General features: G+C 40.5%; 1 protein-coding gene and 1 pseudogene across 1 annotated transcript; one reads left to right on the plus strand and one right to left on the minus strand.

Moving 5' to 3' along the window:
* Gm7961 (predicted gene 7961) lies at nt 38,310–41,033 on the minus strand (annotated as a pseudogene).
* On the plus strand, nt 47,189–49,891 carry Gm46935 (predicted gene, 46935). Its single transcript, XM_017321261.1, has 3 exons — nt 47,189–47,475; nt 47,940–48,530; nt 49,324–49,891. Exons 1-3 carry the CDS (start codon nt 47,189–47,191, stop codon nt 49,889–49,891), a joined length of 1,446 nt encoding a protein of 481 aa, XP_017176750.1.
* Nucleotides 49,892–60,948: the final 11,057 nt, after the last annotated feature.

The following is a 60,948-nucleotide window of genomic DNA, read 5'->3' on the forward strand; positions in this document are numbered from 1 at the left end:
GAACGCTTAGATATACGTAAAAGAGAAAGAGAAAGCCAACAAGGATGGTTCGAAAGCTGGTTTAATAAGTCCCCTTGGCTCACCACTCTCCTCTCCACTATAGCAGGACCTTTAATTACACTTATGCTTTTGCTTACTTTTGGCCCATGCATCCTTAATAAGTTAGTAGCTTTTATTAGAGAAAGGATAAACGCAGTCCAAGTTATGGTACTAAGGCAACAATATCGGGTCCTTCAGGAGGTTGAAAACTCGCTCTAAGATTAGAGCTATCTCCTAGAAGAAGTGGGGAATGAAGAATAAAAATTTTTACTGAACTCTTCTTCACCTCAGAGCCCGACCCCTCCCATCTAAAGATTGTTCCCAGAACACTCCTGAACTCTTCACCCCAGAATGCATTCCTGAACTCCTCACCCTAGAGTTCGAACCCTCCCAACTAAAAACTGTTCCAAGAACATTTTTGAGATAAGGGCCTCCTGGAACAACCTCAAAATGAACCGGGTACATTGCCAAATGATAGGACATGACCCCTTAGTTACGTAGATTCCCTTGGCAGAACCCCTTGTCTCTTGGCAGAACCCCCTAGCGATGTAAAGTTGTACTTTCCCTGCCCAGCTCTCCCCCCCTTGAGTTTTACTATATAAGCCTGTGAAAAATTTTGGCTGGTCGTCGATTCTCCTCTACACGACTAGGTGCATGAGTTTCGACCCCAGAGCTCTGGTCTATGTTCCATGTGCTTTCTTGCTGTTGTTCTATTAAATCTTGCCTTCTACATTTTGAGTACGGTCTCAGTGTCTTCTTGGGTCCGTGGCTGTCCCGGGGCTTGAGTGCTTGAGTGAGGGTCTCCCTTCGGGGGTCTTTCAGTGGCATTGGGTAGACTGAAAAGCAAGAACCTCCTTACTCATAAGCCTCCTCAGTTCTAAGATTCCTAACATGTTCCCTCATCCCTCACATTTCTATTCCCTCAAATGTTTTTGTTTTTGTAAATCACTGACTCACACTGGAGACATGGAGAGCATGTACCTTTGAACACCTTTAACTCACAATAGCTGGAGTTACACTTGGGTAACTACTCAATGCCTTACCTTATGCTTTGCCTTACATCGCTTTCACATAGCTTTGATTTTTTTTTTTGATATGGTCTTCATTAAGGACCCAGGAAACCTGGAGAATTATAGGAATCCATTGACATCAACATGCTTAGTAGGCCAATATTGACTTTTTTGTGTTTATAGTTTTTTGCTTGTTGTTTGTTGCATTTTGTTCAGTTGGATGTTTTGTTGTTTTTTTTTTTTTTCCTTTTTCCTTTTTCCTTTTTTTTTGTTGATTATTTAATTACATTTGAACTGTTGTTCTCTTTCCCAGTCTTCCCTTTGCAAGCACCCCTACCATACTCTATCCACTTTGATTTGAAGACAATACTCCCTTACACCCACACCCAGTCCCTAATAAACCCTCTAGCATCCCCATTCCCAGGGCAACAAGCCTCCGCAGGTGCACACTTTGGGTGGTGGTTTCATCCATCAGAGCTCTGACGGGTCAAGTTAGTGGATAATGTTGTTCTTCCTATGGAATTTCAATGTCCTTCACCTCTTCTGTTCTTCCCTAAGTCTTCCATTGGGTTCCCCAGGCTCAGTCCAATGGTTGCCTATAAGTGTCTGCAATTGTCTTACATGCTGGCACAGCCAACATCATGTCTGTAAGCACATCTTGGCATCAGCTATAATGTCAGGGATTGGTGTCTGCTATTGGGATGGATCCCAGGGTAGGCAGTCTCTGCATGGTCTTTCCTTCAATATCTGATTCTTTGTTTTTTTTTTGTTTTTTTTTTTGTCCATGTTTTTCTTTAGAAGGGAACAATTCTACTTTAAAAATTTTGAGATGGGTTACTGTGTCCTTCCCTCACCTGGGGAACCTGCCTATTCACTCGGGCTGGTCTCTTAAGGTTCTATCTCCCTTGTGCTGCACATTTTGGATTGGGCCATCAACATTAAGTCCTGTGAGTCTTGTTAATTCAATATTTTTTTCATGCTTTCATTTTTTAAGCGTGTCACAAACAAAATTTTTGATCCAATAATTATATACCACTTTTGGTGATAGAGAGCCTGGCATGACGCTAGTGTGAGGGACTGTCTTTCCATAACCAGTTAAGGATGCAGAGGTAAATTGATGTCTCTATCATTGCTTGAGCAGTAACTCAGAAGCTTGGTGGTTAATGTGATGGTGAGGAAGTTTTATAAACTTTGTCTTAAACGTATATGCATTTCTGACTCCTTCCCCAGGATTCTTTTGATTGGAGACCTTTAGAAGATGAGTGTTCATACCCAACCCACACTCCAGAAGCTGGCAATTCAGATTTTGGTGAAAGAGGAGGCTCTAGGCAGTTCTGATCTGGAGGAGATAGCCCATGGACTCTTCCCAGCACTGTTCAAGTAGGCCTTTGATGGCAGACATATCAAGCTCATAAAGGCATTGGTGATAGCCTGGCCTTTCCGATGTCTCCCTGTGGGGGCATTGATGAAGACTCCTGACCTGGAAACATTGCAGGCTGTGCTAGATGGAGTAGAAATTCATTGAACAAGAGGGTTTCACACCAGGTAAGCAATTTCCAAGTCCTGTAGAAGGGAGCAGAAGGAGTACACATTAAACATTGTCAGGGAGATTAGCTTTGTCATAAATGGATTAGATGCTTCTGATGGCATCATCAGGCAGGGATACAGGGTTCTTGACAGCTACTGTTTACTTGTACTGAGCACAGTTGGATATGGATTAGATTTGAATATGGACTAGAGTAAATGTGGCCTCACATTGGAATGAGCCTATCCCTGACATCCGCACAAGAACTAATAATATATGTAAGGAGAAGTAAAGTGTACCTTACTGAAAGAAAAGTATTCATGTGTACAGAAGCACAGGAAAGCCTCAGTAGTAAGCCTGAGTCCAACTTGGATATCAGGTCCTGAAAAAAAAAATGTACACTTTAGCAGGGAAGAGAGACGAGTTTAGATATATGTAGTAAAAGCTAATTCAAGGTCTGCCATCATACTTATGTTTCACCTACAGGAGGAAAAAAACTTCAGTTTCTCGACCTGCAAAATGTGCACCATAATTTCTGGGACATATGCACTGATTCAGAGGACAGTGACTCTTCAACTGAGATCTTGGATGAAAAGCAAGCGGTGAAGGTCCATCCCAGATATGCACTGAGCCAGCATCTGAAGGTCACAGTTGACCTGTGCATTAGGTCCTGCCTTGATGAACCACAAGCATGGTTCTCGAAGTGGGCCCAGGAAAGAAAGGGCTCCCTATATTTCTGCTGTACAAAGATGAAGATCTTGGCTCTGCCTGTAAAAGATCTCAGACAGATCTTCCATGTTTTTGATCCAGAGCACATCATGGAGTTAGAACTAAATACTGAATGGACTCTGATAGAGTTGACACATTTTGACCCCTATTTCGGGCAGATGAGAAATCTTCACAAAGTATTCCTGGAACCCCTCCACAAAATCGACTTCCATTTACCCAATAGAACCAGAGTCACCGAAGTCAAGTGTATCAACAAGTTTGCTTCTCAGTTCTCCAAATTCAACTGTCTGCAGCATCTTTTCATGTTCTGCGTCCATTTTCTCAGATCCCAAATGAATCAGGTCCTAGGGTAAGCCATGATGGAGAGCTGGTTCAGCTATCAGAGCAAATCTGTCTGTCTTATATAAAAGATTAGTGGTACATGATGCCAGTCAGTCACTAGGAACAAACATTTAGAGATTCATAAGACTCTTAAAGTTGTCTCTTTTTCCCATGTTTGCTGAGATATACAAGGGAAATTTTACAAGTGAAATCAGTATCTGAAATGAGCACTCATGATCTAGAGAAGTGATTTTGCATAAAGAGTAGGTCAGAACTAGTAAGAATAGGAAGTCATTCTTTCTGGAATCAAGCCCACATAATCAAATGGAAAGGGAAGAGAAAGGGGAGTCTGTAGTGAGGAGTCAGGGTACTCATTAGCACAGCATGAACTTGAGTTATATGCTCAGAACTAGAAGAGTAGCCTTCTATATTCCCCAGTCACCATGGGTAAAATATTTTGAGCCCAAGAAGTGCTGAGTGCATGGGACAGGAGGATGTGCCTGGGCTGTAATGAGATCAAGTATGACTACAGAGAGAATGATAAAATACAGATTCAGTGAGACCACAGCAAATATTGAGATCCTGTCAGAATTTTATAGGGATGTTATTTCTTCTGTGTGCTTTCTGGGATTAGAGAGCAAACTGGTTTTCAGGTTTAGAGTAAGGCCATGAGATAAATTGTGAGGTTGACATAACTAAACAGTTTCCAAAAGGAAGCATCATAGATGATGTCCTTGACCATTTACTCAAACTGACACTAGGGCACTTGGTTCCTTCTACAACTTTGTATATCCCAGTCAAACCTCTACAAGACTATTTGCCAGAACTAACCATCTGTCTACTTTATCCCTAGGTGCCTGATGACACCCTTGAAGACCCTCTCCATTACTTACTCCCTGATTTCACAGAGAGATTTGGTTTCCTTTTCCTGCTGTCAGAGCCTCTTTCAGCTAAAACATCTGGAGTTGAGAGGGGTGGCCTTACTTGATTTAGATCTTAAGCCTCTGAGAGATCTCCTCATGAAAGTGGAAGGCACTCTTCAGACTCTGGACTTTCAGGGGTGTAGAATGAAGGACTCCCAGCTCAGTGTCTTCCTACCTGCATTCAAACACCTCTCTCAAATCTCCAATGTCAACTTCTACAACAATGACTTCTCCATGCCTATCCTGAAGGACCTTTTGCAGCACACAGCCAACTAGAGGAAGATTAATGTGGACAATACCCTGCCCCTCTGGAATGCTATGAGTTGGGTCATGTCTCTATAGAAAGATTTGCTCAACTTTGTCAGGATCTCATGGATACACTAAGGATAATTAGGCAGACCAAGAATAGCACCTGTGCTACAGATATCTGCCACACATGTGGGGAGCGCTGGGTCTTTGACCAGGTGTCCAAACTTTGTAGTTGCTGGCAATAAATTGGGAATATTTAGATTCAAATAAACAATAGGCTTGGGACACATCTCTCACCTGGGGAACTCAGAACTTGTGGCTTCTGACACTGTTCATATGGTTAGAAACTAAATGTTGTTCATTGACTGGGTCTTGGAAACTGAGCTTGACATGGGGAACAGTTGTATGGACTGTGGGAACAGGGGCCTAGTGGAGTCAGATACACAGATTTTCATTGTTACATGTCTTTTCCATGGACAGACTAACTAGTCTGGATACCTATAAACCTGGATGTTCTCAGTGTGGTATTTGACTGTTAACAACCTCACTACCTGGTTCAGGGTCAGGAAGGTTCAATTGGTGGAGAAATGGAAAGACACTGTTTTTCATTAGTGAAGCAAAGATCTTGGTGAAATTAACCTGTTACATTAAAATGAAAGTTTCTTGACACTTCTTTCCCTTGTCCTTTTCCTGGGCTACATGTACAACACTCCTGTGTGGCAGAACAGTTACGTGCAGAAAACATTTAAACTAATGTGAGCAACATAGACACACCTACTATGAAGGAAGATTAAAAGGATCACAGATAATTAACATGTAGTACATTCAGACCATAAGGCACTGTGGACCTATAAGGAATGCCTAAAGGGAAGAAGACAACATAGTGCAAAGTAAACAGGCTTTATAGTCTGGCTTTGTAATCTTGGCCTTTTTGACATGCTTTAAAGAGATGACTGCTGGAACCACTATATACATCTGTTATGCCACATGTCCCTAAAGCCTTATTCCAATGTACTCCAAAACTCTCTGAAGTACCCATATTTATTTAAAGATATCCAATGAGATGCAGGTCCCTCTTCTCCATAAACCATTTACTGTACAAAAAAAATGTATTTTAAGTCTTCAGTTGTAATCAAAAGAAGAGAGAAAAGTATCACCCTCGGCCTCATCATTATATCCCATTTCTGTAGAGTAACCTCTCAATAAAATAATTTCTTACTCTATATTTATTGAACAGGTAAAACATGAGTTCTTTCTTTAAATATCATTGTCTTCGTCCAAATTGAATAAAGCATGTAAATTTAAAGATTATGCAACAATCACCCTCTAGCAAGAAGTCCAGTTTACAATCTTGGGAAGGTGGATAAAGTTATCAGCTATGGTGGGATACATATAAACTTTTAGGCTGGCCTAAAGTACAGAGGTAGACAAAAAAATAAAGAACATGCCTCTCTCAGGTTCGTTCTTTCTGTCTTCCCCCACAACACGTCTCCCTGTCGAATGTCCAGTTACCTGATCTTTTTCCTTAGGACCGGTAAACTCACCTGAGATTTTCTGACAATTAAAATTCTTTCATATTCTTAAAACAAACAATGCATAGATGGAGAGAGATTCTTCACAGGTGAAGAGCACACGCTGCTTTTTCAGAGAACCAAAGTTTTGTTTCAGAGCTAATAATCAGGTGGTTGTCTAATGGAACTCAGGCTTCCTGTTCTAGGACCCTCCTTTCTATCCTCTATTGATCCCACCTTTCACAATCACTAATCCACAAAATACATGTGTAGCTATTCAAATAGCTGAAGACATCTTTAAAGATAAAATGGACAATCTACAGCAAACCAGTAGTCAACATCAAAGTTAATGGTGAGAAGCTGGAAGCAATCGCACTAAAATCAGGGACTAGACAAGGCTGTCCACTCTCTCCCTACCTATTCAACATTGTACTTGAAGTCCTAGCCAGAGCAATTAGACAACAAAAGGAGATCAAGGGGATACAAATTGGAAAGGAAGAAGTCAAAATATCACTCTTTGCATATGATATGATAGTATGTATAAGTGACCCTAAAACTTCCACCAGAGAACTCCTAAGCCTGATAAACAGCTTCAGTGAAGTAGCTGGATATAAAATTAACTCAAACAAGTCAATGGCCTTTCTCTACACAAAGGATAAACAGGCTGAGAAAGAAGTTAGGGAAACAACACCCTTCTCAATAGTCACAAATAATATAAAATACCTTGGCGTGACTCTAACTAAGGAAGTGAAAGATCTGTATGATAAGAACTTCAAGTCTCTGAAGAAAGAAATTAAAGAAGATCTCAGAAGATGGAAAGATCTCCCATGCTCATGGATTGGCAGGATCAATATAGTAAAAATGGCTATCTTGCCAAAAGCAATCTACAGATTCAATGAAATCCCCATCAAAATTCCAACTCAATTCTTCAACGAATTAGAAAGGGCAATCTGCAAATTCATCTGGAATAACAAAAAACCTAGGATAGCAAAAACTGTTCTCAAGGATAAAAGAACCTCTGGTGGAATCACCATGCCTGACCTAAATCTGTACTACAGAGCAATTGTGATAAAAACTGCATGGTACTGATATAGTGACAGACAAGCAGACCAATGGAATAGAATTGAAGACCCAGAAATAAACCCACACACCTATGGTCACTTGATATTAGACAAGGGAGCTAAAACCATCCAGTGGAAAAAAAGACAGCATTTTCAACAAATGGTGCTCGCACAACTGGTTGTTATCATGTAGAAGAATTAGAATCGATCCATTCCTATCTCCCTGTACTAAGGTCAAATCTAAGTGGATCAAGGAACTTCACATAAAACCAGAGACACTGAAACTTATAGAGGAGAAAGTAGGGAAAAGCCTCGAAGATTTGGGTACAGGGGAAAAATTCCTGAATAGAACAGCAATGGCTTGTGCTGTAAGATCGAGAATCGATAAATGGGACCTCATAAAATTGCAAAGCTTCTGCAAAGCAAAAGACACCGTCAATAAGACAAAAAGACCACCAACAGATTGGGAAAGGATCTTTACCTATCTCAAATTGGGTAGGGGACTAATATCCAATATATATAAAGAACTCAAGAAGGTGAGCTCCAGAAAATCGAATAACCCCATTAAAAAATGGGGCTCTGCGCTGAACAAAGAATTCTCACCTGAGGAATACCGAATGGCAGAGAAGCACCTGAAAAAATGTTCAACATCCTTAATCATCAGGGAAATGCAAATCAAAACAACCCTGAGATTCCACCTCACACCAGTCAGAATGGCTAAGATCAAAAATTCAGGTGACAGCAGATGCTGTTGAGGATGTGGAGAAAGAGGAACACTCCTCCATTGTTGGTGGGATTGCAAGCTTGTCCAACCACTCTGGAAATCAGTCTGGCGGTTCCTCAGAAAATTGGACATAGTACTACTGGAGGATCCTGCAATACCTCTCCTGGGCATATATCCAGAAGATGTCCCAACTGGTAAGAAGGACACATGCTCCACTATGTTCATAGCAGCCTTATTTATAATAGCCAGAAGCTGGAAAGAACCCAGATGCCCCTCAACAGAGGAATGGATACAGAAAATGTGGTACATTTACACAATGGAATACTACTCAGCTATTTAAAAAATGAATTTATGAAATTCCTAGGCAAATGGATGGTCCTGGAGGGTATCATCCCGAGTGAGATAACCCAATCACAAAGGAACTCGCACAATATGTACTCACTGATAAGTGGATATTAGCCAAGAAACTTTGGATACTCAAGATATAAGATACAATTTGTTAAACTCATGAAACTCAAGGAGAACGAAGACCAAAGTGTGGACACTTTGCCCCTTCCTAGAAATGGGAACAAAACACCCATGGAAGGAGTTACAGAGAAAAAATTTGGAGCTGTGATGAAAGGATGGACCATCTAGTGATTGCCATATCCAGGGATCCATCCCATAATCAGCTTCCAAACGCTGACACCATTGCATCCACTAGCAAGATTTTGCTGAAAGGATCCAGATATAGCTGTGTCTTGTGAGACTATGCCGGGGCCTAGCAAACACAGAAGTGGATGCTCACAGTCAGCTAGTGGATGGGTCACACGGCCCCGAATGGAAGAGCTAGAGAAAGTACCCAAGGAGCTAAGGGGAACTGCAACCCTATAGGTGGAACAACAATATGAACTGACCAGTGCCCCGGAGCTCTTGTCTTTAGCTGCATATGTATCAAAAGATGGCCTAGTCAGCCATCACTGGAAAGAGAGGCTCTTTGGACTTATAAACTTTATATGCCCCAGTACAGGGGAACGCCAGGGCCAAAAATGGGGAGTGGGAGGGTAGGGGATCAGGGGGGGGGGTGAGTATGGGGGACTTTTGGGATAGCATTGGAAATGTAAACGAGGAAAATACCTAATAAAAAAATAAATTAAAAAAATGGACTTAATTTCACAAAGGAATAAAAATGGCCCAATTAATTAAAATGGTGATGTTGATCAGTCTCAGTTGTGTTGCTCTAGGAAGAGAGTATGTGGAGGTTCAGGTATATCCTTTGAGTTCCATTGGTGAGCAATAGTGTAGGGTGTTCTGGGATCCAGTAGTTGACCTCTGACACCATGGGTGAGTGAGAGGAAATTAGGAGTTTGTCCCGGTACATTTATTTCTGTATGCATTTATGTATATTCTTGTTCTATTTGCATGTATCCTTGCATGACAGAAAAGGGTATCAGAACCTTGTATAGATGGTTGTCAGCTACAAGGTGGTTGTCTAGAATTGAACTCCCGTTATCTGAAGGAGAAGCCAGGACTCATACTTACTGACAGATGATTCTTGCATGTGTGACAATGGTAAATGCACTCATGGATACAGAATCACAAGGAATCAGGAATCTCTTTTGCACAAAAGCTTATGACTTTGACATTATCTTTAATTCATTTCAGTTTAAACAATTTGTATACGGGTGTGATGCTGGTTTGCTTGATTGTTTGCTTTTTTTAGATAGTTTCTAAGTAGATCTGCCAATGCAATACCAATATCCTGAGTCATTCCAAGAATGGTCTGGATGTGCATCATTTCATAGAAGATTTACCTAGCCATTCACAGGATCTGTGAACCCCATTAAACACAGTGTGATAATATGTAACAGTTATCTCAGTACCCTATAGGTTGAGAATTCAGAGCAGAAAATCAATATCATTCTATGTACTTATCTAATACCTAATATAAAAATTCTAGAAACTTCTTCTTGACATGGAGTTTGAGTCCCTGAGCACTTTCCTTTTGCTGTCTATTGACTTCATCTTATCCCTGATCAGCAACGGAATAAAAACTCTGCAAAATAGGTAAATAAAAATCAAAATAACAAAAACACCTAGACAATTTCTATACTATGAACTTTAAGGGTATGTTGATAACAGAAGGGAAAGAAACCATGTAGAAATGGAGGGAGATAAGGACTAAAATAAATATAACCATGCCTATTTATGTCTTAGGGAAATGTCTGACTGAAACAACATTCTTTGTAAAATTGACATGATCTAATTATCAGTTATAAGTGCATACTAACTATAGATACAAAGCTTCACACAAATATTCAGAACTTTATCTTATATTAAAATAATTGCAAATTTCATGTTTATTTAATGTAATTATAAGTACCTCATGAGAATATATGTTGTTAAGTAGTTTCAGGAAACCTTGTTTCCATTCAGTTTGTGCCAAGTTTAAATGCTAACACATCTAGCTCCCAGTTTTTCATTCCTTTTTGTTTTCATTAATTCATTTATGTATTCACTTTACTAGCTGATCACCTCTTGCCTTTCCTTTCCACTAAATCCTACCCTCTGACCTTTTCCCCTCATTTCCTCCTCCCATTCTCCCCAGAGAAAGAAAGGCACCCATTCCCCACCCCTAACAGGTGCCACACAACCCTGACACACCAGGTTGCATCAGGGTTGAATGGTTCCAAACGAAGAGAAAAAGGTCTAAAACAGACAACCCCCAATCTCATTATTGAGATACCCCATTAAGACCAAGCTTCACATCTGTTCCATGTGTGTAGAAGGCATAGGTCTAGGCCATGCATGCTCTTTGGTTGGTTCCGTCTCTCTGAACGCCCAATGATTCAGAATAGCTTAGCTCTGTAGGTCTCCTTCTGGTATACTTGACCCCATTGTAAGGCATTGATGGCCCATAGCTACTGGAGACTGCTAAATAAAGACTCAGAGCCAGTGATCAATTCAAAAGCAAGAGAAATTTATTGTTCCAGTTTGCTGGGGTTGTCCTGTACCTCAAGAAGAGGTGCCAATCCCACATGGCCCATTTGGCAAGTTTTTATACAACAACTAGGCACAATATCATTTGTGAAACAGTATGACTTTTAAACTGATTGGGCCTTAGGGAATGAGGTGGCAAGGACTTCTCTTGTCTGTAGGTGGCCAACAGATAGTGTGCCCTGAGGTTTTCCTGAGAAATGTAATCCACGAAGAGAGGGTTGCCTACATGCTTCATGACATCCTCTGTCTTCCAGGAAGGGCTGGGTCCTTAGGCTCTGTGGTTTGGTGGAATTTGGTAAAAGCCCTGGGCTCCCTCTATTTTTCCTCTGATTTTTCCACAAGACTCCCAGAATTCTGCCTAATGTTTGGCTGTGGATATCCATCTGTTGCCATCAGGTGCTGGATGAAGTAACTCACAAGACAGTATGCAAGGCTTCTGTCCTTAAGCATAACCAAGTATCATTGAGAGTGTCAGAGTTTGGCTCTCTTCCGTGGGGTAGGTCTCAAATTTGTTTAATCATTGGTTGTTTATTCCTTCAAACACTGCTTGATCTTTATCCCTGCATATCTTGTAGGCAGGGAAAATATTGGATGGAGAGATTTGTGGGTGGATTTGTGTCCCCCCCTCCCCCCATTGGAAATTCTGCCTGGCTAGAGGAGGTGGCTACTTCAATTCTTTATACCCATCTGCTGGGGTCTCAGCCAAGGTCATTCCCATATACTCCCAGCAGCCTGTTCCATCCCAGCTCTCTTGCTTGTCCCTATAATGATTCCACATGGATTGCTTTTCTATGTCTCAAAACTCTCAACCCCACAGACCCTCCCACCACATCTGATACCCCAAATTGTTCCTCACCATGTACACTCTCCCATACAATTCCCTCTGATCAATCACCTCTGATAGATATTTTATTTACCCTTCTTAGTGAGATTCAATCATCTTACCTTGGGCCCTATTGTTTCTTAGCTTCTTTAGGTGCTTGGATTGTGGCATGGACATCTTGTACGGTATGGGTAATAACTCATTATCAGTAACTACATACCATGCAAGTTCTTCGGGGTCTGAGTTACCTCACTCAGAATGATATTTCCCAGTTCCATCCATTTTCCTGAAAATTACATAATATTCCTTATTTTTAAGAGATGACCAGTATTCCATGGCATAAATGTACACTATATTCCTTATCAACTCTATGGCTGAGGGACAGGTGGGTTGTTTCCACTTTCTGCCTATTATGAATAAAGCTGCTATGAATGTAGTTGAGCAAGTGTCCATGTATTATGGGGAAGCATGTTTTGAGTATATGATCAGGAGTGGTATAACTGGGTTTTGAGGTAGAATTATTTGTGGAAAATACACAGATTGAATTACAAGTCTGGTGTAAAAGTTGGCACACTCATCAGAAATTGAAGACTGTCTCCCTTACTCCACAACCTCAAAGGATGTGCCCACAACCTTATAGGATGTGCCCTCAAAGTACTTTCAATCAGCATTTGACTAGGAAAGTACAATATGTCTTGAATTGCTTCTTGACCATTAGAAATTCCTCTGTTGACCTCTCTGCCCAATTTTTAAATGGGGTATTTGGTTTGTACATATCTGGTTCCTTGAGATATTTATTTTGTTTGGATATCAGCAATCTGACAAATGAAAAGTTGGTAAAGATATGTTTTTTCATTCTATAGGCTGCTGTTTTGACATACTAATGCTGTCCATTGTCATCCAAAGGATTTTCTGTTTAATGGGGTCCATTTTATTAATTATTGAACTGAGTGCCTGAGCCATGGGTGTTCAGGAAGTCATCACCTTTTCCAATCTGTTCAAGAGCCCTGACATTACTAATGATATTCTGCAGAAAGGAGCCTAGCACAACTGTCATTGGCGAGGAATCACATTGCCATAGATAGAAATACATACAGAGACCCAGCCAAACAGAGTTCAGGGAATTTTGTAGAAGGTGGGGAGGAAGGATTGGGGAGCCAGAGAGATCAAAAACAGCAGTACAAAAACCTACAGAATCAAGCTATCTAGCCACAGTTGAGATCACTGAGTTTCAACTACCAACCAGAGAAGTTTCATGAGACAGACCTAGGCCCCTTACACATATTTAACAGTTCTGAAACTTGGCCTTCATATGGCAATGAAATGACAGAACATGGGGCTGTTACTGACTGTTGACTAACTTTTGATCACTTTCCCTTACTTGCGCAGCCTTGTTGTATAGCCTTAATCAAAAAAGATGCACTTTGATAAGGTAACATATATCCATGGGAGGGCTCTCCTTAACTGAGGAGAATGGGAGGCAAGGTGTGGAAGAGGATAGGGAGAGATTGAGAGGAGAGGAAGTGACTGAGTGTATGCTATGAACTGTAAACTAATCACATGACACTTCTGCTAGGCTTCTGTACTTAAGCATAACCATGTATCATCAAGAGTGTCAGAGTTTGGCTCTCTTCCATGAGGTAGGTTTCAAGTTTGTCCACTCAGTGGTTGGATACTCCTTCAATCTCTGCTCCAGCCTTTAAATTGTATATCTTGTAGGCAGGGAAAATTGTGGAAGGAAACTTTTGTGGGAAGGTTGGTGTCCCCCTACCTCCATTAGAAATCCTGTTGGGCTACAGGAGGTGGCCACTTCAGCCCTTATCTCCAGTTAGTAGGTTCTCAGCCAAGATCACTCCCTTATCCTCCCAGCAGCCTGCCCCAACCCAGGTCTCTGGATTCTTCCTGAGATGCCCCCACATGGATGGCTTTTCCCTCTCCCAGTCCTTTGGAGACAGCTCTTCCCACCACACCTGATCCCCAAAACTGTTCCTGTCTCCATACCCTTTCCCATACAGTTCCCACTAATCAAACACTATTGATATACATTTTATTTCCCCTTCTGAGAGAGATTCAATCATCATCTTACCTTGGGACATACTGATTCTTAGCTTCTTTGGGTGTTTGGATTATAGTATAGTTATCCTGTACTCTATGGGCAATATTTACTTATCACTGAGTACACACTAAGCAAGTTCTTTTGTGTGTGGGTTACCTCACTTACAATCATATTTTCCAGTTTTATCCATTTTCCAGTTTTATCCATTGGCCTGAAAATTATAAAACAGTCCTTATTTTTAATGGTTGATTAGTATTTCATGGCATAAATGTACAAGACTTTCCTCATCCATTCTATGGGTGCTGTACAGGTGGGCTGCTTCCAGTTTCTAGTTATTATGAATAAATGTGCTATGAATGTACTTTAGCAAGTGTCCATGTGCTCTGGGGGAAGACATTTTCAATATATTCCCTGGAGTGCTATAACAAGTTCTTGAAGTAGAATTATTTCTGAGAAATACCCAGATTCATTTCCAAATTTGTTGTACAAGTTTGCACACTTCTCACAACAGTGGGATGGTATTCCTAGCTCCACATCCTCACTAGCATGTGCTGGTAGTTGAGTTTTGATCTTAGCCATGATGATGTGTATAGGATGGAGTCTCAGGGTCCTTTCAGTTTGCTTGTGACTAGGAATAGTAAATATTTCTTTAAGTGCTTCTTGACCATTAGAGATTCTTCTTTTGAAAATTCTCTGTTGACCTCTGCACTCCCTTTTTAAAAGGTGTATTTGGTTTGCTGATGTCTAATTTCTTGAGGTATTTGTAATGTTTGGATATCAGCCCTCTGTCAAATATACAGTCAGTAAAGTTAATTTTCTGTTCTTTAGGCTACCATTTTGTCATATAGATGATGTCATTTGCCTTACAGAGGATTTTCAGTTTCATGAATTCCATTTATTGTTGATCTTTTGCATGAGCTATGGGAGTTCTGTTCAGGAAGTAGTCACCTTTTACAATAACACCAAGAGCCCTGACACTATTAATGATATTCTTCAACCAGGAGCAAGTAGGAGTGGACGATATTAAAGTATTTACACTATTGCAGTTTTGTTCTTCTAATCTGATTGTGACTGAGCACCTTTCTTTTCTCTTGAAGTAAGAAAGTATTTCATACCCAAGAGCCACCATGAGCTATAGCCTAAAGAGGAATTTTCTCTTACTCTGAACTGGGGACCACTGAGCAAGAGTGAGGGAGAGGGACTGACATTTTTTGTCAATAGTTTCCTGAAGGACCAAGGTCTGCTGCCAGGAAAGGCAGAAGAATCCAAAGAACTGAACATGTCGAATAAAATCACCCTGAGGCCCAGTTGAGCTAAACAACTTTGATGATACATGAGGACATTGCAGCCCATTTCCCACTGCAAGAAGGATCAGTACAAGCTCAGCTTCTGTTAGCTTCATTTCTAATGGATTTCAATCTAGTTATATTTTCAAGTACAAATTAATCATGTGCAAGAGCTGGGGAGAGGGTGGTGGTGTACAGAAGCTTCTCAACCTAGCCCTTGGTGAGAACACACAACCACCCGAGGCACCATTTATACTCTGTGTCAGTGCTGCCCCCTACTGGAAACTGGGTTGATCTTGGTCACAGGATTGGTTCAGAGAATTAAAGAACCTACTACCTGCACTCCCAGCCAGTAAGGATCATTCTTCAAAATAACATGTATTTTCTAAGACAGAAAAAAAAATCACAATCCATTACTAACTGTATTGTGAGAACTTAGCAGAACTTAAAAACTAAATTCATTATCTTACTTAGTGTTTCTATTGCTGCAATAAAAAATCATGACCTTGCCGGGCAGTGGTGGTGCATGCCTTTCATCCCAGCACTTTGGAGTCAAAGGCTGGTGGATTTCTGATGTCAAGACCAGCCTGGTCTACAGAGTGAGTTCTGGGACAGCCAGGGCTACACAGAGAAAATATGTCTCTATAAGGACCAAAAAAAAAAAAAATCATGACCAAAATAAAATTGGGGAAATTTATTTGGCTTCCCATCAGAGAAGGGGAGCCCTCAGACAAACACGCATTAACTTATCAAGGTGCTTATTTTTCTATTGAGGCTAGACAAGTTATCCCACATGGAGGAAAGGGACCAATGAGAGCCAAAATTCTTTCTCTCATATACCCCTCCAGGTCCCTGGTTACTGTCCTGTTGTAATGCCCCTCGGTTTAGGACTGGGACCTGAGGGATGTAAGAGGAAAAAATCCTGTCTCTTCAAGTTCCTTTTAGTCAGATTGTTTTGTCACACAGCAGAAAACTGATTAAGACAGCATGTCCCTAATCCAGATGCCTTGTCTACATTGACAAAGCACCCATATGGTAAAATGTATCTTATAGAGAGGCCACCTGGTCCAGGGAATACAGAGTAAAGACAAAAATCCTATGATTTCCCATCATATCTACTGTACCTCTAACTGAGTCCTGCTTCAGGAAATGCTCACTAATTGAATGGAGAGAGAGCTGTGTTTACATGCCAGGCTCTTGTAGGACTGAAGATGCAATACCTGAGACTCTTGTGGAACTTCCTTCCTCAAGGATTCTTTGGAAATTGCTTCTCTCATTGTAACGCATCATGTATCTGTCACACTTCAAGAATATGTTGGGGTGACAACTAACATGACAGCATAAAACAGAATCTGGGGTCATAGCTGCAAGGGAAGCATGTGGGGTGAACCTGGAAGAACCTGGGTGAGAAGAGAAGTGAAGCAGGTACAACCCTGATGACAGTATGGTGCATTACACAGCTTTTTCTTTCTCTTTGTCTGTGGGAACTAAAAAGGGGCCAGGGAAGAGAGGATAGCCCACTCCTGGCCAGATTCCCTACTATGCTCTGGGCAGGCAAATGTGGGAGTTCTGCCAGACTCTTTCCAATCTGCCCCAGGTGAGCATCTAAGCCATTGACCCCACTCAAGGGTGGCTGGACAAGGGGCAGTCCCTGATCAGGGCTGGGGACAAAACCCTGTTGCCCCGGGGTTATGGGAGAGAGGGTTTAGGGAGAGAGTTTCCCACACAGGTGAGAGTAAGCTCAGTGGGCCTTGACTGGAGCATAGGAAGGCCTTCCATTGGGAGATTAGAAACAGCTCATTAGGAGAAAGCATATCCCATCGTTTAAGCTCAGTGGGCCATGATGAACAAGACAGTCTATGGTTTTAGAGCTTTACTTCAGAAAGGCAGGGAGAAAGGAGAGAAGGTGGAGAGAGAGAGAGAGAGAGAGAGAGAGAGAGAGAGAGAGAGAGAGAGAGAGAGAGAGAAAAGAGAGAGAGATGAAAGGCTAGAGAGTAAGAGGGAGAGAGTAAAGGAATGAGAGGAGAGAGGAGAGGAGAGGAGAGGAGAGGAGAGGAGAGGAGAGGAGAGGAGAGGAGAGGAGAGAGTAAGAGGAGTGTAGGGGAGTAAAAGAGGAAGGTGGGGCCAAGCAGCCCCTCTCATGGTCTTTACTGTTGCTAGGTAACTGGGGAGGAGTTTAGCCTGAAGTTCAAAAGCTTGGGACATTGCCTATGTGGCTACGAACCATGCTTCTCATGTGGGGGCTGAGGGGGAAGTAACTTAGGCGCCAGAGTTCCAGGAGCATGAGAAAACTCCTTCTGTCCCAGGTAGGTGAATTATCACCACTGGGTCCTGGGTTTTGTTTTTCCATATTTTTTATTGGGTATTTATTTCAATTACATTTCCAATGCTATCCCAAAAGTCACCCACCCGCTCCCCCACCCACTCCCCTACCCACCCACACCCACTTAATGGCCCTGGCGTTCCCCTGTACTGAGGCATATAAAGTTTGCATGACCAGTGGGCCTCTCTTTCCACTGATGGCCGACTAGGCCATCTTCTGATTCATATGCAGCTAGAGACACGAGCTCCAGCCTTTTTCATTCATTTATTCCCTTTGTAAAAAAAAAAATTGTGCTCACGATTAGGGTTATATTTAAGACTTAAACGATTATATTTATAAAGAAGTATGTGTATACAAAACATATATGGGCCCAATAACAATTAAGAAGAAAACTGGCCATGAAGCTAAAGACAGGTGTAGAAGAATATATAGGAGTTTGGGAGGAGAAGAAAAAGTTTGTGATTGAAAATATTTCAATATTGAAGAAAATTGTTTACCCCATACATCTATTACAAGTCCACAGATACAGATGTATATATTGACCTCTTATTTAGCAAAACAACTTCTGTGGCTTTTTCTTTTGATTCTAGATCCTGGTGTTTCTCCTGCTCGTCACACTTCCCAGAGCTGTGATGCAGTCCACAGCACAGACTCTCTTCTCACCTGCCTGTCTAGACTAGAGGCTTCTTCCATGTGACTATCCTGGCAGGGATGAAAGGGGAAGACAGTCTAGAGCAGTGGGTCTCAATCTTCTTAATGCTGTGACACTTCTTCAATGCACTTCCCATTGTTGTGTGGACCCCCACCTAAAAGTTATGTCATGGTTAGTTTTTAACTGCAATTTGCTATTGTTATGAATTGTGGTATAAATTTATGATATGCAAGATATTTAATATAGTACGTCAAATGAGTCCTGTTACATAGGTTGAGAACCACTGATTTAGTAGATGGGCTGAAGAAAATTGAGCAATAGATGAAACTCATTTTAAACTCATTAAAATGCCAGTATCTGATAATAAAAGTGCTTCACAAAAAGAGATTTGTATCTGCCCTGGAGTTTTGATCACATTCTCCCATATGGTCCTCAGGCAAGAATGTTCTCCCAGCAGATAAGGAACCAGTGCTTCCTTTTGGCATTTCTACCCAGATATCCAGGGATATTACTAGAACTCTTGTTCTGGGAACTTACACAGCAAATCTTCAGTAAACTCATATCTCCTGATCTCGTGAATTTCTTGGTTAATTGACTTATTAAGAAGAGTGACCACACTTGGATTTTTAGGTATCTCAAGCATCAGGCTCTGACCCTTACTTGCTGCAATAACAACTGCTGTCACCAGAACACTCACAAGAAGTAATTTAAAACAGAAACTGGTTTCTTTAACCAACTGTTCTAGGGATGCTCCAGCATGGTATTGTGGGAAAGGACTTGTGGAAAGAGAAGAGGCCTGGTCACTGTGTATCCAACGGGAAGCCAAGAGAATGTGGTGCTCAGGTTGATTTCTCTCTGTAATTCAGTCCTGGCCTCTTGTCGATTAGATGGTGCCACTCCCACTTAAGTTGGTTCACCTTCCTGCTCAGTCACAGGTTTTAGGAAACAGGTGGGTTTCCATAGAGATTCTAAATCCCATCAACCTGCTTAGCCATCACACCGAACCTAAACACCAAAAGTAGATGAGTGGATATTTTGACTGGCATTGGGAGGATGTGTAAGGTTTTGGCAAAAGAGATTGTCTATCAACTAGACAGGCTCTAATCACCTAAGAAGATGGTATCTTGGAATCCAGGAGAGTTAGTTTATGGATTGAGTTAAAGTTTGAAGGTCTGCTGGTTTGAATCTTTGTTACTAGAAAGTCCAACTTGCTCTCACCTGTGAAGATTCCACTTGCTGACTTGCTAGGGCTCTAAGAAATCAAATCCTTGGAAGTATTTGATGCTTTTGGCCACAGCCTTGTATCTTTCCTCCAACTTAAGTATAAACATCTTGTGTTCTACTTTGAGTGTTAAGAACCATTTAGGGGTCTGGGCTTGATGAGGCATACCTTCAATACCACCATCATAAGGCAGAGAGGCAAAAAGAGCTCTGAGCATTGTAGGCAAACCTGGTCTGCAGAGTTCAAGCACAGCCAAAGCTACACAGACAAACTGTCAAAATCCAAAAACAATCAAACAACAACAGAAGAAGCATTTACATAATGGTTAACATTGTCACATTGGTGTCCTTTAGACTCATCAAGGAAATATACCTGATGGTGTTGTGAAAAGAAGTTTTGGGCAGATGCTCCAGTCTGAATGTGGAGGTGCTATTTCATAGTCTGAGGTCAACACCCCATTTGCTGGTGTCATAACAGGATAAGAAAGAGAGTACAAATTAACTATGACCCTTGCCTACTCTTGGCTCATTACCTGTGCACACATCCTGATCATTCTCACTCTTGCAACTGTGTCTTCCTTGATGTGATGAACAGTATTCCCTTGAACTTTGAGACAAGGAAGTTCTTTTACCAGATATACTGCTTCTTTGTGGGTATTTCATCACAGCAAGTATCACTGGTCTTACTAGGGATCAGGCAGAGTAACTGGGTTTCTTGACAGTTATTAAAAGGAAGCAACATTCTCTTGGACATAGAATAGGATATGAGTTTGACCACTGACCATGAGAGAAACCTGTCACAGTACTATGTACCAAAGATTAGAACATTACATTGCATTATCCCTTTATCTTAGGAGTTAATCCAAGTTGACTTGTTAATCACTTGGCCAAGTAGACCATCCCACAGGAGAGCTGGTTCACCTGAGGATAATCCAAGGACATGGGAGGAGTGATCATCCCCTTAATAAGCTGCTGTTCTTACACTTTCCTCCTACCTGTTGCTCAGTCATCTTCACTGCCGAACCAGCCTGTTGCCTGGGTTCTAACTCAAAGTTGTAAGTGCAGTCTTTACCCTTCCTTTCTCTAATACCTGTGTAAATTCTAAACATGCCAGCTGAGATATTCTAGGCTTTTTGCCCTTGTCTTCTGTAGACCGTATCTGCATTTTCTATTATGTTTGCAGACCTCCACTGCTGCCCCTAACTCTAAAGACATGACTCTCTCATTATTTCCTTCCTCATCTGGTATTTTCTGGGATTTACAGCAGTCCTGTCTTCCTCTCAGACTCTAATAAGATGATAAAGGAGTTTCATTCTGAATTTCTTCATGAATTCTTTTTAATGTACTTCATCTCAGTGAGAAGGGCTATGAAGTAATTCCTGGGAAGATTCAGGGACTGCAGAGGCTGACTGACTGCATGCAGTGACATGAGGAGGATGGAATGCATCAGGCAGGAGAATGAACAGAGTTGACTTCGGGAAGCTTTAGGGTATTAAATAGCCATGCCTTGTCTCTCCCCACATGTCCCACCAAATATCCTGTCACTAACAAATAAAACAGTACCTAATATTCTAACATATTTTTTATATCTTATAGTGTATTAAATTAAAAACACTAGTCCCAACAACGAGAAGACTTTAGAATGTTCTCAGATGGCATCTGAGGATGATATGAGAGATTTTTCAGCTTTCAAAACTTATCCATTAACTTTTTCAGCAAAGTAAATATTTTTAAATTTTTACCAATGTATCTAAGAACTGCTTTAATTTAAGATTTTTTAAAAATTCTTGCAAAAAAAATCATGAAACTGCTTTTATGTTGAAATAATGAAATTTGGAGTATTCTAAATCATTTTTCAAAACATGGCTTATTCTATTTGACTCCAGAATAAAGTTTTTTTTTTTAGTATATTTTGAGATGAAACCTGGTTCATTTGTTGTTGTTGTTGTTGTTGTTGTTGTTGTTGTTGTTGTTTGTATCAATAAAAGGAACTCCACTTCTCCCCTTCATTTATGTATCAATCTTAATACTTTGTTCATGATACAAAGTACCTGAGCACTGCACTGTTGAACTTTCTATGATCATTTCAAGTAATAATCATTGAGCTATAAAAAAAACTACATCTTGGATGCAAACAGACTTTCTCTGGGATCAGAGTCATGAAACAGAAAACTCAAGAAATTAAAACAAAATAATTAGGTTGAAGACAAACACTCCACTGTGGAGTAAAGCCATATAATGTTTTCAACATTGTCTTTTAATTTTCTGTTAATATTTATGTTTAAAATTTTTAACTATGCATTTCTATCTGTGTATGAGTGGAGTCCCAGGGGAAGCCAGAAGAAGGTGATGGATCTCCCTGAATCTAGAGTTACAAGGGTTTGTGAACTTCCTTAAAGTGGTCCTGGGAACCCAATATGATACCCTGAAAGAGCAGACAGTGCTCTTTGTTGTGGAGTCATCTACTTATTCCCCATTTTTATTAATTGTTAATATTTTAAATTAAAATTTATTTATACTATTTCCTTTATCTCACTCCAACCCTTTCCATGTATGTACCTCTGATCCACAACAAATGCAGCGCTTCTATTTCGTTTTTTACAAATACACACACACACACACACACACACACACACACACACGCACAGAGAGAGAGAGAGAGAGAGAGAGAGAGAGAGAGAGAAGCACAAACACAATTACACATACACATGTGAACATACGAGTATGGGTATAGATGCCTATTATATAAATACAACCTGCTGAGTCTTATATATGTGTTTTGGTAAACTGAAACATGGTCTCCTATAATCCAGACTACCCCAGAAAGATATATGTATCTTAGATGTGTGTGAGCAGCAGAGACCTTCTGCCTCTACCTCCTAAGTGGTGGGACACAAAGTCCAATCACTGTGGTCTCTTAACAGAGTGTGGTGATGGAGAATGCTCAAAGCATGCTAGGCAAGTCTTCCAGAAACTCACTAAATCTCTAGTATCTACCTTTAAACTTTTCTTTCATTTACTTTTTGTTAATATTCAGGTAACATAGACTCATTAAAGAAAAATGAAGTTCTCATGGGTGAGAGAAATGTAAATAAAAATACTTAAAATATCTTGAAGTGTGGTTTTCCTCTGTTACTAGTAAAAGAAAACACTGTGGTGTTGGAATGTGTGTGTGATTGTGTGTAAGTCTGTGTATGTGTGTGTCTTGGAGAGCTTGGAGAGTTTTGTGAAAACTTGACACTTGCTAGAGTCATCTGAGAGGAGGGACTATGGATTGAGAAAAAGTCTCGAGAAGATTGAGCTATAGGTAAGCCTGTAGAGCATTTTCTTAATTATTGATTAATGGGGGAGGACCATCCTATTATGGGCAGTTCCACCCCTGGGCTGGTGTACCTGGTTCATCAGAACAAAAAAATAAATCACCAAGACATAAGCTGGTACGGGCATAGTGGTCTGTTGCTTTGATGGGCCTGATAATGTTTTAGGGAGTATTGTGGAAGGACTTTGGAAATTGGGGCTAGAGAATCCATTGAGTAAGGAGAGATCAGTGGTATGTTCTACAGGAGGTTGGAATTGTTTAGAGCAGTTCAGATGATGGAGGCATAGCTTGTGATGCTTCAGAGGGAAGTCAAGACTCTACTGAGCCATTTGAGTTAAGACTTCATGGTTCAGGTTTTAGTTAAAGAATCTGCTCTGATTAACAAGTCACCAGAACAAGTAAAGTGAAACCTTTGCTTTCCTGAAATATCAATACAGGTCAGCTGGGGCTGAAGAATCAGCAGAGATACATTAAGAGGCCAGCATTATTCAGATGAAGTCATCTGTAAAGTGTTCTCTCAGAATCCAAAGAAGCTGTATTCCAAGATTAGCAGCTGAACTTGGTAGTGAAAGAGTTACCCAGGTGGTGCTGGTTTTGAAGGTAATTAGGGGAAAACAGATGAGGCATGACACTGGAGAGCAGTTCTGGAGTCTTGGAGTCTAGGAAAGGCTATGAGTGAAAGTGCTACCCAGTTGAGATACCCTAGCATTTGTAGATGCAGTACCTAGGCATGAGCACCAAGAACAACAAGTATGGAGTGGAGCCAGCCTGAGCCTAGAAGACAAGATCTCTGCGATGTACAGGGCAGAGTGTAGAAGTGAATCAAGCCCTTTAAAAGAGCCCAGAAGAGAGGGAGTAGATCCTAGGTATTAGACATTGAGTACTTTACACTATTGCAGTTTAGGATTGCTCTAAACTGATTATGACTGTGCCCTGGTTCTCTCCTCTTGAAGTACAAATTTAATTATTTTCATTATTTAAATGCATTTTACACTCAAACAAAGTAATACTGAGCATTTTGAGAATCAAATACTACATAAAAATTGTTTAGCTTTTACATTCATATAATTTCATACCATAAAATATCATTAATGAATATTTAATACTATCCATAACTGAGAATTCTACATATAATGATGAATAATAAATTGTTTCAAAACATGAAAAATAAGCATAGTAAAATAGCATAAATTATTAATAATGAATCATAAAGAAATATATTCAAAAGCCCTTATGTAATATCACCTGACATAGTGAAAGAGTATTTAAAATGCATTGTACATTTGTGTACATTGTCTAACAATCAGTTTACATATAAAAGATTATCAGTGTTTCTAGGAGATAAGTTTTCTTATCAGTAAGTATATTTTAAAAATTTCTAAATAGGAAAAACTCTATGAGGTTAAATATTAAGAAAGTGTTAATTTCAAGTACACTGAGATAAATTCTCATAATATTTCCACAGTGTTTGTAAAACATGATTTTAATATTTTCAACTGTTAATATTCAACAAACATAATAATTATTTTAAGATATATTTCATTGTAATGTCTCCATTTTCAGTTCTGATTTTATTAATTTGGATATTGTCTCTGTGCCCTCTGTTTAGTCTGGCTAAGGGTTTATCTATCTTGTTGATTTTCTCAGCTCCTGGTTTGGTTGATTCTTTGTATAGGTCTTTCTGTTTCTATTTGGTTGATTTCAGCCCTGAGTTTGATTATTTGCTGCAGTCTACTCCTCTAAGGTGTATTTGCTTCTTTTTGTTCAAGATTTTTCAGGTGTGCTGTCAATCTACTAGTATAAGCTCTCTTCACTTTCTTTTTAGAGGCACTTAGAGCTATGAGTTTTACTCTTACCACTATTTTTATTGTGTCCCACAAGTTTTGGTACAGTGTGTTTGTGTCTTCATTTTCATTAAATTCTAAAAAGCCTTTTATATCATTCTTTATTTCTTCCTTGACCACATTATCATTGAGTAGAGTGTTGTTCATCTTCCATGTGTATATGTGCTTTCTCTGTTTTTGTTGGTATTTAAGACCAGCCTTAGCCCATGGTGATCTGATAGGGTCCATGGGATTATTTCATTCTTTAGTATCTTTTGAAGCCTGTTTTGGAACCAATTATATGGTCAGTTTTGTAGAAGGTATCATGACCATGACTGCTCAGGGTACATCTAATCCTATGATTCTGAAGTGTTAGAGCACCAGGGAGTGCATCTTCACCTGGGTGTTTTGGGAATGGCTGCAGAGTTCACACCCAACATCTGCTCAGGGCACCAGTCAAGACCAAAAGGAACCTGTGCCACTGGTAGGCAGAGTTCCTGGGTGCCTGGATCACACTCTTCCCAGTTACTTCTGGTGTCAGGGCAGATGTTATGTCCTCCTCACCTCTGATCCTATCAAGAATTCAATTTACGTTTAATTTTTACAGGAGCCCAGACTTAGAGTCTTTGCACTTTGAAAGGTGATTTTGAATTTTAAAAGAGACAGGATATTTTGTTTAAAAATGATCTTCTCTACTCTATATGATGCACCCCAAGCACGGTTTCCCCTTCCTCCACTCCTCCTAGCTCCCTCTCAAAACATAGCTCCTCATCCCTGGATCCAATCCTCCTTTGTTTTCTCTACAGAGAAAAACAGGTCTCCAAGAGATGACAGCCAGGGAGAACAAAACAAGGGAAGACAAAGGCCCCCATATTAAGGCGATACAAGTGAAGCCAATAGGAGGAAAGAGAGACAGAAGGATTTCCATTAATTTATGAATTTATTTATTTTACATCCAGAACTCAGCATCCCCCCCTCCTCCCAGTCACTCCCTCTAAACTCTCTTCCTTCCACTCTACTTCACTTCAACCCAGAGAAGCAGAGGCCTCTCATGCATTGCCTGGGTATATCAAGTTGCTGTGTGCTAGGTGCATCTTTTTTTTATTGAGGCTAGACAAGGCAGCCCAGTTAGGGGAAAGAGATCTGAAATCAGCTACAGTTAAACAACCCCTGGTCCCGCTATTAGGGTTCCCACGGAAAGAACAAGGTACACATCTGTTATATCTGTGTAGGAAGTCTAGGTCTATCTCATGTATACGCTCTGGTTTGGTAATTCCGTCTCTGTGAGCCCCTATGGGTATAGCTTTGTTGAATCTGTAGGTTTTCTTATATCCTTGGCTTATCTGATTCTTTAATCCTTCCTCCCGCTCTTCCACATATTCTCCAAACTCTGCCTAATGTTTTCCTGTGGATGTCTGCATCTGTTTCCATCAGTTGCTGGGTGAAGCCTGTCAGATAACATGCATACTAGGCTCCTGTCTATAATTATTTCACAATATAATATCAATGGTGGTGTCTTTCTCATGTCTTGGGTCTCACATTGGGCCATTCATTGTTAGGCATTCCCTAAATTTCTTCACCTTACTTATCCATGCATATTTATAGGCAGGAAAAAAATTTTGAGTCAAATATTTGAGACTGGGTTTTTGTCTCCATCAGAAGGCTTACCTAGCCAGGCATGATGGCACACGCCTTTAATCCCACCACTCGGGAGTTCAGAGGCAGGCAGATTTCTGAGTTCGAGGCCAGCCTGGTCTACAAAGAGAGATCCAGGACAGCCAGGGCTATACAGAGAAACCCTGTCTCGAAAAACAAAAACAAACAAACAAAAAAGAAGTCTTGCCTAGTTACAGGAGGTGATTGGTTCATGTTCCATATGTCCTATTGCAAGAAGTCATTGCTAGGGTCACTCTCATAGATCCTGGGAATTTCCATTATCCTGAGTTTCTAGCTTATCTCAGAGATTCTCCACAACCACAGATTCCACTCCTTTCTCCCTTCACACTCCCCACATATGATTCCTCTGATTACCATCCAGAATTTCTCTCACACATCGTACCCTCCATCCATCTACCCCTGATGTGTACTTTATTTCTGTCCATAGTAAGATTCAAGCATCCTCTGCCAGGCCTTCCTTGTCAGTTTCTTTGCTCTATGGATAGCATGGTTATCCTATTCTTTCTTACTAATATCCACTTATGAGTACACACCACGTTTATCTTTCTGGGTCTGGGTTTGGCCTACTAATTTCATGATGTCATTGTTTTTAACCAGTTAGTAGTATTCTGTTGTGTAAATGTTCACTTGAGGGACATTTTGGTCATTTTAAGATTATGGCTATTACAAATAAAACTATGAGCATAGTTAAAACACTGTTCTTATGGTATAGTGAAGCATCTTTTAAGTATATGACCAGGGATGGTATAAATAGTCCTGAGAGAACCATTTACAGTTATTTGAGAAAGCACTGAATTGATTTCCAGACTGAGTGTACAAGTTTGCACTCCTACTAGCAAAGGAAGAGAGTGTTCACCATGTTCTACATCCTAGTCACCATGAACTGTTTCCCTTTTAATGGGAGTAAAATGAAATCCCAGAGTCATTTTGATTTGGATTTCCCTGATGACTAAGGATGTTGAACATTTCTGTAAATGCTTCTCAGTCATTAAATATTCCTCTGTTGAGAATTCTATCACCTATGGGTCCCATTTTTAAAAATTGGGTCATTTGGTTTGTTGGTGTCTACTTTTTTTGGTGTCTACTTTTTTTTTTTTTTTTTTTTTATAAATTTTGGATATCAGCCCTCTTTTAGTTTTAAAGTTGGTGGAGATTTTTGCCCAATCTCTAGGCTGCTGTTTTGTCTTTTTGATATTGTCCTTTTCCATACAAGAGGTTTTCAGCTTCAAGTGGTCTCACTTATTTTTTATATTAGTGGCTGAAATGTTGGATCTTTTCAGGAAGTTGTCTCCTGTACTAATGGGTTCAAGGTTATTCCCCACTTTTCTATTAGAATTAATGTATCTAGGTTTACTTTGCTTTATTTGATTCACCTGGACTTGAGTGTTGTGTAAGGTGATAGATATGGATCTGTTTGCATTCTTATGCATGCAGACATCCAGTTAGAGCAGCAACATTTGTTGAACTTCTTTTCTTATTTTCATCGTATGGTTTTGCCTTATTTAAAAAAAAAAAAAAAAAAAAAAAAAAAAAACCAATGTCCATAATTCTGCTGGCTTATTTCTGGGTCCTTATTTTGATTCCATTGATCAACCTCTCTGTCTTGATAGCAAAATTCATGGTTTATGACCATTGTTCTCTAGTACCACTTGAAGTCAGAGATGATGATGACTCCAGAAATTTTCTTATACAGGATTGTTTTAGCTGTCTTACTTTTTGGTTTTCCATATGAAGGTTAGAATTTGTTCTTTCGAGGCCTGTAAATAATTGTGTGGAATTTTGATGGAATTGCATTAAATCCTTAGATTGCTTAAGATACATGGCAATTTTCACTAGATTGAGCCTATGAATCTATGACCGTGGAGATTTTCCCATGCTATGATATCTTCCTCAATTTCTTTCAGATTTCTTTCATCCAAAACGAAGTTCTTGTCATTCAGGCCTTATACTTTCTTGAGTAGAGTTACACCAAGATATTTTGTAATGATAAAGGGTGATGTTTCCTTAATTTCATTCTAAGCCAGTTTATAATTTGTATAAAAAGGGGTCATTTTTTTTACCATGACTTTTGTATCCAGCAATATTTCTGAAGTTGTATATCAGCTGTAGGAATTCTCTGGTAGAATTTTGGATATCTCTTATCTATACTATCATATGATCTGTGACTAGTGATACTTTGATTTCTTCCTTTCCAATTTGTATCCCCTTCAAATCCCTTAGTTTTTGTTCTAGCTATAATTCCAAGTACTGTGTTGAGTAGATAGAGAGAAAGGGGGAAGACTTGTCTTGTCCCTGGTTTTACTAAGATTGCTTTAAATTTCTCTTTTTAATTTGAAGTTGTCTATTGCCTTTTTCTATGTTTTTCTGTGATGTTTACATATCCACCTTGTATCCTGATAACTCCAAGACTTTTAACATAATAGGCTGTTAGGTTTTGGTCAAAGACATTCTCAGCATCTAGTGAGTTGTTCATGAGATACTTTTTCTTTAAGTTTGTTTTTATGGTGGAATACATTGATAGATTTTCATGTTGAACTATCCTTGCATACCTAGGATGATGACTACTTGATTATTGTGGATTATGTATTCAATGTGTTCTTGGATTCAGTTTCTGTTATTTTATTGGGTATGTTTGCATAAATATTCATTAGAAATGTTAGTATGAAATTCTACTTTTCTGTTTAGGCTTTGTATGGTTTAAGTATTCGGGAGACTCTGGCCTCAGAATCGGTTTGTCAATGTTCTTTGTTTCTATTTTACGGAATAATTTGAGGATTATTGGCATTAGCTCTTCTTTGAAAGTATGGTAAAGTTCTTCACTAAAACAGTCTGGCTCTGAGCCATTTTTTTGGATGCAGGCTTTTAATGATTACTAGTAGTTCTGTAGGGGTTATAGGACTAGACAGTTAGCTTGACATTGAGTTTTAAATTTTGTAAGTTGCAAATGTCTTGAAAATAATCCATTTCCTTTATATTTTCCAATTCTGTAGAGTACAGTTTTTTACTTAAAACCTAAAGATTTCCTTGGTGTCTGTTGTCCTGTCTCCCTTTTCTTTTTTATTACTAGGCATTTTCTTTATTTCCATTTCAAATGTTATCCCACTTCCTGATTTCCCCTCTGAAAAATACCCTCCCCCATCCTGTCCTACTTTCCCCTTGCTAAGTCTGTGGCTAAGTCTTCCTTTTCTTTTCTGATTTTATTAATTTGGACTCTAGCTCTGTGCCCTTTAGTTAATTTGGCTAAGAATTTATCCATTTTAGTGATTTTACTCAAAGAATCAGCTCTTGGTTTTGTTGATTCCTCATATGATTGTCTTTGGGTTTTGTTTGTTTGTTGTTTTGTTTTGTCTTCGATATTTTCTATATTTACATTTCAAATGTTTTTCCCTTTCCATGTTTCCCTTTTGCAACCCCACCTTTCCAATCCCCCTCCCTTTGCCCCTGTGAGGGTGATTCCACAACCACTCAGGACATGGGGGTTCTGGGTCAATATCTTACAGATGATGTGCCCTGATCTACTTTCCGTACATATTTCTTTATTTTTGAGACACCTGATATAGACTAACCTAGCCTGCAGGCAATTATGAAGCTGAGGCTAGCCTGCATACTTACCCTGATGCTACCACCCCTAAATCCTGAGAGTGGAGCTGTGGACCACCACAGCCAGCAGTAAAACAGTTCCTGTGGAACTGCATACTTTTGTTCTCTATTAAGGAAAAATCAGAGAGTAAAAAGCACCTTTGGTACTGCAAGCTACTGGTTGAAATGAGAGGTCTGATTCCAAAGGCCATTGAAAACCTTGCTGGAGACTGGGCCTGATATATTGTCCGCTTGCCTTCACATGGAAAGAAGAGGGAGGAGTATCAGGAGTACACAGCTGTCTTGCTGCAGAGGCAGCTCATACACGACAGCCTGTCTCAACAGCAAAAAAGAGCCCCAAAGAAGATAGTAGAGAGACTGATTTTCTTTCTTTTTTTTTTTTAATTAGGTATTTTCCTCGTTTACATTTTCAATGCTATCCCAAAGGTCCCCCATACCCACTCCCCCAATCCCCTACCCCACCCCCCCATTCCGCTTTTTGGCCCTGGCGTTCCCCTGTACTGGGGCATATAAAGTTTGCAAATCCAATGGGTCTCTCTTTGCAGTGATGGCCGACTAGGCCATCTTTTGATACATATGCAGCTAAAGACAAGAGCTCCGGGGTACTGGTTAGTTCATAATGTTGTTCCACCTATAGGGTCGCAGTTCCCTTTAGCTCCTTGGGTAATTTCTCTAGCTCCTCCATTGGGGGCCGAGTGACCCAACCAATAGCTGACTGTGACCATCCACTTCTGTGTTTGCTAGGCCCCGGCATAGTCTCACAAGAGAGAGCTATATCTGGGTCCTTTCAGCAAAATCTTGCTAGTGTGTGCAATGGTGTCAGCATTTGGAAGCTGATTATGGGATGGATCCCTGCATATGGCAATCACTAGATGGTCCATCCTTTCGTCACAGCTCCAAATTTTGTCTCTGTAACTCCTTCCATGGGTTTTTTGTTCCCATTTCCAAGAAAGGGTAAAGTGTCCACACTTTGGTCTTCGTTCTTCTTGAATTTTATGTGTTTGGCAAGTTGTATCTTATATCTTGGGTATCCTAGGTTTTGGGCTAATATCCACTTATCAGTGAGTACATATTGTGCGAGTTCCTTTGTGAATGGGTTACTTCACTCTGGATGATACCCTCCAGTTCCATCCATTTGCCTAGGAATTTCATGAATTCATTTTTTTAATAGCTGAGTAGTATTCCATTGTGTAAATGTACCACATTTTCTGTATCCATTCCTCTGTTGAGGAGCATCTTGGTTCTTTCCAGCTTCTGGCTATTATAAACAAGGCTGCTATGAACATAGTGGAGCATGTGGTCTTCTTACCAGTTGGGACATCTTCTGGATATATGACCAGGAGTAGTATTGCGGGATCCTCCAGTAGTACTATGTCCAATTTTCTGAGGAACCGCCAGACTGATTTCCAGAGTGGTTGTACAAGCTTGCAATCCCACCAACAATGGAGGAGTGTTCCACTTTCTCCACATCCTCGCCAGCATTTGCTGTCACCTGAGTTTTTGATCTTATCCATTCAGACTGGAGTGAAGTGGAATCTCAGTGTTGTTTTGATTTGCATTTCCCTGATGATTAAGGATGTTGAACATTTTTTCAGGTGCTGCTCTGCCATTCAGTATTCCTCAGGTGAGAATTCTTTTTTCAGCTCTGAGCCCCATTTTTTAATGGGGTTATTTGATTTTCTAGAGTCCACCTCCTTAAGTTCTTTATATATATTGGATATTAGTCCCCTATCTGATTTGGGATAGGTAAGGATCCTTTCCCAATCTGTTGGTGGCCTTTTTGTCTTATTGACGGTGTCTTTTGCTTTGCAGAAGCTTTGCAATTTTGAGGTCCCATTTATCGATTCTTGATTTTACAGCACAAGCCATTGCTGTTCTATTCAGGAATTTTTCTCCTGTACCCATATCTTTGAGGCTTTTCCCTACTTTCTCCTCTATAAGTTTCAGTGTCTCTGCTTTTATGTGGAGTTCCTTAATCCACTTAGATTTGACCTTAGTACAAGGAGATAGAAATGGATCAATTCGCATTCTTCTACATGATAATCACCAGTTGTGCCAGCACCATTTGTTGAAAATGCTGTCTTTTTTCCACTGGATGGTTTTAGCTCCCTTGTCAAAGATCAAGTGACCATAGGTGTGTGGATTCATCTCTGAGTCTTCAATTCTGTTCCATTCGTCTACTTGTCTGTCACTATACCAGTACCATGCAGTTTTTATCACAATTTCTCTGTAGTACAGTTTTAGGTCCGGCACGGTGATTCCACCAGAGGTTCTTTTATCCTTGAGAAGAGTTTTTGCTATCCTAGGTTTTTTGTTATTCCAGATGAATCTGTCGATTACCCTTTCTAATTCGTTGAAGAATTGAGTTGGAATTTTGATGGGGATTGCATTGAATCTGTAGATTGCTTTTGGCAAGATAGCCATTTTTACAATGTTTATCCTGCCAATCCATGAGCATGGGAGATCTTTCCATCTTCTGAGATCTTCTTTAATTTCTTTCTTTAGAGACTTGAAGTTCTTATCATACAGATCTTTCACTTCCTTAGTTAGAGTCACACCAAGATATTTTACATTATTTGTGACTATTGAGAAGGGTGTTGTTGCCCTAATTTCTTTCTCAGCCTGTTTATCCTTTGTGTACAGAAAGGCCATTGACTTGTTTCAGTTAATTATATATCCAGCTACTTCATTGAAGCTGTTTATCAGGCTTAGGAGTTCTCTGGTGGAATGTTTAGGGTCACTTATATATACTATCATATCATCTGCAAAAAGTGATATTTTGACTTCTTCCTTTCCAATTTGTGTCCCCTTGATCTCCTTTTGTTGTCTAATTGCTCTGGCTAGGACTTCAAGTACAATGTTGAATAGGTAGGGAGAGAGTGGACAGCCTTGTCTAGTCCCTGATTTTAGTGCGATTGCTTCTAGCTTCTCACCATTTACTTTGATGTTGGCTATTGGTTTGCTGTAGATTGCTTTTATCATGTTTAGGTATGGGCCTTGAATTCCTGATCTTTCCAAGACTTTTATCATGAATGGGTGTTGGATTTTGTCAAATGTTTTTTCAGCACCTAACGAGATGATCATGTGGTTTTTGTCTTTGAGTTTGTTTATATACTGGATTACATTGATGGATTTCCATATATTGAACCATCCCTGCAACCCTGGGATGAAACCTACTTGGTCAGGATGGATGATTGTTTTGATGTGTTCTTGGATTCGGTTAGCAAGAAACTTATTGAGGATTTTTGCATCAATATTCATAAGGGAAATTGGTCTGAAGTTCTCTATCTTTGTTGGGTCTTTTTTTGGTTTAGGTATCAGAGTAATTGTGGCTTCATAGAATGAGTTGGGTAGAGTACCTTCCGTTTCTATTTTGTGGAATAGTTTGTGAAGAACTGGAATTAGGTCTTCTTTGAAGGTCTGATAGAACTCTGCACTAAACCTGTCTGGTCCTGGGCTTTTTTTTGGTTGGGAGACTATTAATGACTGCTTCTATTTCTTTAGGGGATGTAGGACTGTTGAGATCATTAACCTGATCTTTATTTAGCTTTGGTACCTGGTATCTGTCTAGAAACTTGTCCATTTCATCCAGGTTTTCCAGTTTTGTTGAGTATAAGCTTTTGTAAAAGGATCTGATGGTGTTTTGGATTTCTTCAGGATCTGTTGTTATGTCTCCCTTTTCATTTCTGATTTTGTTAATTAGGATGCTTTGCTTGTGCCCTCTAGTGAGTCTGGGTAAGGGTTTATCTATCTTGTTGATTTTCTCAAAGAGCTAGCTCTTTGATTGGTTGTTTCTTTGAATAGTTCTTCTTGTTTCCATTGGTTGATTTCACCCCTGAGTTTGATTATTTCCTGCCTTCTACTCCTCTTGGGTGAATTTGATTCCTTTTCTTCTAGAACTTTTAGGTGTGTTGTCAAGCTGCTAATGTGCGCTCTCTCTAGGTTCTTTTTGGAGGCACTCAGAGCTATGAGTTTTCCTCTTAGGAATGCTTTCATTGTGTCCCATAAGTTTGGGTATGTTGTGGCTTCATTTTCATTAAACTCCAAAAAGTCCTTAATTTCTTTCTTTATTCCTTCCTTGACCAAGGTATCATTGAGAAGAGTGTTGTTCAGTTTCCACGTGAATGTTGGCTTTCTATTATTTATTTTGTTATTGAAGATCAGTCTTAGTCCATGGTGATCTGATAGGATGCATGGGACAATTTCAATATTTTTGTATATGTTGAGGCTTGTTTTGTGACCTATTATGTGGTCAGTTTTGGAGAAGGTACCATGAGGTGCTGAGAAGTAGGTATATCCTTTTGTTTTAGGATAAAAATGTTCTGTAGATATCTGTTAAGTCCATTTGTTTCATCACTTCTGTTAGTTTCACTGTGTCCCTGTTTAGTTTCTGTTTCCATGATCTGTCCATTGGTGAAAGTGGTGTGTTGAAGTCTCCCACTATTATTGTGTGAGGTGCAATGTGTGCTTTGAGCTTTACTAAAGTTTCTTTAATGAATGTGGCTGTCCTTGTATTTGGAGCATAGATATTCAGAATTGAGATTTCCTCTTGGAGGATTTTACCTTTGATGAGTATGAAGTGCCCATCCTTGTCTTTTTTGATGACTTTGGGTTGGAAGTCAATCTTATCAGATATTAGGATGGCTACTCCAGCTTGTTTCTTCATACCATTTGCTTGGAAAATTGTTTTCCAGCCTTTCATTCTGAGGTAGTTTCTATCTTTTTCTCTGAGATGAGTTTCCTGTAAGCAGCAAAATGTTGGGTCTTGTTTGTGTAGCCAGTTTGTTAGTTTATGTCTTTTTATTGGGGAGTTGAGACCATTGATATTAAGAGATATTAAGTAAAAGTAATCGTTGCTTCCTGTTATTTTTGTTGTTAAAGTTGGCATTCTGTTCTTGTGGCTGTCTTCTTTTAGTTTTGTTGAGGAATTATCTTCTTGTTTTTTCTAGGGCGTGGTTCCCGTCCTTTTATTGTTTTTTTCTGTTATTAACCTTTGAAGGGCTGGATTCGTGGAGAGATAATGGGTGAATTTAGTTTTGTCGTGGAATACTTTGTTTTCTCCATCTATAGTAATTGAGGGTTTGGCTGGGTATAGTACCCTGGGCTGGAATTTGTGTTCTCTTAGTGTCTGTATAACATCTGTCCAGGCTCTTCTGGCTTTCATAGTCTCTGGTGAAAAATCTGGTGTAATTCTGATAGGCTTGCCTTTATATGTTACTTGACCTTTTTCCCTTACTGCTTTTAGTATTCTATCTTTATTTAGTGCATTTGATGTTCTGATTATTATGTGTCGGGAGGAATTTCTTTTCTGGTCCAGTCTATTTGGAGTTCTGTAGGCTTCTTGTATGTTCATGGGCATCTCTTTCTTTAGATTTGGGAAGTTTTCTTCAATAATTTTGTTGAAGATGTTTGCTGGTCCTTTGAGTTGAAAATCTTCATTCTCATCCACTCCTATTATCCGTAGGTTTGGTCTTCTCATTGTGTCCTGGATTTCCTGGATATTTTCAGTTAGGATCTTTTTGCATTTTCCATTTTCTTTGATTGTTGAGCCGATGTTCTCTATGGAATCTTCTGCACCTGAGATTCTCTCTTCCATCTCTTGTATTCTGTTGCTGATGCTGGCATCTATGGTTCCAGATTTCTTTCCTAGGTTTTCTATCTCCAGCGTTGCCTCACTTTGGGTTTTCTTTATTGTGTCTACTTCCCTTTTTAGGTCTAGTATGGTTTTGTTCATTTCCATCACCTGTTTGGATGTTTTCCTGTTTTTCTACAAGCACTTCTACCTGTTTGGTTGTGTTTTCCTGTTTTTCTTTAAGGACTTGTAAGTCTTTAGCATTGTTCTCCTGTATTTCTTTAAGTGAGTTATTAAATTCCTTCTTTATGTCCTCTACCATCATCATTAGATATGCTTTTAAATCCAGGTCTACCTTTTCAGGTGTGTTAGGGTGCCCTGGACTGGGTGAAGTGGGCATTCTGGGGTCTGATAACGGTGAGTGGTCCTTGTTTTTGTTAGTAGGATTCTTACGTTTACCTTTCACCATCTGGCAATCTCTGGAGTTAGTTGTTAGTTGTCTTTGTTTAGAGATTGTTCCTCTGGTGATTTTGTTACCCTCTAGCAGCAGACGTGGGAGACTAGCTCTCTCCTCTGATTTTCACTGGTCAGAGCAGTCTCTGCAGGCAAGCTCTCCTCTTTCAGGGAAGGTGCACAGTTATCTGGTGTTTGGACCTCCTCCTGGCTGAAGATGAAGGCCCAAAACAGGATCTTTCCCAGAAGCTGTGTTGCTTTGGCCAGGAAGGTGGCCGGTTGTCTGGAGCCGAAGATGGCACCGCCTCAGAAGCTCTGTGGCTTTTGCCTGTCCCAGAAAATGATGGCCTCTGTATTCCACACCCTCACCTGTGCTGCCTGCCCTCCGTGGAGTCCCGAAACCTAGGTGGCTACCGCAGAGACTGAGGCAGAAACCTTTCGAGACTGATTTTCTGAATGAGGTCACGTTCTGGTCTCTTGGTAACTGAGAGCTCTGCTTACCTGGTTCAGTGTGTTCATCCCTTGACCAAATGGGCAAGCACAAGTCTCAGATCTTCCGGCTGTCTCTAAAACTAGCATGTGGCCCAAGGTGACACTGAATATTTTTCTTTCCTCATATAAAGACATTTGTGACTTTGGTTTAAAATGAAGTTTACTGGTATGAGGAATGAGGCAGGAGATTTGTAAATTTGACCAAACCTGATCTGAAGAATAAGTGGCCACCAGATAAAAAAAATCTCTGAAGGACTGCACATCCTCTGAAGTAGACAGAATTATCAGCCAGAATAGACTACGAAGTAAGAACCTTTGGAAGTAAATCAGAAATGAAAAACTAAATGAGTTGATCAAAGTCAACCTGAGATATACCTCAGTGGCTCAATGTTTGCTTGGCATGGATGATATCTTGGGACACTATCTCACATAGTGTGAAAAGAATTTGAAATTTTCAACCTTGATGGCTCAGCTCAGTGACTAATTACTACCATAGCTCAAGTCTAGTTACTGGTGTTTCTCTTTCCACCCTGGGTAAACTAAGGATGTGAGGAATTGCTATAGGTATAGTACTTGGAATATACAATCAAGAGTTTATTTCACATACAGAGAATATTTGGAATTACCTTTACATTTTCATTCTCAATACTTTCTTGTTTTCATTTGTTTGGTGTGTGTGTGTGTGTATGTGTGTTTGAATGTATATGTGTATTGTAGATTCTTTAGAGAGAAACCCAGTATTTAGAACTGTTGAGCAATACTAAGGATCCCATCCACTGTCTTGAAAAGAACTGACAGGCAAATAGACAGAAAGATAGATATTGTTCTAGGATGAAGTCCTAGTATTCTTTCAAATATCCAAGGTGCAGACCTCAAACCAGAGCCCAGAACAAACTGGGCTACTACTCCCGAATTAAGATCAATTACACATGAAACTTCACACATTCTCTTCACACTGTGGTGGAGGGGAATACCATTGGAGGCACACAAACCTCAGGCAACTGCTACTGGCCAATGCCATTTATTCAATTACTTCATTTTTCTGAAATCTTTGTGAAATGGTGTGATTTTTGTCTAAGACATTCTAAATTTTGTGTATATGCAGATTTATTGTACATATTGTGCATATAAATGCCAGGATCCACAGATGTCTGAAGAAATGGGACTAACACCTGAAGCCTGAGTTGCAGCTGCAGGCACCTGATGATAGTTCTGAAAACAAATTCTGCCCTCTTCTAAAGCAACATGTACTATTAAAACATGACTCATTGCCTTTTGGGGCTCGTGAACTTTTGTTTGTTGATTTGTTTGTTTTCCTGAAGAACATGAAAGGAATTTTCTGTGAGCAAACTTCCAGCAGGTTCACAGGTTCCAAGCAACAAGGCCTGTGAAGTTGACGGGCAGACAGAGAGATAGGGTGAGGGGAAGGAAGAAAAAAGAAGTGTGAGAGACATGGAGATTGTGTTTGTGACTTCTTTTTTTACCACCGGCCAACCTAGACATCCATATGTAAACCACCTTAGCTGATAAGTTTATTCACCTACCCAAGATTTTGAATCATGATGTCTGGCATCCATGTGTTCATTTTGACTCTCTCCAGAGGATATTTGCTACAGAATTCTTAAAGTTAGATATTTTATTCTACTCAGACAAGAGGAACAAAATCTAAAAAAGAACCCATGTACTATGTATTCACTTAATATTACAGTGAAGAACAAAAAGTGTACAAGTCCATGACAAAGGATCTAGCTAATCTGTCCTGGCAGAGTCCACTCATACCATCCAAGTTGTCTTTATCACTCCACAAGGCACCTAACTGCACAGTCTGTTCCCCATGTCAAGCTCAGCCTCCAAGGTCCCAATTACTGTTCATCCTTTTCTTTCCAAGCATCTGTACACTGCCTAAAGTCACAGTCTCTGAGCACCCCAGATGAGAGTTATGTCCCAAACCTGTCATTGATTCACATGTAGAAATTCTGTATCCATGTTCACCGCTAGCAAAAGCAAAGTCTGGCTCTCTTGCCATAGACACAACACTCGCCACATTTGTGGCATACACGTGTAGCAAAAGAGAGGCACTTGGGCTGCCTTATTGCCCTCAGTGTATCCATGAGATCCTGAAAAATTGGGCAAATCTTTCTACAGCGACATGACCCAACTCATTATAGCACTCCAGAGGGGCAGGGTATTGTTCCACATTCATCTTGCTCCAGATGGCTGTGTGCTGTAAAAGGTTCTGCAGGATGGGCATGGAGAAGTCATTGTTGTAGAAGTTGATCTTGGTGAGCTGAGAGCATTGTATGAGGGAAGGTAGGAGTGCATTGAGCTGGTAGTCCTTCATCCTACATCCCTGCAAATTCAGAGTCTCAAGAGTTTTTAACCACTTTCTCTAAGAAACCTCTCAGAGGCCTCACATCCAAAACCTGTAAGACCACACCTTTCATCTCCAGATGTTTTAGCTGAAAGAGACTCTGACAGCAAGAGAACAAATCCAAGTCTGACTGTGAAATTTGGTAGTGAGTGATGGAGAGGGACTCCAAGGGTATCATCAGGCACCTAGAGATAAATGAGACCAGATGGTTAGTTCAGGCAAAAGGTAATGGAGAACATGGAGTGGGGTTTACACAGTCGTCAAGTGACCAAGTGACTAAGTTCAGTGTGACCAAATGACCATAGATATTATCTGAGATGCTTCCTTTTGAGATCAGCTTAGTCAAGTCAAACCCACACCTAATCAGCTGGCTTCAGTCTCAAGCAGAAAACCTATTTAGCACCTAAGACACAAAGAGGAATTTCCATACCAAGAGAGTCCTGACAGGATCTAGGGATATTACATGTGGGCTCATTCAAAGCTGCATTTAATCCCAGCATCTGAACAGTCACTCTTCCTATCCATTACAGTTCCACACAATCCCTCATGTCTCTTTTATTCCACAGTACTGGGGCTCAAAAACCTTTACTCATGGGAAAGCAGGGGAAGATAGTAGGCTGTTCCCACAGATCTTAGCACAGAGCTCACCTCCTTGCTTTGATGGTCGCCCCCATCTCCTAACTACATCCTCACCTCCCTGTTGGCTGTGATTCTAAGAAGAATTACAGTCCCTTCTGACCTGATCTGAGCTACTCCTTACCTCCCTTCAGTCTTCTGCTTCAGGAGTACTCATTTGAGACTTTGAATCACTACACATAATGTCCATATTCTAAAGAGTCCCTAAAATTGTTTCACGTGACTGACTGGCAGGCATGCTACAGGAATAATCCTTAAAATGGACAAGAAGAAATGCTCTGCTAGGTAACCCAGCTCTCCATCCTTGCTTACCTGAAGACCTGACTCATGTGGTCTGTGAGAAAGTGAACACCACGCATGGAGAGATCCTGGAGACAATTGAATTTGGAGAAGATAGAAATGAACTCCTTGACACACTTGTCTTCTCTGTCTCCTGTCCTATTGGCAATCTTGAAGCTGTTCTCATAGAAGGGTGCCAGGAGAAGTTTGCGAAGATTTCTCATCTGCCAGAAGCAGGGAGCCAAACGGGCCAGATTGAACACATTCCACTCAGTGTTCAGTTCGAATTTCTCGATGTGCTCTGGATGAAAAACATTCAAAATCTCTAAGACAAAGTTCACGTGCATAGCCCAGATCTTTACGTTTATATAGCACAAATGTAGGGAGTCCTTTCTCTGCTGGGCCCACTTCAAGAAGTATGCTTGTGTTTCATCATGGTGGGGACTGAGGCACAGGTCAGCTACCACCTTCAGCTGCCTCCTCTGTGCATATCTGCGACGGAATTTCACTACTGTAGGCTTCTCATCCAAGGGCTCTGAAGAACAGCTACCATCCTCTGCACCAGCCCATATGTCCCAGAAGGCATGGTACACATTCCTCAGGTCCAGAACCTGAAATTTTCCCTTGCTGGGAGTGAAACATGTCAAATGTCAGCATACATGACAACCCTCAGTCAGCTTTGACTACCTGACTCTAAACACAAGTACACACACATTGGTAAGGTATAATTTCTATTAAACAGAGTGCAATGTGCACACAAGCATGCTACAGAATCTTTCCTTGAGCTGTGTGTGTAGACCTGACCACTTTCATTCCACTAAGGTACTCTTTATTTCTCCTTAGTCCCATTAATAGTGGTTATGGGAAAACCAGGGATAGGCTCATTCTAGAGGCTACTTATAGAAGCTGTAATCCACTGACAACTGTCCTTAGTCCAAGAAGACGATAACTTCAAGGTTCCTGCACCACTGCCTGATGATCCCATCAGAAGCCATTCTCCCTGACCCCACAATCTCTGCTGTGTACCCAAATGCTCCCTTATACACGACTTGATTATTACTCACCTGGTGTGAGATTCTCTTGTCAGTCGCATATCTATTCCATCTAGCACAGCCTGTAAGGTCTCCAGGTTAGGTGACTTCATCAAAGACCCCACAGGGAGACAGGGAAAAGTCCAGGTTGCCACCATTGCCTTAATGAGCTTCTTAAGTCTGCCAGCAAAGGCCTCCTTGAACAGTGCTGGGAAGAGCAGAAAAGGTACCTCATCCAGAGAGGACAAGGCCAAAGCCTCATCTCTCAGCAGAGCCTGTAATGCCAGCTTCTGGAGTGTGGATGGAGTCTGAACATTCATCCTCTTCGGTCTCCAGTCAGAAGGCTCCTTGGGAAGGATTCAGAAAAAAATATACTTTCAAGACAAAGTTTGTAAAACTTCCTCACCATTACATCAACCACTAATCTTCAGAGTTACTACTCTGACAGTGACAGAGAAATCAGTTTACCTCTTCAACCTAAACTGGTGGTGGAAAGACAGACTCCCACAACGGGGTCTTTATAAAAACCAAATGAGCACATAATTTTCAAATCAAAATAATACTTTTTGTGTGACCCTTTCTCAAAAACAATCTTAAAAAAATTCCAAAATCAAACAAAACCAACCGACTGACCAACCAAACAAACAAACAAACATAAATCCTTGTGATGCAGATCAATATTAATTCACAGGAAGCAGAATGACTTCAGTGCATTTCTACAATTTTTAGGGTTTCCTGTGTATGGGAAGAAGATCATGTACACAGAACAAAGCTATGTGGAAAACATGAAATGCAAAGCCTAAGGCAATACATATGCATAACTCACAAGTATCATTCGAACAATTGGGCACTGAAGATCAAACATACATGGTCTACAGGTCTACAGTGTGAGCCAGGGTGTCTCTCTCTCTTTCTTTCACACACACACACACACACACACATACACCCCCCACACACACACACACACACACAACACACAAATTCAGAGAAGGGGAAACATGGAAACATGAGAGAACAGGTTACTCAGAATGATCTGATTTCCATCTTCCCCGGAGTCACAGGGCCAGTTCTAAGAGAGTTTGAACGAGATACAGAATCCTTGTCTCAAAAAAAATATGAATCATACTAATGAACTCTGCAAGCTATCATGAAAATATATCGGTGATGAGGCTAAAAATTCATGTGGAATGAAACTCAAGGTCTTCAACCTGTTCCTCTAAAGGAGTCTAAACTTCTCTACATCAAACTGCATTACCCAAGGAAAACCCAGTTCATACCAGTTGAGCACTGCAGATAGGTCTCAAAGTCCCAGCTCCACCAGATAGTTATCCAGGCTGCTGGTCTCTGAATGTGTTCTCTGGATCGACTGGTGCCTTTATATACCTCTGTGCTAAACCCCTCCCTATTGTAGCCACACCCTCTAATCCACAACTGAAATTGGATGTCCTAGTTTAATCTCCACCACTTAAATTCCAGATTAAAGGTGTGTGTGGGGGGGGGGGGCAAAACGGGGGAACATGTAAGGAGATACAGAGACAAATTGTGGAGTAGAGACTAAATAAATGACAATCTAGACACTGGCTCACCTGGTGATACATCCCATTTACAGTCACCAAACCCAGACATTGATGTGTATATACTTTTTCAGCATGCATTAAGAATGTCACACCTCAGAGTTGGAATGGAGGCTTTGTATACATACCCAATGGTGGGCAAAAGCTTTCTTCACGTCCAGGCTTTGTGCTCAATGGGAGACAATAGATCCCTGATCATGTTATATTGCAATAAGTTTTTTTTCTAGAGATTTTCTGTGATTGACCTGTGTCCCTCTGAGCAGCTTTTCCACGCTGTCCTTGGGGAATTTCATGCACAGTAGAATCTGTTGTTTGGGTGGTATTGTTGCACAAAGGTTCAAGGAGCCCTGTCCTGGTGAGGTTGACCTTCTGTCCCATGCTCATCAGAGTAGAAGAATGGAAAGCCTCAAAGGTTTTCTAGATCTGGTTTGTTTCTTGTTTGTTTGTGGGGGTTTGGGGGGTATTTTTTATATCTGTCTTTGTTTGAGGGTGTCCTCTGGACCTGACTGCAGCTGAGATCCTGTTACTAAGCATTGTTCTCTGTTTGGCCATAAAACTTCTAGCCCCCTTGCTCATCTGGTACCCAGAGCTTTTATTCTGGTAGCTTGGTGCTCTCTACCACCTATTCAGATGTAGCAGCTGCTTCAACAACTGTGCCTATAGTATTTAGCCATTCACTTCTTCCTAGCACACACAATTCCTTTCTTTTTTCACCTCTGAGCCACACCAGTATGACCTGGGAAGGAACATTGTGAGGGTCAGACCAACACCTGTTTGCTGCCCAAAGCTATGAGCAAACATTTTCTTCCTTGACTGACAATTGAATTTAACAGGCAAAATCCAGAGACTACAGGCTCAAAATCCAAAGGAACTGATGATCTTGGCCTCTCCCATTGATTTTCTCCAGAAATGTGGCTGTCACAGGACAATGGTAACATCTAGCCTTGATCCTCAACCTTTGCATATCTTGAAAATCTCTACCAGATGTGCCTAGAGAGTAACCTCAGGGGTCATTCCAGAATCACTTCTTCCGGGGGGACAGCATCAATGACACTGGTTCCTATGAAAGTACAGAATATAGATCAGTTTCCTTCCAGTCCAGTGTACACCATGAAAAGGCTTGCTAGCTACAAGTTTGGGAAGAACTTCTCTTGAGGCACTTTCCTCAAGATTGTGTCTGATTCAAGGAGCCACTTTGCCTTCTCCATGTTGGGGGCTCTCTCATGATCAAGAGTTCTATAGCTCACAATTTTCAAGCTTCTAAAACTGAACTATCTCACTTATCAAGTGTGGATACTGAGATCCTTTCCTGTAATGAACCCCCATGCTATTCGTTATGGCTGCCTAGGTGAAATAGTCCCCATCTATAACCCTGTCTACATGCAAATTAAAGAAGATACTATCTCTGCCTCTTTGTGAAGTATGAGCCTTCAGCCTGTCTAGTTCCTATCTCGGTGGCATTATCTGTAGACAATGTGCTAAGCTGGCACTCCTTCATGTTAATCAGATATGGGATAAAGAGATGGTTTAGGAGTTAGAAGCATGGGGGGAAAAAGACACAGGAGCTGACAAACAGAAGCTGGGATATGAACCTAAGGTATCTGTTAGAGAAGCCAGTGCTCTAAATACTCAGTCATATCTCCCTCCCCTTTTCTTTGCTTCTCCCTTACTGAAAATATTTTTTTCATACAATGTGTTGTGGTTATGGCTTCAACTCCCCCAAGTCCTCTGAGGTCATTTCCACATTATTTTCCATCTCAATCCACACCCTTTGTATCTCTCCTGAGAAAAGAAACAGGCACTTAAAGAATCCAGAAACATGTGTGGCAGAACACAAGTGTACTGCCAGGACAGGGGAGGAAGAGGCAGGACCACCTCCAGCCTGGCCTAGCAAGTGAGTTACAGAACAGTTTAACATACAATGAGACCCTGCTTGAAAAACAAACAGAGAAATGAACAAATAAACAAAAAGAGCAACAGAAAATCAAAAGAAAAGAAAAACACACAACTTGGAACAGGACAAAATAAATAAACCTACAGGAAAAAGAGAGCCAATCCCACCCCATCAAAAAAATAAAGTAGAATCACCAACAACAACAGCAATAACAAATCCCAAAGAAATAGAGAATACATTCAAAGACACAGAAATCCCAGAAAAACAGAAAAATGGTAGCTGTAATAGACAATCAAAGAATTTATAATCTAAAAGCAGAACAATATAAATAAACAAAAGTTTATAACACAACTTTCTAACACTCAGATCTGCTAAATTGTCTTTGACTTTGTTTTGTTTTCCTACCTACAACTGGTTAATTAGTCTTCTTTTAAGCGTAGGATTTGCTAATATCCAGTTATCAGTGAGTACATATCTTTTGAGTTCTTTTGTGATTGTGTTACCTCACTCAGGATGATGCCTCCAGGTCCAACTATTTGCCTAGGAATTCTGGGCCCCTAAGGGAGGAGCTAGAGAAAGTATCCAAGGAGCTAAAGAGATCTGCAACCCTGTAGGTGCAACATTATGAACTAACCAGTACCCCAGAGCTCTTGACTCTAGCTGCATATGTATCAAAAGCTGGCCTAGTCGGCCATCACTGGAAAGAGAGGCCCATTGCACAGGCAAACTTTATATGCCCCAGTACAGGGGAATGCCAGGGCAAAAAAATGGGAATGGGTGGGTAGCAGATTAGGGGGAGAGGGGGTGGGGGACTTTTGGGATAGCATTGGAAATGTAATTGAGGAAAATACGTTTAAAAAAAAAGAGTAGAATTTGCATCGAACAGAAAATTTCCATTGGTATTGTGGGTCCTCTTTGGCTTTCTGTCTGGGAGTGGTAACGCTGGGTCTAGAAGGTAGATTGAATCTCAATTATTTGAGAAACTGCCAGATTGATCTTACAAGTGGTTGTGCAAGTTTGCACTCTCTCCAACAATAGAGATGTGTTCCCTTTGTTCCATAACCTCCCCACATGAGCTGTCAAATGAGGTTGAGAGCTCTGATTCAATCACTGAAAAGGTTGCATGTTACAAATATGATTAAAAGGGTGGAGTTTAATCATTTACTCCAATTCCAGCTTGGGATTGGTGGGTGTGGCTACAAAAGGGTGTGGTGAGCAGAGAGGTATATAAAGGCTTCACTGGAGCCAGAGAACACATTCAGAGAACTGCAGCCTGAATAACCGTCTTGTTTGACCAGCACTCAGAGACCTGTCTACAGTGTTCAGAACTAGTAGGTAATGATATTCCCCTGGGTTTGATGTAGAGACATTTAGAATCCAAGTTAGGACAAAACATGTTAATTTTTTCTTCTTAGAGGAATACATTGAACACCTGGGATTTAATTCCAAATGAAGTTTTAGCTTCATCACAAACGTACATGTTAACCTGGTGATTTCATTATTATGGTTGATTTTCTATTTTGTTTAAGCTGTCCTACAAATGGCCATGTGGCATTGGGTAGGGTGAAAAGCAATAACGTTTTGACTCATAAGACTCCTCAGTACTAAGATTACTAGTGAGTTCCCTCACATTTCCATTCACTCAATGTTTGTGCTTGTTTTTGTGAGTCACTGGCTTACCTGGAGACCTGGGGACCATGTATCTTTGAACACCTTTAACTCACAATAGCTGGAGTTACACTTGGAGTGTCTTAATGTCTCACTCAATGTCTTACCTTAGGCTTTGCCTTATATCACTTTCACACAGCTTTGATTTTTTTTGTTATGGTCTATATTTGAGACCCAGGATACCCTGAAAATTATAGGAACCCATTGTCATCATCATGCTTAGTGGGTCAGTATTGATCCAAGACACAAGGTTTTGTGTGTATGTGTGTGTTTACTGCTTCCATGATTGTTGTTTGTTGCATTTTTCTTTTGTTGGTTGTTTTGTTTTTTTTTTATTATTTAATTACATTTGAATTGTTGTTCATTTTCCCAGTCTTCCCTTTGCCAGCCCCTGACCATCATTTATCCACTCTGACTGTAAGACAATACTCCCTTACACACACACAACCAGTCCCCAACAAGCCTCCACAGTACCAAGGATCTCCATTCCCATGGATACCAGATAATTCAATCATCAGCTACATATTGATCCAGAGCCATGGATGAACCCATGTACAAACTTTGGGTGGTTGTTTCATCTGTCAGAGCTCTGAGGGGTCACGTTAGTGGATATTGATGTTATTCCTATGGGGTTTTAATCTCTTTCACCTCTTCTGTTCTTCCCTAAGCCTTCCATTGGGTACCCCTTGCTCAGTCCAATGGTTGCCTATAAGTGTCTGCAATTGTCTTACATGCTGACACAGCCTCTCAGAGAACAGCCATACCAGGCTCATATCTGTAAGCACATCTTGGCGCCAACTATAGTGTCGGGGATTAGTGTCTGCTGATGGGATGGATCCCAGGGTAGGCAGTCTCTAGATGGTCTTTCCTTCAATATCTGATTCATTTTTTTGTACAAGTTTTTCTTTAGATGGGAACAATTCTAGGTTAAAAATTTTGAGATGGGTGACTGGGCCCTTCCCTCACATGGGGACCATGCCTATCCATTGAGGCTGGTCTCTTAAGGTTCTATCTCGCTTGTGATGCACATGTTGTCTTAGGCCATCCACATTAAGTCCTGTGAGTCGTGTCAATTCAATATTACTTTCAATTTTTTTTAAAGAGTGTGTCACAAACAAAATTTTTGATCCAAAAATCATATACCCATTTGGGTGAGAGAGAGTCTGCCATGATGCCACTGTGGGGGACTGTCTTTCTATGACCTCTTAGAATGAAGAGGTAAATTGATGTCTCTACCATTGCATGAGCAGTAACTCAGAAGCTTAGTGGTTGATGTGATAGTGAGTAAGTTTTATAAACATTCTCTTAAACATATATTCATTTCTGACTCCTTCCCCAGGATTCTTCTGATTGGAGACCTTAAGAAGATGAGTGTTCATACCCCACCCACACTCCAGAAGCTGGCAATTCAGACTCTGGTGAGAGAGGAAGCTCTAGGCATGTCTGAACTGGAGGAGATGGCCCATGGACTCTTCCCAGCACTTTTCAAGGAGGCCTTTGATGGCAGACATATCAAGCTCATAAAGGCATTGGTGATAGCCTGGCCTTTCCACTGTCTCCCTGTGGGGGCATTGATGAGGACTACTGACCTGGAAACATTGCAGGCTGTGCTAGATGGAGTAGACATTCGTCGAACCATAGGGTTTCACACCAGGTAAGCAATTTCCAAGTCCTGTAGAAGGGAGTAGAAGGAGTACACATTAGACATTGTCAGAGAGATTAGCTTTGTCATAAATGGATCACATGATTCTGATGGCATCATCAGGCAGGGATACAGGGTTCTTGACAGCTACTGTTTACTTGTACTGAGCACAGTTGGACATGGATTAGCCTTGAATATGGACTAGAGTAAATGTGGCCTCACAGTGGAATGAGTCTATCCCTGACATTCCCACAAGTACTAATAATATAAGTAAGGAGAAGTAAAGTGTACCTTATTGAAAGAAAAGTATTCATGTGTACAGAAGCACAGGAAAGCTTCAGTAGCAAGCCTGAGTCCAACTTGGATATCAGGTCCTGAAAAAAAATGTACACTTTAGCAGGGAAGAGAGATGAGTTTAGATATATGTAATAAAAGCTAATTCAGGGTCTGCCATCATTCTTATGTTTCACCTGCAGGAGGAAAAAACTACAGTTTCTCGACCTGAGGAATGTGCACCATAGCTTCTGGAACATATGGACTGATTCAGAGGACAGTGACTATTCAGCAGAGATCTTGGATGAAAAGAAAGCTCTGCAGGTCGGTCCCAGATATGGACTGAGGCAGCGTCTAAAGGTCACAGTTGACCTGTGCATCAGGTCCTGCCTTGATGAAGCACAAACATGGTTCTTGAAGTGGGCCCAGGAGAGAAAGGGCTCCCTATATTTCTGCTGTACAAAGATGAAAATCTGGACTCTGCCAGAAAGAGCTCTCAGACAGATCTTCCATGTTTTTGATCCAGAGCATATCATGGAGTTAGAACTAAATACTGAATGGACTCTGATAGAGTTGACACATTTTGCCCCCTATTTCGGGCAGATGAGAAATCTTCGCAAAGTCTTCCTGGCACCCCTCCACAAAATCGACTTCCATTTACCCAATAGAACAAGAGTCACTGAAGTCAAGTGTATCAACAAGTTTGCTTCTCAGTTCTCCAAATTCAACTGTCTGCAGCATCTTTTCATGTTCTGCGTCCATTTTCTCAGATTCCAGATGAATCAGGTCCTAGGGTAAGCCATGATGGAGAGCTGGTTCAGCTATCAGAGCAAATCTATCTCACTTTTCTTAAGGGTTATAGGGACATGATGCCAACCAGTCACTAGGAAGAAATATTTAGAGACTCCAAAGACTGGAAGTTATGTCCTGTTTCCATGAATACTCAGTTATACAAGGGAAATTTTACAAGGTAAATCAGTGTCTCAAATGAGCACTCATGAAGTAGGAAAGTAAGGTTCAGTTGTAATTCTTCCTAGAATCATGGATGCACAATCAAACGGAAACTGAAGAGGAATGGAAGTGTGTAGTGAGGAGTTGGGGGACTCACAAGTACAGGGTTAACAGGAGCTATATGCTCAGATCTGTTAGAACAGCCTTCTATCATCACCCAGTTCCCATGGGTTAAAAGTTTTGAGCCCGAATACTGCTGAATACATGGGACAGGAGGTAGAGCTTGGGCTATAAATGAGCGCAAGAATGACTGCAGAGGGAATGATAGAATACAGATTCAGTAAACCCACAGCAAATATTGAGATCCTGTCAGAATTCTATTGGGATGGGATTTCTTCTGCTGCTTTCTGCGATTAGGGGATGAACTGGTTTTCAGGTTTAGAGTGAGGCCAGGAGATAAATTATGAGGTTGACATGACTGAGCAGTTTCCAACAGGAAGCATCATAGATGATGTCCTTAATCACTTAGTCAAACTGATCTTGGGGCACCTGATTCCTGCTCCCACTCTGTATATCCCTGCCAAACCTCTCCAAGCCCATTTGCCAGAACTAACCATCTGTCTCCTTTATCTCTAGGTGCTTGATGACACCCTTGAAGACCCTCTCCATTACTTACTCCCTGATGTCACAGAGAGATTTGGATTCCTTTGTCTGCTGTCAGAGCCTCTTTCAGCTAAAACATCTGGAATTGAGAGGTGTGGTCTTACTGGATTTGGATCTTATGCCTCTGAGAGGTCTCCTCATGAAAGTGGCAGGCACTCTTGAGACTCTGGATTTGCAGGGGTGTAGGATGAAAGACTCCCAGCTCAATGTTCTCCTACCTGTATTCAAACAATGCTCTCAGATCTCCAATATCAACTTCTACAACAATGAATTCTCCATGCCCTTCCTGAAGGACCTTTTGCAGCACACAGCCAACTGGAGCAAGATGAATGTGGAACAATATCCTGCCCCTCTGGAGTGCTATGATGAATTTACTCAAGTCACTGTAGAAGGATTTGCCCAACTTTGTCAGGATCTCATGGATACACTGAGGGCAATAAGGCAGCCCAAGAACAGCTCCTTTGCTACAGATATCTGCCACACATGTGGGGAGCGCTGGGTCTTTGACCAGGTGGCTAAACTTTGTAGTTGCTGGCATTAAAATGGGAAAGTTCTGGATTTGAATAAACAATGGGCATGGGACACATGTCTTACCTGGGGAACTCAGAACCTGTGGCTTCTTTCTGACATGCTCAGATGGTTGGAAACAAAAGGATGTTCAATGACTGATATTTTTGCAACTGCTCTTGACATGGGGAACAGTTGGACGGACTGTGGGAACAGGGGCCTAGTGGAGTCAGAAACACAGCTTGGCATTGTCACATGGCTTCTCCCCAGACAGACTAACTAGATGCTTAGTTGTACACTTATAAACCTGGATGTTCTCTCTGTGTGGTCTTTGACTGTTACCAACCTCACTACCAGGTTCAGGGTCAGGAAGGTTCAATAGGTGGATAAATGGAAAGACACTGGTATTTTATGAGTGAAGCAAAAGTCTTGGTGAAATTAACATGTTACATTAAAATGTAAGTTTTCTTGACACTTCTTTCCCTTGTCCTTTGCCTGGGCTACATGCACAACACCACCTGTGTGGCTGAACAGTTACATGCACAAAACATTTAAACTAATGGGAGCAACAGAGACACACCTACTAGAAAGAAAGATTAAAAGGATCACAGACAATTAAAATTTTGTACATTCAGACCACAAGGCACCTTGGACCTATCAGAAATGCCTAAAGGGAAGAAGACAACATAGGACAAAGTAAACAAGATTTCCAGTCTGGCCTTGTAATCTTGACCTTTTTGTCATGATTTAATGAGATGACTACTGGAACCTCTTTTTCCATCAGTTATGCCACGTACCCCTAAAACCTTATTCTGGTGGACTCCAAAACTCTATGAAGTTCCCTTCTTATTTAAAAGTATGCAATAAAATGCAGGTCCTTCTTCTACATAAACCATTTACTGTACAAAAAAATTGTATTTTCCATCTTCAGTTGTAATAAAAAGAACAGAGAAAAAAATCTCGCTCAGCCTAGTCATTATACCCCCTTTCTGTAAACTATCAATAAAATAATTTGTTACTCTGTATTTATTGAACACTTAGAACATGGTTTCTTTGTTTAAACATCATTGTTATTGTCTAAATTAAGTAAAGCATCTAAATTAAAAGACTCTGCAATAATCACCCTCTGGAAAGAAGTAAAAAAGTACATATTGAAGCCAGGTATGTCACAATTCACAATCTTGGGAAGGCAGATAAAGTTATCAGCTATGGTGGGAAATATATGAACTTCTAGGCTGGCCCTAAGCACAGAGGAAGAAAAAAATATAAAGAACATACCTCTCAGGCTCAGACTTTCTGTCTTCCCTCACACCCTTTCTCCCTGTCTGAATGTCCAATTCCCTGACCTTGTTCCTTAAGACCAGTGAACTCACCTGATATTTTCCCACAGTTAACATGCTTTCATATTCTTAAAACAAACAACATGTAGATTGGGAGAGACTCTTCACCGGTGAAGAGCACATGCTGCTTTTGCAGAGAACCAAAGTTCTGTTTCAGAGCTAATATTCAGATGGCTGTCAAATGGAACTCAGGCTTCAGGTGCTAGGACCCTCCTTTCTGTCCTCTGTGGATCCCACCTTTCACATGCAAAAATCCACATAATACACATGTAGCTATTCAACCAGCTGAAGAACTCTTTAAATAAAAAAAGGACTCAATTTCACAAAGAAATAAAAAATGGCCCAATTAATTAAAATGGTGATGTTGATCAGTAGCACTTGTGTCTCTGTGAAGAGAGCATGTGGAGTTTTAGGCATATCCTTTGAGCTCCATTGGTGAGCAATAGTGTAAGATGCTCTGAGCTCCAGAGTTTGAACTCTTGCACTATGGGTGAGTGAGAAGAAATTAGTAGTTTGTCACTCTGCAATATTTATTTCTGTATGCATTTTATGTATATTCCTGTTCTATTTGAATGTATCCTTGCATGATAGAAAAAGGCATCAGAACCTTGTATAGATGTTTGTCAGCTACCAGGTGGTTGTCTAGAACTGAACTCCAGTTGTCTGAAAGAGCAACAAGGACTCATAATTTTTTATCCTTACAGGCCCATGTTTGAGAATGGTAAACACACTCATGGATAGAGAATCAAAAGGAATCAGGAGTTTATTTTGCACAAAAGCTTACGACTTTGGCATTATCTTTAATTCATTACAATTCATCCATTTTGTGTACATGTGTGTGTTGCTGGTATGCTTGATTGTTTCCTTTTTTTTTTAGATAATCACTATGTAGATCTGCCAATGCAATAGCAATATCCTGAGTCATTCCAAGAATGGTCAGGATGTGCTTCATTTCATAGAATGTTTACCTAGCCATTCACAGGAACTGTGAACCACATTAAACAAGGTGTGATAATATGTAACAGTTATCTCAGCACCATTTAGGTTGAGAATTCCCAGCAGAAATTCAATAGCATTCTATCTACTTATCTAATACCTAATATAAAAATTCAAAAACTTCCTCTTGACAGGGAGCTAGAGTCCCTGAGCTCTTTCCTTTTGATGTCTCTTGACTTCATCTTATCCCTGATCAGGAATGGAAAAAAAAACGTTCAAAATAAGTAAATAAAAATCAAAATAATTAAAAAAAACTGAACAATTTCTATAGTATAGTCTTTACGCATATGTTGATCAGAGAAGAGAAAGAAACAATATGCAGAGGGAGGGAAATAACTAAATATAACCTTACCTATTTATGTCTTAGGGAAATGTCTGACTGAAACAACATTCTTTGTGTAATTGACATATACTAATTATCAGTTACAAGTACATACTAACTAAAGGCACCAAGCTTCAATCTAATGTTCAGAACTTTGTCTTATATCAAAATAATTGCATATTTCATGACTATTTAGTGTAATTATAAGTGGCTCATGAGAATATATGTTGCTAACATGTTTCAGGAAAAACTTGTTTCTATTCAGTTTGTGGTGAGCAAAGTTTAAATGCTAACATGTCTAGCTCCCTGTTTATCGTTTCTTTTTGTTTTCATTAATTCATTTATGTATTCACTTTACCACCTGATCACTTCCTGCCTGTCTTTTCCTCCCAGTCCTACCCTCTGACGTTTTCATCTCATTTCCTTCTGCCATTCTCTTCAGCAAAGGAGAGGCACTCACTCCCCACCCCTACCAGGTTCCACACCACTTTGACACAGCAAGTTGCATCAGAACTAAATGCATCCTCTCCCACTGAAGCCACACAAGTCAGCCCATCAAGGGGAAAGGGTTCCAAAGGCAGAGAACAAAGTTCAAAAGGAGACAACACCCAGTCTGATTTTTAGGAGAGCCACATTTAAGACCAAACTTCACATCTGTTCCATATGATTAGGAGGCCTAGGTCTAGACCATTCATGCTCTTTGATCGGTAGTTCAGTCTGTGTGAACCCCAAATGGGTCCACATGACTTAGTTCTGTAGGTCTCCTTCTGGAATGCTTGACTCTGTTATAAAGCTCTGATGACCCTTAGCTACTGGGGACCCTCGAGTGAAGAACTCGTAGAAGGTGATGATTTGAAAATCAAGAGAAATTTATTGTTCCAGTATGCTTGGATCGTCATGCACCTCAAGAAGAGGCCCCAACCACATATTTCCCATTTGGCCAGTTTTTATACAGCAACTAGGCACAATATGATTGGTGGAACAGTATGAATTTTAAACTGATTGGTCTTTAGGGAATGAGGTGGCAAGGACTTCTCTTGTCTGTAGGTGGCAAATGGACACTGTGCCCATGGGTATTCCTGAGAAATGTAATCCAGGAAGGGAGGAGTGCCTACATACTTCATGACTTCCTCTGTCTTCCAGGAATGGCTGAGTCCTTATGCTCTGCTGTTTGGTCGAATTTGGTAAAAGCCCTGGGCTGATCTCTTCACCATCTGGCTCCCTCTATCCTTCCTCTGACTTTTCCACAAGACTCTGAGAATTCTGCCTAATTTTTGGCTGTGGGTATCCATCTGTTGCCATCAGGTGCTGGATGAAGCCACTCACAAGACAGTTATGCAAGGCTTCTGTCCTTAAGTATAACCAAGTATCATTAAGACTGTCAGAGTTTGGCTCTCTTCCATGGGGTAGATCTCAAGTTTGGTTAATAGTTGGTTGTTTATTCCTTCAATCTCTGCTCTATCTTTATACCTGCATATCTTGTAGGCATGGAAATTTTTGGATAGGAATTGGTGGATTGGTGTCCCCATCCCTCCATTGGAAATCCTGCCTAGCTAGAGGAGTTGGCAACTTCATCTCTTTATACCCATCTGCTGGGGTCTCAGCCAAGGTCCTTCTCATATACTCCCAGCAGCCTGCTCCATCCCAGGTCTCTTGCTTTTCCCTGAAATGCCCCCACATGGATTGCTTTTCTATCTCCCAAATCTCTAAATCCCTTGACCCTTCCCACCATACTTGATACCCCAAAATGTTCCTGTCCCTGTACCCTCTCCTATACAGTTCTCCCTAAGAAATCACCACTGATATCGATTTTTTTTCCTCTTTTGAGTGAGATTCAATCACCTTACCTTGTGCCCTATTGTTACTTAGCTTGTTTGGGGATTTGGATTGTAGCATGGTCATCTTATACTCTATAAGTAATAATGCATTAACAGTGACTACATAACATGCAATTCCTTCTTGGTCTGAGTTACCTCACTCAGAATGATCTTTTCCAATTTCATCCATCTGCCTGAAAATAACATAATATTCCTTATTTTTAATAGATGACCAGTATTCCATGGCATAAATGTACAAAATATTCCTTATCCATTCTATGGTAGAGTACAGGTGGGTTGTTTACACTTTCTGCCTATTATGAATAAAGGTGCTATGAATGTAGTTGAGGAAGTATCCTTGTAATATAGGGAAGCATGTTTTAAGTATTTGCCCAGGAGTGATATAGCTGGGTTTTGAGGTAGAATTATTTGTGAGAAATACCAAGATTGATTTACAAATGTAGTATAAAAGTTGACACACTCACCAGAATTTGAAGACTGTCTCCCTTACTCTACATCCTCACCAGCATGTACTGCTTCTTGAGTTTTTAGTCTTAACCATGCTGATGATTATAGGATGGACTCTCAAAGTACTTTCAATCTGCATTTGACTAGGAAAGTAGAATATGTCCTGAATTGCTTCTTGACCATTAGAGATTCCTCTGTTGAAAATTCTCTGTTGACCTCTGTACCCTGTTTTTAAATGGGGTATTTGGTTTATAGATTTCTGGTTCCTTGAGATATTTATTTTGTTTGGATATCAGCCCTCTGACAAATGAATAGACAGTAAAGATGTTTTTTTTTCATTCTATAGGCTTCTTTTTTGACGTACTAATTCTGTCCTTTGTCTTCCAGAGGATATTCCATTTAATGGGGTCCCTTTTAGTAACTGTTGAACTGAGTGCCTGAGCCATGGGTGTTCATTTCAAGAAGTCATCACATTTTCCTATCTGTTAAAGAGCCCTGAAATTACTAATGACAGACAGGAGCCTAGCACAACTGTCCTTGGAGAGGAATCACACAGCCATAAATAGAATCACATGCAGAGACCCCAGCCAAACAGAGTTCAAGGAATTTTATAGGGGAAGGGGGAGGATTGAAGGAGCCAGAGAGATCAAAGACAGCACAAGAAAAACCTACAGAATCAAGCTACCTAGCCACACTTGGGATCATTGAGATTGAACTACCAACCAGAGAACTTTCATGAGACAGAACTAGGCCCCTTACACATATTTAACAGTTCTGAAGCTTGGCCTTCATATGGCACTGAAACGACAGGACAAGGGGCTATTTCTGACTGTTGCCTAATTTTTGATCACTTTCCCTTATTTGAGCACCCTTGTCTAGCCTTAATTGAAAAAGATGCACATTGATAAGCTAACATTTATCCATCGGAGGTCTCCCCTTTTCTGAGGAGAATGGGAGGAAAGGTGTGGAAGAGAATAGGGAGTGATTGAGAGGAGTGGAAGTGACTGACGATATGCTATGAACTGTAAACTAATCACATGATACTGCTGCTAGGCTTCTGTCCTTAAGCATAACCAAGTATCATTAAGAGTGTCAGAGTTGCAACAGACAAGTAGACCAATAGAATAAAATTGAAGACCCAGAAATGAACAAACACACCTATGGTCACTTGATTTTCGACAAGGGAGCTAAAACTATCCAGTGGAAAAAAGACAGCATTTTCAACAAATGATCCAGGCACAAATGGTGGTTATCATGTAGAAGAATGTGAATTGATCCATTCCTATCTCCTTGTTAGTAAGGTCAAATCTAAGTGGATCAAGGAGCTCCACATAATACCAGAGACACTGAAACTTATAGAGGAGAAAGTGGGGAAAAGCCTCAAAGATATGGGAACAAAAATTCCTGAATAGAACAGCAATGGCTTGTGCTGTAAAATTGAGAATTGGCAAATGGGACCTCATGAAACTGCAAAGCTTCTGTAAGGCAAAAGACACTGTCAGTAAGATAAAAAGGCCACCAACAGATTGGGAAAGGATTTTTGCCTAATCTAAATCAGATAGGGGAATAATATCTAATATATATAAAGAACTGAAGAAGGTGGACTCCAGAAAATCAGATAACCCCATTAAAAAATGGGGCTCAGAGCTAAACAAAGAATTCTCACCTGCGGAATATCAAACAGCCGAGAAACACCTGAAAAAATGTTCAGCATCCTTAATCATCAGGAAAATGCAAATCAAAACAACCCTGATATTCCATCTCACACTAGTCAGAATGGTTACGATCAAAAACTCAGGTGACAGCAGATGCGGTCGAGGATGTGGAGAAAGAGAAACACTCCTCCATTGTTGGTGGGATTGCAAGCTTGTACAACCACTCTGGAAATCAGACTGGTGGTTCCTCAGAAAATTGGACATGGTACTACCAGAGGACCAGGCAATACCTCTCCTGGGCATATATCCAGAAGATGTTCCAACTAGTAAGAAAGAAACATACTCCACTATGTTCATAGCAGCCTTATTTATAATAGCCAGAAGCTGGAAAGAACCCAGATGCCCCTCAACAGAGGAATGAATACAAAAAATGTGGTACATTTACACAATGAAGTACTACTCAGCTATTAAAAAGAATGAGTTTATGAAATTCCTAGGCAAATGGTTGGACCTGGAGGGCATCATCCTGAGTAAGGTAACCCAATCACAAAAGAACTCTAACTACATGTACTCACTGATAAGTGGATATTAGCCCAGAAACTTAAAATTCCCAAGATATAAGTTAAAATTTGCAAAACACATGAAACTCAAGAAGAACGAAAACCAAAGTGTGGACACTTTGCCCCTTCTTAGAATTGGGAACAAAACACCCATGGAAGGAGTTACAGAGACAAAGTTTGGAGCTGAGACAAAAGGATAGACCATCTATAGACTGCCATATCCAGGGATCCATCCCATAATCAGCCTCCAAACGCTGATACCATTGCATACACTAGCAAGATTTTGCTGATAGGACCCTGATATAGCTGTCTCTTGTGAGACTATGCGGGGGCCTAGTAAACACATAAGAGGATGCTCACAGTCAGCTATTGGATGGATCACAGGGCCCACAATGGAGGAGATAGAGAAAGTACCCAAGGAGCTAAAGGGATCTGCAACCCTATAAGTGGAACAAAATTATGGACTAACAAGTACCTGGAGCTCTTGACTCTAGCTGCATATGTATTAAAAGATGGCCTAGTCAGCCATCACTGTTAACAGAGGCCCATTGGACATGCAAACTTTATATGCCCCAGTACAGGGGAATGCTAGGGCCAAAAAGTGGGAGTGGGTGAATAGCGGAGTAGGGGGAAGGGTATGGGGGACTTTCGGAATAGCATTGGAAATGTAAATGAGGAAAATACTTAACAAAAATATACAAAATAAATAAATAAATGAAAAAAATATTCATAAAGCAAAAAAAAAAAAAAAGTGTATCAGACTTTGGCTCTCTTCCATGAGGTAGGGTTCAAGTTTGTCCACTCAATGGTTGGATACTCCTTTGATCTCTGCTCCATCTTTTAAATTGTACATCTTGCAGGGAGGGAGAATTGCGGATGGAATCTTTTGTGGGAAGGTTGGTGTCCTCCTACCTCCATTGGAAATCCTGATGGGCTAAAGGACGTGGCCACTTCAGTCTTTTTCTCAAGTTAGTAGGGTCCCAGCCAATATCACTCTCTTATCCTCCCAGCAGCCTATTCCAAACCAGGTCTCTGGCTTCTCCCTCAGATGCCCCCACATGGATGTCCTTTGGAGATAGCTCTTCCCACCACACCTGATCCCCAAAACTGCTCCTGTCCCCATACCCTCTCCCATACAGTTCCCACTAATCAACCACTATTGACATCGATTTTATTTCCCCTTTTGAGTGAGATTCAATCATCTTACCTTGGGCCCTACTGTTACTTAGCTTCTTTGGGTGCTTGGGTTATAGTATAGTTATCCTGTATTTTATAGGTAATATTCACTTATCACTGAGTACACACTATGCAAATTCTTTTGGGTCAGGGTTACCTCACTCGCAATGATGTTTTCCAGTTTTGTTTATTTGCCTGAAAATTATAAAATATTCCTACTTTTAATAGTTGATTAGTATTTCATAGCATAAATGTACAAGATTTCCCTTATCCATTCTATGGTTGAGAGAAAGGTGGGCTGCTTCCAGTTTCTAGCTAATATGAATAAATATTCTATGAATGTAGTTGAACAAATATCCAGGTGCTATGGGGAAACATCTTTTGAGTATATTCCCAGGAGTAATAACTTTGTCTTGAAGTAGAATTATTTGTGAGAAATACTAAGATTGATTGCCAAATTTGTTGTACAAGTTTGTGAACTTTCCACAAAGGGAGGACTGTCTCCCTAGTTCTACATCCTCACCAGCATGTGCTGTCACTTGAGTTTTTGATCTTAGCCATGATTATGTGTACAGGATGGAGTCTCAGAGTCCTTTCAATTTGCATTTGACTAGGAGTAGTAAATATTTCTTTAAGTGCTTCTTGACCATTGGAGATTCCTCTGTTGAAAATTCCCTGTTGACATTTGCACACCTTTTATAAATGGGGTATTTTGTTTGTTAATGTCTAATTTCTTGAGGTATTTATAATGTTTGGATATCAGTCAAATGTACAGTTGGTGACATTCATTTTCCATTCTTTACACTGCCATTTTGTCCTATTGATACTGTCCTTTGCCTTACAGAGGATATTCAGTTTCATGAAGCCCATTTATTGTTGATATTAACGCATGAGCTATGGTTGTTCTGTGCAGGAATTACTCAACTTTTACTATAACTTTGAGAGCCCTGACACCATTAATGATATTCTTCAACCAATAGCAAGTAGGAGTGGAAGATATAAAACTATTTACACTACTACTGTTTTGTTTTCCTCTAATCTGATTGTGACTGTGCCCCTTTTCTTTTCTCTTGAAGTAAAAAATATTTCATATGCAAGAGCCACCATGAGCTATAGCCTAAAAAGGAAGCTTCTGTTACTCGAACCTAGGCATCACTGAGCAAGAGTGAGGGAGAGTGACTGGCATTTCTTTCTTTTCCTTTCTTTCCTTTTCTTTTCTTTTTTTGATATTATATTTATTAGATATTTTTATTTACATTTCAAATGTTACCCCCTTTCCTAGTTTCCCCTCCAAAAATCCCCTATGTCCTACCCCTCCCCATGTTCCCCAGCCCACCCACTCCCATTACTTGTTCTGGCATTCCCCTATATTGGGGCAGAGAGTCTTCCTAGGACCAAGGGTCTCTCCTCCCGCTGATGACCGACTAGGCCACCCTCTGCTACAAATATAGCTAGAGCCTCAAGTTCATGATGTGTTTTCTTTAATTGGTGGTATAGCTCCAAGGAGCTCTGAGTATACTGGTTAGTTCATATTGATGTTCCTTCTATGAGACTTCAGTCCTCTTCAGCTCCCTGGGTATTTCTCTGGCTCATTCATTGGGGACCTTGTGCTTAGTCCAATGGAGAACTATGAGCATTCACTTCTGTATTTGCCAGGCACTGGCGGAGCCTCACAGGAGACAGCTATATCAGGTTCCTGACAGCAGACTCTTGTTGGCATCTGCCTAGTGCCTGGGTTTGGTGGTTGTTTATGGGGTAGATTCCCAAGTGGAGCAGTCTCTGGTTGGTCATTCCTTCAGGCTCTGCTCCGAACTTTGTCTCTGTAACTTCCTCCATGAGTATTTTGTTCACCATTCTAAGGAGGAACGAAGTATCCACACTTTAGTCTTCCTTCTTCTTGAGTTTCATGTGTTTTGAAAATTGTATTTTGGGTATTCTAAGGGACTGGCATTTCTTATCAATGGTTTCCTGAAGGACAAAACTCTGCTACCAGGAAAGGCAGAAGAACCAAAATAAGAAAACATATAGAATAAAATCATCCTGAGGCCATTCTAGTTATATTTCCATATATATATATATACATATATATATGGATTTCCATCTAGTTATATTTTCAAGTACAAATTAATCATGGTTGCAAGAGCTGGGGAGAGGGTGATGGTATATGGAAACTTCTCAGCCTAGCCCTTGGTGAGAACACACAACTACTCGAGGCACCATTTATACTCTGTGTCAGTGCTGCCCCCTACTGGAAACCAGGTTGATCTTGGCCACAGGATTGCTTCAGAGACTCAAGGATCCTACTACCTGCACTCCCAGCCTGTAAGGATCATTCTTCAAAATCACATGTATTTTTTGAGACAGAAAAGTCATAATCCATTAATAACTGCACTCTATGGAATTGAGCAGAGCTTACAGGCCAAAATCATTATCTTACTTAAGGTTTCTATTGCTGCGATAACAGTCATGACCAAAAAAATTGGGGAGGTTTATTTGGCTTCCCCTCAGAGAAGAGGAGTGCTCACACAAATGCACATTAGCTTAACAAGGTGCATCTTTTTCTATTGACGTAGACAAGGTATTCCAGTTAGAGGAAAGGGACCAAAGGCAGGCAATAGTCAGAGGAGTCACTAGAGTGTAACCTCCCCCCCATCCTCGCCCCTCCCCCCCAACCTTAAAGCTCACTGAACCAGACCTCCTGGACATTGTTGCCACTAAGGAGATTATATAGGGTGGAGCCTGCCTCCCTAGATCACT

The sequence above is a fragment of the Mus musculus genome, chromosome 5 (genome assembly GCF_000001635.26).
Source record: "Mus musculus strain C57BL/6J chromosome 5, GRCm38.p6 C57BL/6J".
NCBI classification, from domain to species: Eukaryota; Metazoa; Chordata; class Mammalia; order Rodentia; family Muridae; genus Mus; species Mus musculus.

Excerpts from the sequence above, each read along its gene's own strand:
- Gm46935 (XM_017321261.1), top strand. The coding sequence starts at position 47,189 with ATGAGTGTTCATACCCCACCCACACTCCAGAAGCTGGCAATTCAGACT. Across the intron at positions 47,476-47,939 it reads ACCATAGGGTTTCACACCAG|GAGGAAAAAACTACAGTTTC; the intron begins GTAAGCAATTTC and ends TTTCACCTGCAG. Across the intron at positions 48,531-49,323 it reads CAGATGAATCAGGTCCTAGG|GTGCTTGATGACACCCTTGA; the intron begins GTAAGCCATGAT and ends CTTTATCTCTAG.